Below are 72,089 nucleotides of genomic sequence, written 5' to 3' on the forward strand. Positions count from 1 at the left end.
AGCCCTCTTATCTATTGATAAAAAGATCTCTGTCACGATAATGAGAAATAGAAATTAATTGTTTGATGTCTACTCGTTCTCCCCAACAGTGATAAAATCGTTCACTAATGATTGTTCTCTTCCCTCATTCATGTAAAATTTTTAGTTAGTTTCAAGGTATAATCCACTTTTACATTGCTAAGATCTCCTAAACTGGGATGGCTCTCTAAGTATGATTTGTGATGCCCTTGTCAAAGTCACTCTCATATTTGTTTTGTCGTGTTGGGCCTTATAATTTAATTGCACATAAGGTGCTTCAGAAAGTTAAACCCTCTATTTTTTAATGCATAGTCTACACAAAAGAGAAGTAGCATGTGACCATAAAACATAGCGCAACAGACATTAGCCTCTCATAAAATTTGACAAAAAAGCAAGAACTCTTCCTCAAAATTTAAAATTTCCACCAGCCATGTTGACATTTACCGAAAAAAAAAAAAAGACAACTCTCTTATGAACTTTATAAAATCCAATTAATATCCTTGGACATCCTACTCAACTTATTATTAAATTCAAGGAGGCAGTGCCACGAAAACCTACTCGAGGCATGTGATATTTTTTAAAAATTTTATTAGAGGTCCACGCCTATTTGCTAAATCTCAAGAGACATTTTACATTAAAATGCAATAGAGACAAAAACAAAAAACCAAAAAACAAAACAAAACAAAGTAAAAAAAAAAAGAGGATAAGAAAAATAAAATAAAATAAAATAAAACTGAACACCAATTTCTATTTCATGGACATTGATAAAATATTAATTATAGTTACTTGACTTTCCTACCGCGACCAACTTATTAAATGTACTATAATTTTATTTTGTATTCTTAAAGAAATCAAAATGCAACAATTTCATCACATCCCATGGTGACCGACTATTAAATGCACCGAAATTTTATTTTGTAATGGCAAAATTTCTCTTTCAGAAAAACAAAAAAGGAAAAGGCCTCTAACCCAATAAACAAATAAATAAAAGCAATCGTGCTTTTGAGACCAAATGGTAATTTGGTCTGAACGAAAGAATAGTGCCTAGACTTGGACGCCTGTTTTGGAAGGCATTTTTGTCTAGTTAGACAATTGGAAGAGCTGAAAAAGATCTCGGCAGTTGGATCAAAATTTAACAATGTCATACCAACGCAAACCCAATTCAAGCACAAGTAGGGCTTCATCAATCAAAGTTAGAATCTCAATAAAAGTTTTTGCCATTTTTTACAAGTTTAACCATATTTTGACACAGAATACAATCAAACGAAATAAAATTAAACTTCACATAATTTTAGACAATGCTTTAACTAAATTCATATAAATTCAAATCTATGGCTGAAAATTCAAGCTTTCTAATTGAAGATTAGTGTCATGAAAATTATGCAATGCAGCGTGTGTCTAAGATATCAAAGTGACATTTACACCACCCCCCACCCCCCCCCCCCCCCAACCACTTTGGTGAGGGCAAGTGCCATTGACATGTGATATAAAATTCACAGATCAAGGAAGTCTTCCATTCAAAATAAATGGCTGCAAAACAAATGCCGCGTGGGTTAATCATTGTATTTTATTCTCATTATGCATAATACAAGGATTAAATACATTCTCAATCGGGTAGGGGAATGTAGTTTTCAGGTACCTTAAGGTTGACGAGTAATCTTTTCTTTTTTTAAATCCAAAATAAATCTGCCTCTTTTTTAGCTGCATGGCTACACAAAAAAAGGGGGGCATCACAAAGAGTGGTATAAAGGGAAATTATCAAAACCAAAAAAAAAAAAAAAGTTAACAAAATCAATAATTTAGAATAGAAAATATAACCCTTTAACGAAATAACTTGACTCAGTTCATGGCAACTTTCTGTAGCTCCTCCCAGCATGCCAATTTTTCTCTAGGCTTCTTTCTCAAACTCCCAATCCTCTTCTCTTCAGCATCAATCTTTTCCCAGGCACTGAATGGTACAACTCTGATGTTCCTACTATCTAGTAACTGGATAAGTCCCTCCCTCCCGGGTTTTGGCAAGCTCGTTGAGGATGCTAATACTCCTCGTTTGATGTCTTCCATTATGCTTGCAACCTGCCCTGTCATCCACCCAAATAATAGAGCAGGTGCTCACAACATGCAGACCTAATATTTGAATTGAATTTGAAAAAAAAAAAAAAAAAAAACTCAAAGATGCAAATCCTAAAACTGATAGTGATGATCCAACCATGAAACCATGAAAGATACACAATGACTTACAGTTTCTTCAGCACAATAGAGGTTAGTGGCAATGATCCCAGTTGGTCCTCTTTTCAGCCACCCAGATACATATAAACCCTTCTCTACTAGTGTAAGATCACCTAACAAATCACTGAGAACTCGACCTCTAGTATTTGGAACTATTCCTGCAAAAAAGAAGGCACAGGTGGATGAACACAAGGCTTTGCAACATTAGATGCACGTCCATGTGCATTAGAGCCACTAGGAAATTGGGAAGATAAAGATGGCTATGAAAACTACTTTAGTTCATGCTCCTTGCCCCAGCATGGCCAATGCTTCAGCTTAAAGCTCAAGCTTATGGTGTACTAGTAATAGATCACTCACTTTACCCAAAAAAAATAAAAAATAAAAACAAGGGCCCTTGGAGTCATCGACTCCACAACTGATGTGGGATGGGCCGTATGGTATATTGGTATATAACCGTTATCATAGGGGTAAAATTGTCACCATAGCATAATACTGGTGACCTTATATATGGTTTTTTGTGTGAAATTTTGTTTAATGAGATTTTTGAGAACCAATGTGATTCGAGGATATGTGGTCTAAAGAATTTTCTTGTTTGAAGCATCTCATGTCTAGACTAATACTTATTGTAAGCGTTATGTACCAGATTTCGAAGTATACTTCACGTATCATGAAACCTTGTTTCAACTGCATGCTCAAACCACTTGGATACTGTTTAGTTACTGTTAAGGTTGCACGCACCCGTATTTAATTACATATGTCAAGATTGAATATCCATACTCGAACATTGGAGTATGATGAATCATACAAGAATTGTTTTCAGTGCTTTCAAATTGATTATTGTATTTTTTGGGGGCTTGAGTACAAGATCTCTGAATTAGTTTGGGTTGGAAATGCTTTGAAAGTCCTTATCTTGTATGAATCATTACTAATCGTGGGACTTGGAAAACTGATTTTTATTTTTTATTTTTTTCCTTGGATTTGGAGGTATTGAATTTTAATTTTTGGAAGTATTGACAACTTATGTTTTGCAATGGAAGTATTTGTTTTATCTTTTTGGAGTTGTGGATAATTTTTCACACAATCGGTGCCTCTGTTGGGTTGATTTGCAGCAAGTTTGATTTGAATGCAAACATCATATCTGTTGGCTCAGCATGTTCAGGGTAGTCAACCACTGGCGGACACGGGGCCCTTGTAGGTTTGGCACCTCCCAAACCCCAACACCACTGGCAACACAAAATACCGCGAAGGCCAAAAAGGCCGTGGGAGAAGAGGGATTGGATTTAATATTTAAATTACAACAGTTCATGATAATTTTTTCAAAAATTGATTTCACTAAAATACTGAATCCCATTTTTTTATAATGGACCAAATGCCCTGGATATATTTTGCCCTTACAAATTTCCAGGTCTGCCACTGTTGTGATGCCTCTAGGCCATGCTTTAGGATCAAGTTATTGCAGTCTAGTCCGCATACATGCAATTTGATTGCAAATTGTCAAAAACATTATAAAGTTAAGGGCAAAAGACGCTCACCACTTCTGAGGTTTGGCAAAAAGACAACAACCTCCCCCGAGGTTTCAAAAATACCACAGACCTCCCTTGAGATTCCAAAATTGTCACAAATGTCCCCTAAGGTTTGGTAAAAAGACAGACATCCCTTTAAAAAATTTGTCTTTTTACAAAATATAAAGAAAAGTTTGTATCTTTTTGACAGACTTCAAGGGAGGTCCCTGGAATTCTTGAAACCTCATGGGAGGTCGTTGGAATTTTCGAAAACTCAGAGGAGGTCATGATCTTTTTGTCAAACCTTAGAGGAAGTCAATGTCTTTTGCCCAAAAGTAAATAATATGAAAACTAATATTAGAAGTTAAGGATCAGGTTTATGTTCATGTACTATCTTGAAAATTTCTAATCAAGAAAAAGGACAGAGACGGACAACACCAATCAGATGAGAAAAACTTGACAAGTGAACAAAGCATAACCCCCTGTTTAGTTCATACGATGGGAATTAAATTAGGAATAGAATCAAGGGAGGAAATCATTGTTGAGATACAATTACTAAATTTTGTGTTAATGGTTATTTTAGTCATTCAACATTATTAGCATGTGCTAGAGTTATGTTAGTGTAACTTAGTAAGGGTATAATGGTCATTGGCATGTACTTGTCATACATTATAAATAGAAGAAGAGACCTATCATTGTGATCAGGTGTCTCATTTTACCCAATATTTCAACATATGGTACTAGAGCAAGATCCAATCTAAATCCTACCTCCAAACCAAACTATAAACTTGATCATCCTATGCAAATCTGCAATTGTAGGAGGATCAACCACACCTCTAAAGCTTTGAAACAAGACCAAGGGTTGTCAGCAAACACAGCAGTCACCGAAAATTTCTTGGACGTTGCTGCCCTTTTCAAAATCTCAAGAACCCTTCCATTTCACAAAACCAACTAGATATATAGTCACAAAATGCTCTGATTTCTAGGTCTGTGAAATATCATTGCCAGAGGAGTTACCACATGTCCCTGCACACCAGCCAACTGCCGGCATTTCTAACCCCATGGCCGACATGTGAGACTTCTTTCCAGCCTGCTTTTGCTGCAATTTCCTATAGAATAACTTAAAATCCTTCCATATACCATAATATCAAGCTGTTGGTCATGTATGTTGTCCAAAGATTCAAATTTTTTCAATCATTCACTATTGTGGTTACTTGTTGTTTGGTACTATTAAGGTAATCAGTGAGTCTCTTGGGGTAGTGGCAGTGTTCGTCAGTTGGATTTTTGGGGCTGTGGTAGTGTTATGTCAGTTTGTTGGTGACTCATTCATGGTTGTTTCAGAGGTTCACCTTGTTTGTGGTTGTTCTAGTTGTTTTTATTGTTCACCTGGTTTTTGGTTGGTCTAGTTTGTGAGTGTTAGGATCAAGGCCATGAATCCCTAAAGTATGTTCCCTTCATCACTGCCACGTGTAGCATCCAAGAAGTTGGATGGAAAGAATTATGTTCAGGGATCTACGGCTATTAAGGTCTATTTGACAACCTTAGGTAAATCCGAACACTTGCTCCAATTCAGGCCTATGATGATAAAAGGAAAGAAGCAAATTCAAGAAGATGCATTGATTGTCTCCCTCTTGTGGAACTTGATGGAACCCCAAATTGCACAAATAAACATGCAACTGGATGTATGCAAGGAGATTTGGGATTATGTCAAGCTCCTATATTCCAATAACATTACACATACGCACGATATACCATTAGAGTACTTTCAATTACAACAGGGAGACAAGTGTCACAGGGTACTTTGCAAAGATGAAGTGTATCCATGAGAAACTTAACATTGTGCAACCCATAACCACTGGCATTCATGAGATGTAAATGCAGAGGGAGCAGATGATAGTTCTTTGGGTTTTAGCAGGTTTAAAACCTAAGTTTGAGGTAGTCCAACCCTAGATTCTTGGTAGTGCAGAGTTACAATCCTTTGCCAATGTTTATTCTCACATTTGCTTCCTTCGGCACACATTCTCCAGCCCTTGCATCTAGTGTTTCAATCCCTGGCTCTAAGAGGACGTTTCTGTTACATGAGGTGATTTTTGGTTTTCAACCAAGCAACCATAGAAGTTCTCAAGGTGCTTCAAGTCATCATGGTGAAAGAGATGGAACGACGTAGAAAAGCCCTCCTTGCAAATGCACTCATTGGGGATGAGGAAGTCATACTATTGAAAAATGCTAGGATCTCCACAGTAAACCAATTTGCATAGCCAATGCAGCTTCCACATGTTCGGGCCTAAGTGGGGCAGTATACTGTATCTACGTCAGAGGAGTATTTCGAATTCCAACAGTATCAAGAATCCAACAAGCTTCCTTTCCCATTGTATCTTTTGCTTAAACAGGTAACCCTATAGCTTGCCTATCATCCAGCATTTCTTGCCCTAGTCCTTGGGTTATAGATTCAACTGCCACTAAATAATATAACAGGTACCCAATTTTTTCTCTATTCTCTAGTATTTTGAGAACTTACCTCATGTTATCATTGTTAATGGGTCCATTACTGCTGTTAAGGGAATAGGGACAGTAAATCTCACTTCCTCTGTTCCATTTCCTTTGGTTTCATATTTTCCTTCAATCTTATGTGTTTTTTTTTTTAATAGCAAAAGAAATTCATTAATAAGAAGAGAATTTACATAGGGGAGGAAAGGCATCTCTCAAAAAAATCTGGAACCAGAAAAAACTAAAACATCAAGAAACAAAAACCAATCCAACCAATTCTTCCAATCCCTATTTAAATCCTAAAAGCTAGCTTCTCTGAAAAATCCAGAGCCGATACACCATAAAGAAGTCAAGAACTAAATATTTTCCCACACCAAGTACAAGTTCAACTTCTTCCCAGAAAAATCCGCGCATTACGTTCCAACCAAAGACCCCATAATACTGTAAACTTGCTACACTTCAATAGAGCAGCCCTATCCTTCCTTCTTCCGTCCCCACAAAAGAAGTGATTAACAAGTCTTCCACTGAATAGGGGCATACTCAACTCTCTTCCAGAAGACCGAACAATTTATTCTCAATCCTTCAAACAAAATCACAATGCAAAAAGAGGTGAGAGGTTATTTCAGAATTCCTAAAATAGAGCAAGCAAGCATCTGGAGAGACAGCCTTCAAAGGTCTCCTAATCTGCAGCAAGTTATTGGCATTAATTTTGTTAAACACAACCAACCAAGTAAACGCTTTAATTTTTGGAGGAACATTAACCTTCCAAATATATGAATAAAAAAGAAATGGATAATTTGAATAAGTCAAAAACTCAAAGAAAGATTTACAATAAAACACCCCCCCCCCCCCCCGAATGATCTAGCACCAAGAACGAACATCCCTTCCCAAGGATAATTTGCAATTGTTCAATACAAACAACAAGGAAGACAACTCCACCATCTACCTATCATTCAGAGGTCTCCTGAAATGGCAATTCCAAGAGACTAGAAAGCCACTCCCATTATCCACAGGGAAAGAAATAATTCTATTTGGCTTAGACCATAAAGAGTCGCTCCCAAGCAATGGATTTTTCCAAAATGAATCCAAGATTCCCCTTTCAATCTTATGTTAGTTAGCAAGATCAAACAATTGGACATGAAGTGGACTTTACCATTTTGAGCCGCTATCTCCTTCTATTGCTTACGCTAAATCCACTATCGCTTCGGTCATCCTTCATTGGAAAAGTTAAAACAACTAGTCCCTACTTTGAGTCATTGTGTCTAGTCTTGAGTGTGTCTTGTCAATTGGGAAAGCATCATCGTGCTCCATTGCTTCTCGAGTCAACTAGTTTCACTATCACTTGGGTCATCCTTTATTGGAAAAGTTAAAACAACTAGTTCCTGCTTTGAATTACTGTTTCTAGTATAAGTGTGATTCTTGTTAGTTGGGAAAGCATCATCATGCTCCATTTGCTTCTTGAGTCAATAAACAGAAAAGTTGGGTTTCCGGTACTCTGCAATTTTTTTTAATGACTATTCAACGATGACTTGGCTCTATTTAGAAAATACCATTTTGAGTTATTTTATACCTCTTGTGCCTTTTGTTCTAAACTAAAGACTCAATCTAGTTTGCCTATTCAAATATTTCAAAGTGCTAATGCTACAGAGTACTTCAGTACCCAATTCACTACTTAAATGACTTAATCTCATTAGTCATCCTATGCCCACACTCAATAAAAAAAAGGGGTTGCAAAGAGGAAAATTCGTATTCTTGAAGTCACTTATACATTACTTTATCAAATGCATGTTCTTGACGTGTTTTGGAGTTATGCTGCTCAGTGCTCACCGCACACTATCTTATCAACATAATGCAATCCTCTGTTCTTGGTGGAAAAATTCCTCACTCCGTTCTCTTCTCTATTCAAGACAAATGCCATCCTTTGTCCTAAAGTGATATGTTGGATCCTCGTGCTATAAAAATGTGCCTTTAAGGCTAATCATGTGCACAAAAGGGATATCTACTCTCCATTGCTTTTTCATCACTACCAATGTTACCTTATTTGAGTCTACACCATAGTATTCGCAGTCTCTATGTCCTTCTAACCTAAATGAGTCTCTTCCTCTACCTAATCTTCCAAATTCTAGTTTATTATATCTCCATTCATCCACCTCTATCTCCATGTAGTTAGGGTCCTAGTTGCCTCAATCATCCTAATTTGTAAGTGTACTCGTGATAGCGGCCTAAGGGAAGACAGTCCCTTCTAGCTTCTACTGCTACGCCTTTGGTTTCCTTGTCTAATAATCCCATTTTCTACAATGTTAGGCCTCCCATTATTGTCTAAAAAGGTAAACGTACATGTGCACGGCATCTCATCTCCAACTTTGTCTACTACAACTTCTATATACCCTCCTATTATTGTTTTGCTACTATTCAATCATCTGTTGATATTCCTAAATTTGTATCAGAACCCTTTGCCCACTCTAGGAATGCAATGGTTGAAAGGATAAATGATTACAAGAAATGATACTTGGGAACTAGTATCTTTTCCTCCTAGTAAGTAACTAGATATATTATATATATCACAAAATTCAACCCTGATCATTCTATGGCTTGTTTTAAGGCACGTCTTGTTGCGAAGGAATATACCCAAGTGCACATCTTGTGATTATTGGTGATGATAATCAAGGTATTTGAGCCTAAAACATTTTTTATAGACTAAGTTTCAAACCAAAGATTTGGGACCATTGAAGTACTTCTTCGGTATAGGAGTATCCAAATAACGTACAAGAGCTATTTTGTCACTGAGAAAGTATGTCCTTGATTTTTTGGAGAAAATTAGGTTGTTTGGATCCAAACCCATGGATCCTAATAGTAAATGTCTACTATATATAGGTCATTGTTGCCCAACCTAGGATGGTAACGAAGAATTGTTGAGAAGTAGAATTATCTTATAGTTACTCGATCGAATATATCTTTCGCAAGGAGTGTTCTGAGACTTTTTCCTTCTTCTCCAAGAACAAATCACCGAGATCTAGTAATTTGCATCTTGAGATATCTCAAAGGTGCTTCCATAGGAGAAGTCTCTTACATCAAGATCAAGGTCACACTTATATCCAGGGATATACAGATGAAGATTGGATTGGATTATCTTTCGAAAAAGGATCCATAACCAAGTATTGTATCTATGTTGGTAGTCATTTGTTTTCTCAAGAAAGTAAGAAACAAACTATGTTGACCAAGTCAAGTGCTATGTCAAAATATAAGGCCATGACTCACAATGCATGTGAACTTATTTGGTTGAAGAACATGTTGAAGGAACTGAGTTTTCCACATTCTTGGTGAAAAATGATTTATTGATGAAGAAGTACTTTAATAAGAATGATAATGAAACTAATAATAATCCTAAAATCTTAGAGTGAAAATGTAAGTTGTCCCTAAGAAAACTCTTATTTTAACAAAAATATTTTTAGGGAAACTAGTGTGATGTCTCTCTTTTTGTTGTTTTAGTTCCTCTTTCTAGTTTGTGCCAAATTTTCTTTGGGAGATATCTTATTCTCCCTCCAAACAAGATCACAATTTTTATTTTGAAGGAAACACTTATTCATAGAATCACAGTTTTAAGTCATATCCAACATTCGTTATTTTCAATGGTGACTATAATGGAATGAAAAATAAGCTATTTTTCAAAAATTCCCTTAACTTGTGTTTGGGAGCATGGATTTTGAGCATCCATTTTGGATTTGTGTGGATTTGGAAAAAATGTTGTGTGAAACCATGAAGTTTTTTCCAAATCCACACTAATTCAAATCCAAGGCCTAAAATCCATGCTCTCAAACGCTACCATATGTATAATTATTTAATTTTTCAATCTTTCAATTATATGGCTTTAATTCAACCTTATTTTAGCTGAAGATTATTGCACTTTTTGAATCAAATATTTTTTTACATTTTTTAAAATGAAATAAATATTTTAATTATTATTATTATAATAAATTATATTTTTTGTTTGGGTTTGCTTGTTACCTTTCAGAAGTAGTAATAATAATAAAATAACAAGAACAAGAACAAGAACAATGACAATGACAATGACAATAATATATTTTGTTATTCTTATCATTGTTTTTTTGGCACAAGGTAAACATCTTAGTAATAAGCCAATGGGATAATGTACAAAACAAGCTGTTTTCAACTTTAGAAAATTACAGAAAATTAAATCTCCAAAGACCAAAAAAATTAGATCCCACATCCAAGATAGCTTTTGGTTTGGCAGATTCTATACTCAATGCAGTCCCTTCATTAAACAGTTTATTTCTTGCTTTCCAAGTATGATAGATTGTTGAAGTCCATGCTAATTTGCAGGTTTCATCCCAGGGACCATCCCAGTGTGGAAAGCCAGCTAATGATGTCTTCCAATTCAGTGTTCGTACTTGAAGACATCAAACCATCAGTGACATTAATAAAAATTTTCTTGGTAGCAGGGCAACTGAAGAAGGGGTGCTTGCAAGTTTCAGGCCTTGACCCATAGAGCTTACAGGTGATATTTGTGGCTTTCCCCCCATAAAACTAACTTTTTGAGTGTATTAGTTTGTCCATGATGGCAAACCAAGCAATAAAAGATTGCTTGGGTATATGATGCTTGAACCAGATGATACTAGCCCAAGGGGCAGGAGGGCTTTGTTTTCCAATTGTGTTCCACGCTGTTTCAGGGGAGTAGGATCCTGAGGAGGTGAGGAACCAGTGGGCTGAGTCTTCTTTTGTTATGCCAGGCTCAATTTTTTAGGTTTTCTTTCATGTGCTGGGCATTGCCTTTGAGCCTTCACAGCCACATCCATCTGCCTTCATTAGTCATGTCATTTACCTTGGGTAAGTGAGTGCCAGCTCTGAAAGAAGACATAAGCAGATTCTCCTTTTCAAATGGTGTGTTTAATGCTGGATAGGCTAATGGTCTCGCCTTTAGGATTCTCTTTTCCAATTCCATGACCTCTCCACTGAAATTGTGGCAGCCCAAATGCTGGTTCCTTTGTATTTGTAGGTGTGTATCCAAATGACCGGTAGGAAAGCTTTTGAGGAGAAAAGGTGCCAGAAGAGTTCAATAACAGCAGTGTCACCCCATTATGACAATGATTTTAGTCATGCCAAAAGGATTTGAAAATTTTTGCATTTTGTATCCATCAGAGTCAGGGGCTTTGTCATCTGAAAAGGAGAGCATTGCTGCTATGATTTCCTCTTCCCCCACCTTTTTCGCAAGCATAGATTTGTCATCCTCATCTTTGCAAGAAAAGTTAAGCAGCCAATTTAGAAAAGCTGGATTGCAGGGTTTTATATTTTCATTCTTTGACCAAGGAGCTTTCATACAATGACAAAAGTTCCTTTGATATTTCAGTAAATGTACCTAGTTGCAGGCCAACCGAGCTGATTAGGGAGCTAGTTTCTGTCCTTGACTACCATTAAAAGAACCTATTGTTCTGGTCCCCAAGCTGTAATCACCTCACCTAGATTTTTGTTTCAGCAATTCCTCTTCGGTTATCAGCAGTAATAATAAATTCTCTGTCCTTAAATTTACATTTGCAGTGTCAAGAGTTTAGAGATAACAATTCAAGTTCTGCTTTGGATAATGCATATCTGGAAATAGAGATATTCTCATTCAAGTTTTTCTGTTGGTGGAATTTCCTGAGTTTTGTTTGAGCAACACAGGAGTAGTTGCAATAACTTTCCACGAATCAGCAACTACTCTGAAGATATCCTCATGCTGAACCCAGCAGTTCAGTGATTTGAATGAGGTTGGAATAAAGTCCTTAACAACTGTTCCAATTTTAAGAATGGCAGGGAATAGTCTGTCAGTCCTAGAGGTTGGAATTCAGCAATCAACCTTAAGAAGGAAAGGGAGAACTCTGAATGAGATAAAACTCTATCAAGTTTACTAGCAATGAAGCCATCTGCTCTCTTGTTAAGCCAAATGATCAGTGGGCCAAAAGAGGGAATATCTTCAAGCTCTGTGGTATGAAAGAAATCCCTAAAGTCTCAAACCCCATTCATTGTGTTGTCCAATAGGGGATTACTGCTCTCTAAACACCCTTTAACTATATTAAAGTCACCCAGAGCAAACCAAGGAGTGCTCTTGACGCTTTCTGCGAGGTTAGTTCAATCCTTCCAAGCCTTCTCCCTTTCCTGGGTGTTCTTAGGAGCACGGATGAAAGAGAACCAACAGGCATTACCTTCCAAGTGCACTAGGATGGAGATGCATTGTGTATTTCTTATCACTTCTGTTAAACTGAAGATGCCGGGATTAAAGCCTACCCAGACTCTAGCAGTTAGGTTGTCTCTAATGTAATTGCGCAAGTAAATCCAGCTTTTCTGAATGGCATTTGTGACTTTAGCAAAGCAGTCAAATTTTATTTTGGTTTCAAACAGCCCAAACATTTTTATTAACTTCATTAAGTCTACTAACCTGCTTCTGTTTTAAGAGGTCATTAAGGCCCCTTATATTCCAGCTTCTTATAGGATAAATCATCTGTGTTAGGTCTCCAAGTGTTCCCCAGGCGTAGCATGCTTTTAGGGGGTCTGCCCCTTTTTCTTGGTTTTTTCATGCTTGACAGATGGGCATCCTTTTCAGAGATAGCCAAAGCCTTCTTTTCTTGCTGGTTGCAACTTCTCTCACTGATATCTGCCTCACTGCAGGGGGAGTCTACAATGAGTTTTCCTTTTCATGATGACTTGTCACCATTTATGGGAGATGCGACTTTCCCATTTGTGATATTAGGGCTTGATGGGATGTGTTCTTTGTTTTCTGAAGGACTAAGGATCTGAGGGGTGTCTGTAAGGATGGCAAAAGAGCTCACCTGCTGAAATGGCTCCCTTGAAGTTAGAGCATCTTGAATAGAAGTCTCTTTTTTTTTTCTAGTTGGGCTCATCAGCTTTTCCAGTAGACACTACAGGTTGGGGTGGAACAGCTTCAGCTTAATCAATCTATAGTCCTTTTTTCAATCAGTGCTTCATTTGTTGTTCTTTCTAGCCATTTCTTTTTGGTGGTGAATTGCTTAAAGCCATGACCAAATACAGAACAGTTGGAGCACTTTGTGAGTAAAATGGAAGACCTAAACTCAATGATTGATCTCTCCCTCTATTTATAATATATGTAAGTACAATTGGAATGACTATAATACCCTTACTAAAGCACACTTGTTACAAATGAATTTCACACGAGCACCTCCCAAGGCTTTAGTGAACAAATCAGCAAGCTGAAACTCAGACTTCACATGAGCGGTTGTAATGAGCTTTTGTACAAGTTTCTCTCAAATAAAGTGACAATCAACTTAAATGTGCTTTGTCTGCTCATGGAAGACAGGGTTGGAAGCAATATGAATAGCCGCTCGATTATCACACATCAACTCCATAGGCTAAGAATGTGGAAAACCTAGTTCTTCCAACATGTTCTTCAGCCAAACAAGTTCACATGTAGTGTGCACCATAGCCCTATACTTTGGCTCAGCACTCGACCTGACAACCACAATTTGTTTCTTACTTTTCCAAGACAAATTACCACCAACAAAGATACAATACCCAGTTGTCGATCTTCGATCGGAAGGTGATCCGGCCCAATCTACATCTACATCTGTATATCCCTAAATATGAGTGTGACTCTAATCTTGATATAAGAGACCTCTCCTTGGTGCACCTTTAAGATATCTCAAAATGCGAATTACTACATCCCAGTGACTTATTCTTGGGGAATCGAGAAACTAACTCACAACACTTGTTGCGAGTGATAAATCTGGTTGAGTGACTGTGAAATAATTTAATTTTCCAACAAGTCTCCAGTTCAACCTGGGTTAGGCAACAAATCACCCATATTTGGAATTAACTTACTATTAGGATCCATGGGTGTATCAACAGGTTTGGATCTCAACAGCCCGTCTCATCTAAAAGATCAAGAATATACTTCCTCTATGACAAGAGAGTTCCTACACGAGATCTCGACACTTCTACAACCAAGAAGTACTTCAATGGTCCCAAGTCTTTAGTCTAAAACTTACTCTGTAGAAAAACCTTTAGGTCCTATATGCCATGATCATCATCACCAGTGTCACAACGTCATCTACATATACAATAAGCAAAATACTGCCCGATGGGGTATGATGATAAAATACAAAGTGATCTACTACACATCAATGAAGGCCAAACACAAGTACTACAACACTAAAACGGCCAAACCATGCTCTCGGAGATTGTTTTAATCCATACAATGACTTCCAAAGCGGACATGAAGATCACCATGTACGAAAGCATTCTTCACATCTAACTGATGTAAAGGCCAATGACAAGTGGTGGCAAATGAAATGAACAAACATACTAAGGCAAGTTTAGCAACCAGGGAGAATGTGTCTGAATAATCCAAACCATGCACCTGCGTATACCCCTTAGCAACAAGGCGGGCCTTCAAAAGAGCCTCAGAACCCTCTGGATTGACTTTCACATCGCGCAACCAGCAACAACCAACCACAAACTTATTAGGAGGAAGAGGTACCAAATCCCAAGTATTATTATCCTGTAGTGCACGCATCTCTTCAACCAATGTTGTCCTCCACCTAGAATGGGATAAGGCTTCAGAAATAGATCTTGGAAGAGCAACAGAAGACAGAGTACTAACAAAACAGTAATAAGAGCGTGACAAGAAATCATAACAAACAAAATTAGAGATTGGATGTTGCGTACAAGTGCGATTACCTTTTAGAGCAGCTATTGGAAGATCAAAATCATGAGAAATAAGATCATTCGACGAGGGAACTAGAGGCACGGTAGTAGAAGCTGGAGGAGGCACTTCCCTCTTGAGTCGCCGTGTGTATACCTGCAAATTGGGATGATTCAAGCGATGAGAAGGGATTAAACTGGATGAAGACGTAGAAGGATTGGGCACAAATGCTAGGTTTGGATTTGGAAGGTAAAGCAGAGGAAGGGACTCATCAAGGTCATCAGAACTCAAAGGAATTAGAGTAGGTGTAGACTCAAAAAAGGTGACATCAGCAGAAACAAAGAATCGATGTAAAGTAGGACTATAACATCGATATCCCTTTTCAGCATAGGAATAGCCCAAAAAAATACATTTGATACCACGAGGATCCAACTTATCCCATTCCTAGAGATAACTGATGGACAAAGGACACAACCAAATATATGCGGAGGAAAGGAGAGCAAAGAAGCCTTAGGAAAGATAACTGAATATGGGATTTTACCACCAAGGACAGAGGATGGCATTTTACTGATGAGGGAGCAAGTTGTGAGCACAGCATCACTCCAAAAGACTTTGGGGACATTCATTTGATACAATAAGGTACGAGTGACTTCAAGAATATGTCTATTTTTCCGCTCTGCAACTCCATTTTGTTGTGGAGTGTGAGCAAAAGAGGACTGATGGATCATACCATAGTTGGTCATATAAGGTATTGAATTGGGTATTGAAGTACTCCTTAGCATTATCACTACGAAGTATCTTGACTGGCATATCAAATTGAGTCTTTATTTGGGAACAGAAAGCACAAAAGGTATCAAACAATTTGAAACCATTTTTCATTAAATATAACCAAGTCATCCTAGAGTAGTCATCGACAAATGTAACAAAGTATCGAAACCCCAACTTTGATGTCACCCAACTAGGACCTCAAAAACCAAAATGAACAAGCATGAAAGGACTAACCACCTGTTTGTCGACTCGGGGAGCAAAGGGAACACAATGATGTTTGCCCAATTGACAGGACTCACACTCAAGATTAGACAAAGAACTCAATGTAGGAACTAGCTGTTTCAACTTGTCCAAGGAGTGGACGGATGACCAAGGTGACAATGGATTTGAAGTGGTGTAGTTGCAACTGTGCAGGCAATGGATAGAGAAGGCAACTCAAAGTAGTAAAGTCCACGAGCCACACGTCATGTGCCAATTGTCTTTCCCGTCTTCAGATCCTGAATAACCACAAAATCAAGAAGGAATGGGACAGAACAATTTAGTGACTTCGTAAGCTTAATAACTGAGATAAGATTGAAAGAAGATTTAGGAATGTATAAAGCAGAAGAAAGAGAGATAGAAGGAGTAGGATTTACTGTTCCAATCCCCTTAACAGCAACAGTGGACCCATCAGCAAGGGTAACTTGAGTGAAATTTTTACGATATTGGAGATCAGAAAAGAAGTTGGTTGCACCTGTTCTATGGTCAGTGGCAGCAGAATCGATAATCCAAGGACTAGTAGGAAGGATACCAGATGACATGCAAATTGTAGGACTACCAATCTAGGCAAAAGGACCTACCCCCCAACCTAGAGTAGCTAAGTGGGGAAGTAAAATTAATCCTTGTTCATACATGGGCTTTTTTCAAATAGGTTCATTGCTTCGGCCCAGAATACGATTAATCCGGCATGGGCTACATGAGTCCAAGTAGTTTACCAGACAAATTAATAAGTCAAGCATTCCTAACCCATCAAGCGAAACCGATAGTTTCTTGGTCACGACCAGCTAAAGCTAAAGTTCCATTAAATACTCTAGAAACCTTGAATACTCCTCTGATATAGTCACATCACTCAAACAAGTGACTAATGAAGAAATCATAATTTTGGAACTTGCAAACACCATCCCAGCATTCACAAACACAGACCAATGATCATATAAGATTAATTGCTGTAACAATTGGAACAACCATGAACAAGGTGACCCACCATGAATAAGCAACAGATAAATCAGTGCAAGGCTGCCATAGAAACAAGAAACTCACATGCAGCCCCAAGAAAGCAACACTCAGCACTAGGTCAATTGGAGAGGTGAACCGCTGAAACTACCATGAACAAATCACCAACAACCTCAGGTGCGGCCCCAAGAAAGCAACACATGAGTGCATTGTCACAACAAAGATTGGATCTTGGAGCAAAAACACATGCCCAACAATTTGATATTTTAGTATATGGAAGGAATTAGAATAGTGAATCAAAAAACACAGAAAACCCCACTGTTTCAGACCCAATAAACTCATTAACAATTGACAAACAGCTTCACGAAGCATCAAACAACCATTCTTTGGGTGTCGCACTGCCACGGACAAGGTGAACAACTCACCGACGAAGATAGCACTGCCCCAGCCTCACAATTGAACATATGAATGCAGCCACGGCTCCAAAAAACTCACAAAGTAGCCTTCACAAGCCTTGAACTGACATTAACGGAATACTATGAGTGCTAGCTGGAAAAGGTTGAATTTTTTAGCTGAAAACTGAGCTAACAGCTTGATAATATAGTCTAGAGAAAGAATCAGAGCATGGCAGAGGAAAAAAAAAAATGGTGGCCAAAAATTCACTCACAAGTTGGCATGTGGGATCAGCCCTGCTGCATTTGGCCGGCGCGTTTTTGGGGGGGTGGGGGGGGGGGCCGCCTCCGGCAATGGGGTTTTGTGGGGTGATTTTTTTTTGGGGGGCGGGGTGGTGTTTGTTTATGGGTGTATGGTTGGTTTTGTGAAATAATATGGGTTGGAGGTGAATCTAGGAAGGACAGCCCTGGAATGGTGTTTTCCAGCGACAGCTGAGGAGAGTATGGTTTAGTTTGGATCACACTTTGATACCATGTTGAATAATTGGATAAAATGGAAGACCTAAACTCATTGATAGGTCTCTCCCTCTATTTATAATATATGAAAGTACAATAAGAATGACCATAATACCCTTACTAACTTGCACTTATTACTAACAAATCTCTTAACACAATAATAATAATAATAATGCTAAAAGACTAAATAACCATTAACACAGGCAAACTGGACATTGATTGTGAAGATCTCCCCAGTAGGTACCTTTATGTCTACAAAGTAGGGAAAGTCTTCATTCACATCAATCTCAAAGCAGAGTCGTGCATACGATGATTCTTCGTTTGCTTTGTATGTGTGTCTAACTAAAGAGTTCCCCCATCAGTGCTTGCAAAATAACTCAATCCTGCTGAGGTCCAGCATACAGAGGGTGCACCACAGAAATTTGACCAATATGGGGATTCTCTAAGTTTGAGACTGGTTATTTCAGCAGATCTCATTGGGAGAGAAACATTAGGTTGTTCCCAATGAACCCAGGACCATTGTCACATATATAGTTCTTGTATCTTTGCCTCTTGAACTTGAAGATGAAGGCTCCCAAGGAGAGAGACAATTTCAGTTTCGCTAACCTTCTACCATGTCTCATCCATCACAGGTCTTACAATAGAAATAAGGAGGGGTCATTCCTAGGAATTTTCCAATTAGAGCTTCGCCCCATTTTTCAGAGCCAAGTTCAGAAACAGTGCTTGGGGGATCGACCAATATTTTACCTTCCTGGTTCAGTGGTATATGGTATTTCAGTTCAAATTCACAAGTGGATTTAGGATCAAAAGGCTCCCCCAATCCATTTGTATACTATGTTTTTGTTTATCAAGTTTACCTCCAATTGTTTTCTTACTAAGAAGGGATTTATCATTCTTTGAATCTGCCATCACTTCTTTTTTAATATAGAAAAAGTCCATTAAGAGAAAGGACAGAAAAATATAATGGTGGAGGATAAGTAATCCTCATAACAACAAAAAACAAAAAGCAAAAAGCAGATGCAATTGCATGATAGCCCCTTTCCAATGCCGCTGGATGTCTAACAACAATATTCCTTGAAAAAAATCTAAAGAGCCCAAAAAAAGAAGCCAAAAAAACCAAGAGTGTCCCAAATAACAGGTAAGGGATTTGTTTTGTCTTTAAAAATCCTCGTGTTCCTTTCAATTCACAAAGCCCAAACAGTGCAAAAACTGGACATCTCCAAAGGACTATTCCTTACTCCTCCCAAAATCCATGTATTTCACCATCAAAAAAGCTTCAACAGTCTAAAGCATCACCAATTTTTCCTCAAAAAACCGAGAAAAGATTATCCCAAAGCTACTTAGCCACTCGAGAATGAAGAAACAAGTGCATGCTAGTTTCATTCGCCTCTATAGACATCACACAAATATCAAGACTAGCCTTGAAAGGCCTTCTCACCTACAACAAATCATTGGTATTAAGCCTATTAAGAGCCAGAGTCAACATAAAATCCTCGATTTTTAGAGGAACCTCAGCCCCGGATAAAATGGTTTAGAAGAAGGATTTGGAATTTTCAACAACGGGGAAAGAAAGGATTTTGTGGAGAAAGAGCCAGATGAATCCCTGGACCAAAACCTCGAGTCACTTTCCATTCAAGATACAAAGGATTCCAACACTCTCAACAAAACGGTTAAATGATCAATCTCTCTCTCCTTGAGATTCCTAAAAAATATGAAAATCCCAAGAGAGAGAAATTCCCTTAAAAGAATAGAAAGCATTAATCAGTGCATTACGCATGGTACTAAACTATTGTGGTAGACAGTCTAAAAAGGTGAGAGGCCAAAGACTCCAACGAAACCTCGCAAATCCAAATATCCCTCCAAAATCAAATAAGAATCCCATTCCCAACATGAAAATGGGTAAAAGGGTAAAAGAAGTGAGCAACCTAGGAAATAAACTTCCAAGGGCTTGGATGAGAAACATTACCACTCCCTTTAGTATTCAAACCATTCAGATGCAATTCATACTTACTTTTAATAGCCATGTGTCGTAAGGAACCAATCTCCAAAGGGAACCTCCAAAATCATTTTCCAACCAACGAGGTGCTTTTAGACACCAAATTCCCTAAACCCAACACCACTCTAGACTTAGGTCTTCTAACCTTCTCCCAACTAACAAAATTATCACTCCCAACTAAGTTCTTCCCACCTAAAATCCAGTGTAATGCTTGATTTCAGTGAAAGAAACCTCTTGATTCTTCACCATCTGGATAGAAACAAGTGTTTCACAAGGACCAAGTCAGGTTTGCAAAGGGATCTTAGTCTAGTGCATGTTAGTTCATCGGTGCTAAAGTGCACCAAGAAAGAATTTCCACGCTCAATCTTTCCTTGGTCATTATTATTCTTCTTATTGTTGTTGTTATAATTATCATTTTTATTATTTTATAATAAGAATAAAAAAAAGTTTTATAGTTTCGGTTGTTGTTGTTTTTATTGTTATTGTTAGAAATTATTTATGTTTTTTAGTATTATTTTTAAGTTTGTTAGCATGTTAATTAGTGAGAGTTAGTAAGGGTATTATTGTCATTAGAATGTACTTGATTTGTATTATAAATAGAAAAAGAGACCTATTTAATCAAAATATCAACATGGTATCAGAGCGTGATCTAACCTAAACCCTATCATACTCAACCATCGCCAAAACACCTCCCCGTCACTGCCCTTCTCAGATCCACCTCCACCCTTCATTATTTCACAAAACCAACCATATAGCCAAAAAACAAAACCCTCTAAGGCTACCCCCACAAAACCCCATCGCTGGCAAGTGCCCCACGCACCTCCACACGCCAGCCAAATGCCAGCAGTGCCAACCCCACACGCCAGCACGTGAGAGAGTTTTTGGCAACCTTCCCCCCCCCCCCCCCAAGCCATGTTCTGATTCCTTCTCTAGACCATATTATCAAGCTGTTGGGCATTTTGCTCAAAGAGCCAATTTTTTCAACCATGCACTCGTGGTAATCCATTAGTTGTTGTTCGGTGTTCATAAAGGCTTTTTTGTGAGTTTCTTGGAGCAGTGACAGTGTTCGTAAGTTGAGTTGTGAGGCTGTGGCAGTGTTATATCAGTTGGTAGGTCATTCACCTGTCCATGGTTGTGTCGGTGCTTCACATAGTTTGCAATTGTCCCGATTAGTTTTGATTGTTCTTCTCGTTCGACATTGGTGTGGCTACAAGTTTGTGAGTGTTGGGACAGAGTCTATGAATCAACAAAAACATGTTTCCTTCATTGCTGCCACAAATAACAACTCAACAGTTGGATGGAAAGAATTATATTCAATGGTCTAAAGTTGTTCAGGTTTATTTAGCAAGATTATGAAAATCTGACCACTTGCGCCAATCTAATCCTTCTAATAAGGAGAGAAAAAAAATGTGGATTCAAGAAAATGCCTTGATTGTCTGGAGCCACAGATTGCACGGATGTGGATGCATCTAGATACGTGCAAGGAGATTTGGGATTATGCCAAAGTTCCATACTCTAGAAACACTACACGTATGTATGATTTATCCAAGAGTACTCTAAGTTACAACAAGGATACAGGAGCATTGCAAATTATTTTGGAGCAATGAAACGTATTCATGAAGAGTTTAACGTCGTGCAACCTATAACTAACGACGTTTGTGAGATGCAAAAGCAAAGGGAGCGGATGACGGTTCTTCAGGTTCTAGTGAGCTTGAGACTCGAGTTTGAGGCAGTATGGTCCCAGATACTTGGTAATGCAAAGTTGCCATCATTTGCCAATGTTTATTCTCATGTCCTTCATGCTTCCTTTAGCACACATTCTCCTGCTCTTGCATCTAGCTCTAAGAGGACAGCCTTTGCTACATAGGGTGATTCTAGTTCTCTACCAAACAACTGCAAAAGTTAACGAGGTGATTCGAGTGGTCGTGGTGGTAGAGATGGATGAGGTAGAGGCACTCCTCGCAAGTGCACTCATTGTGAATGAAGTAATCATACTATTGAGCAATGTTGGGATCTCCATTATAGAGCTTCACATGTTGCCAATGCAGCCACCACTAACTTCACACCTTTGAGGGCAGCCAATGCAGCCACCACTAACTCCACACCTTTGGGGCCGAGTGGGGGGCAACAGACTGTATCTATGATAGAGGAAGAGTATTCCAAGTGTTAGCAGTATCAAGCATCACAAAAAAGGTTCCCTTCCCATTGTATCTTTTGCCCAAACAAGTAATCCCACAATATGCGTGTCATCCAGTATTTATCACCCTAGTCTTTGGGTCTAAACTCTGATGCAACTGATCATATCACAGGTACACCTAATTTCTTCTCTACTCTTCGATATCCTGCAAATTTACCTTATGTTACTCTTGTTAATGGATCCACCACTGCAATCAAGGGAATTGGGATTGTAAATCCCACTTCTTCTATTTCTCTTCCTTCAGTTTTGTATATTCCCAAGTTTCCTTTCAATAATATGTTTGTTAGCAAGATTACTAAATCCATGAATTGTTCAGTAACATTTTTCCCAAATTTTGTGTTTATTCAAGATTTGAGAACGAGGAAGACGATTGGCGGAGGGCGTGAAGCTGGTCGATTTTATCACTTTTGAGCCGCTATCTCCTTCTACCGCCTACATTGCTGCTGCCACACCTCTCCATGAATTGTTCAGTAACATTCTTCCCAAATTTTGTGGTTATTCAGGATTTGAAGACAAGGAAGACAATTGGTGGAGGGTGTGAAGCTGGTCGATTTTATCACTTTGAGCCGCTATCTCCTTCTACCGCCTACATTGCTACTGCCACACCTCTCCAAATTCACTGTCTCCTTGGTCGTCCTTCACTAGAAAAGTTTGAAACGTCTTATTCCTAATTTGAGTTCTGTGTCCAATCTTGATTGTGAGTCTTGTCAGTTGGGAAAACGCCATCATGTTCCTTTCGCTTCCCGAGTCAATAAATGGGCCGCAAGCCTTTTCATGTTAGTCCATTCTGATGTTTGGGCTCCTAGTAGAGTTGTGCTAAAGTTGGGTTTTTGGTACTTTGTAATCTTTGTGGATGATTATTCAAAAATGACTAGGCTATATTTAATAAAAGATCGTTTCGGGTTGGTTATATTTTGTTCTAAAATAAAGACTCAAGTTGGTTTGCCAGTTCGAATACTTCAAAGTGATAATGCTAAAGAGTATTTCAATTAACAAGTCACTACTCATATGACTCAGTTTGGTATTGTCCATCGATCATCTTGTGCCCACACTCCTTAAAAAAAAATGGGATTACAAAGAGGAAAAATAGACATATCCTTGAAATCACTCACACCTTACTTTATCAACTGCATGTACCTAAAGTGTTTTGGAGTGATGTTATACTTACTACTTGCTATCTGATCAACAAGATGTCATCCTCTATTCTTAGTGGTAAAATTTTCTACTTTATTCTCTTTCCTAATTCACCTTTATTCTCTCTCCCTCCTAGTATATTCAAATGTGTGTTCTTTGTTCATCAACTAGCCCCTAGGGTGGATAAGTTGGATCCTCATGCTATAAAATGTGTCTTTCTGGGCCACTCATATACTCAAAAGGGATATCGCCGTTATAGTCTTGTGTTGCATCACTTCTTTGTTTCTGCAAATGTTACCTTCTTTGAGTCTACACCTTACTACACCCAATCCCTGAGTGCTTCTAAGCTCAATGAGTCTCTTCCTCTACCTAATCTTCCAAATTCTACTTTGTTGTCCTTGCCCAACCAACCATATAAGTCTCTATGTAGTTTGAGTCCTTCTTTTCTTCTAGATCAACCTAATTTGCAAGTGTATTCACAATGGCAGCACTAAGTAAGTGAGTCCCCTCTAGCTCCTACTACCACGCCTATGGTTTCCCTGTTCAATAATATTTCCCATTATGTTGATCCTCTCGTTGCTGTTCAGAAAGGTGAATGAACATTTACCCAACATCTCATTTCCAACTATGTTTGTTATGACTTCTTATCACCCTTCTATCAGTGTTTTGTTACTGAAGGTCACAGGTTCGACACATAGAAACAGTCTCTTGCAAAAATGCAAGGTAAGGCTGCATACGATAGGCCCATTGTGGTCCGCCCCTTCCCTAGACCCCACATACGCGGGAGCTTTGTGCATTGGGCTGTCCTTTTACTGCTCTATCATCTACAGTCTTTCCTAAATTTTTGTTTCGGAAGCCTTAGCCCACTCTAGTTGGAGGGATGCTATGGTTGAAGAGATGAATGCTTTATAGGACAATGGCACTTGGGACTTAGTATGCCTTCCTCTTGACAAGTCTATGGTAGTTGTCACTGGGTATAAATAGTGAAAGTCAACCCTGATGGTTCTATGGCTCATCTGAAGGTCTGTCTTGTTGCTAAGGGTACACTCAGGTGTATGGTTTGGATTATTTTGACACTTTTTCTCCAGTTGCCAAACTTATATCAATGCGTTTGTTAATCTCCTAGGCTACAACTTGTCACTGGCCTTTGCATTTGTTAGATGTGAAGAATGCCTTCTTGCATGGTGACCTTGAGGAGGAGGTCTATATGGAGCAAGCACTTGAGTTTGTTGCTCAGGGGGAGTCAGGCTTAGTGTGTCGGCTCAAGAAGGCATGGTAAGGTTAAAAATAGTCTCCCAAAGCATAGTTTGGTCGATTTAGTGTTGTAGTACTTAATTGTGGTCTTCGACAGTGTGCAGTGGATCATTTTGTGTTTGATCTTCATACTTCATCGAATAGGATCCTTCTTGTTTTTTATATGGATGATAATGTTATTACAAGTGATCAGAGTCTCAAACTTTTTCTACAAACTAAGCTTCAAACCAAAGATTTAGGACCATTGAAATACTTCTTGGTATAGAAGTATCTAGATCTTGAATGGGATCTATTTTGTCACAAAGGAAGTATGTTCTTGATCTATTGATGAAACTGGATTGTTGGGATCCAAACCGGTTGATGCAACCATGGATCCTAACAAGCAAGTTAGTGTCGGATATGGGTGATTTGTTGCCTAATCCTAGACAACACTGGAAACTTGTTGGAAAGTTGAATTATCTCATAGTCACTCACATCTAGAGATATCTTAAAGGTACACCTGGGAGAGATCTTTTATATCGTGATTAGGGTCATACTTATATTCATGGATATACATATGCAGATTGGGTTGGGTCTATCTCCGACCAAAGATCCGCAACAGGGTACTGTATCTTGGTTGGTGATAATTTGGTTTCTTGGAACTTGGAAGAGTAAGAAACAAACTGTGGTGGCCAGGTCAAGTGTTGAATCAAAAGATAAAGTTATGGCTCACACTACTTGTGAACTTGTCTGGTTGAGAACATATTGGAATAATTGGGTCTTTCACATTCTCAGCCTATGAAGCTAATGTGTGATAATCAAGCTACTCTTCATATTGCCTCCAACCTAGTCTTTCAAAAGCGGAGAAACACATTGAAGTTGATTGCCACTTTGTTCAGAAGAAACTTGTGTAGAAGCTCATTACTATCGCTTATGTGAAGTCTGATATGTAGCTTAAATTTATTTGTAACAAGCTAGGAGCATATGATATTTATGCTCCAGCTTTAAAGGGAGTGTTGGAGGTTATTTATGTCTTTTAGTATTATAATTTCGTTAATTAGGGTTAGTAAAGGTATTATTGTCCTTTTTTTTTTTTTTTTTTATTGTATAGGTAAATGTATTGATCAAAGTATATGTTTACAATTACTCTGGGCATTCCCACGCATAGGGGGCACATTTGCCCCATCACTAATGCATGGCATTACATCAAAAGATAAAATCCAAAGTCTAAAGCATTAACTCATAGTCTGCAAATCCACAATGTCTAATCACATGGATATTTACTAAGAATGTATTCCGAATTTATCAAAAGTCACTCTGAAAGTATGTCTCTGAATTACCCCTATCAGCTCTTCTGGAGTAATGGATTTGTCTTCAAATCTCTTTCTGTTTCTAAAGTGCTGGAGGAAGTAAACTGTTGTAGCCAATGCAATTTGTACTCCCACTGGCCTTTACTCCTTTACCTTTTGCTTCCTTGTGTAGCCATTTTACAGCCGCTTTTAAGGACGTCATACTCCTTGATATTCCAAGCCAACTCCTGATGTAGTCCCAGACACGGGAGGAATATTTGCATTTGAAGAAAATGTGATCAATACTCTCATCCAGTTCCTTGCAGAAGCCACATTTTAGGTCTCCGTCAAACCCAACTAGGTTGTCACACGTGGGGAGTTTACCTTTAATACCAAGCCACAAAGTGAAGGCATGTTTTGGAGTGCTCCCACTCTTCCAAACCACATTATACCAGGGCACCCTGCATGCTTTATGCCTCCAGAAATTGTAACATTGCGCAGAACTTTTGTGTTCAAAATCCCACTCTTCTACCAGTTTTTCCACTATGTCAAGTTGATTGTCACATTTCATCAAAATCTAGTTCTTGATAATTATCATCTTCTTAAACAACGGGGAGTCATCATGCTTTGAAGAGGCATCCCATAGATTAACACCTCTCAAGTATACGTGGTGAACCCATCTGGACCATAGAGAGTCCTTTTTGGCTTGGACATTCCACAATGTTTTTGAAAGGAGTGTCATGTTCCAAGCTTTTAGATCAAAGACTCCTAAGCCCCCTTCATCTTTTGGTATGCATACCTCTTTCCATGCCACTAGTGGTTTCCTCCTCCCACCCCAAAGGAACGCTCTGCACAATTTCACAATTTGATTTGTATTATAAATAGAGGGAGAGATATATCTTCAAGTTAGGTCATTCATTTAATCAAAATTTTTACAGTTGATATTATTATTTTGATTTATTATTACCATTAAAGCTTGGTATACATTGTTGGTCCACAAGCTAATAACTTAAGCTTTTAGGTAAAGTAATTATTCAAATGGTATCAAAGCTACAGTTGCCAAAAGGTCTTGGGTTCTAGTCTTGTTGCTCACATTTGTTGTGTATGGTTAAGAATTATCTTATTCCTTGTAATGGTTGTTATTCATCATTTGTTTATCTTTCCATGTGCAATTAGGTTGCATGTGCAGGGGAGTGTTAAAGCTTAATATATATTGTTGGCCCACAACCTAACAACTAATCTTTTAGGTAAAGTGGTTGTTACCAATTATTATTATTGTTGTTTTTGTTGTTGTTATCACCGGTGGCACAATCGACTGACGAACAACTTTTTTTTTTTTTTCGAATATATTACTTACCAAGAGTTAAGAGAATCAAGAATAGAATTGTAAATCTTGCCCGTAACAGATCCCCATTGAATGGGGAATTGGCATTCCAGCTGAAAAGCAATTCCACCCTCATTTACGTAAACCAAACATGGGAATAGGAATTGGGATCTAAATTCCATTTCCTTTCCCATCACCAATGCTAATTATGTCAACCAAACGTATTGTAATAGATTTCTTGACCCGACAAAAATTTGACTTCAAAATATTGTATGCTTCTTATTGAACTAGATGTCTAAGGAAAATTTATTGGTCGAAGAAAACATAAATAGATCATTTATGAGAAGGAATTATATGAAAGAAATAAGGAGTAAATTTGAATGTCTTCTGGTGATGGCACAGATTTTTTGGCCTTACCTTGGCGATGATCGAAGGGTAAACCATCAACTGGTACTGATTTGTAGCCAATGCTCTTTAGTACCATCCTACAAATGAGAGGAAGTCTTCGGATTATCAATAATTGAGGTGATTCGATTTCAACTTATAGCACATATCCCATCTATATCTGATGTCATACAGCATGGTTGAAAACCAAAGTTAAGTAAATTTAAGAATAGGGACATTCATTATTAGAAAAAGGGTTTAACATTATATTGGTGGCACTATATGAGTAGTCACAGCTTGAGTTCCAGAAGACATTACCCGCATTCAAGGTCTTCAAACTCTCCCGTTCCCACAGCAATCCGTTTCCCAGAAACACCATTTTCTATGACATTAAAGGAATTAAAGCACAATAAATACCAGGTATTTTGAAATCCTAACAATACTATATGTTTCCATCAGTGATTTTCACAGAACTCAATCCATTCCTCCTTAAAAGCCTAATTTTCCTTTGTGGATGGTGGTTAACAAAAAGGGTACATATGGGAGCACTTCAGTAAATGGCCTCCTTCAATTTCAATTTATTAAATAAATTTTGTTATCAAAAAATATATATATATTAAATCAGTTGCATCATAATCTGATCATTATTTTAATTTGGTGATGAGTCTACATAACCAACTCATGCATTATAATCTATTTAAGACAAAATCAGCACAGTTATAATGCATTGCAAGACTCCAAACATAATATGGCGCTTTGAATAAGACAGAAAACTAAGAAAGCACCTTGAAGAACTTATGTGGCACAAATATTCATTGAGGAAAATTACCTTGAAGAATTGTCTTCTCAAAACGCACACCAGAAACATGGTTACTTCTATTGTCTGAAACTAGAAACCTATCTGGCTTTTTGAAGAAAACAAAGTGCAGTTCACGTTGACCCGAACAGGGACAGGAAGGTCCTGAAATGGCTGCTTTAGAGAGCAATTCATAAATTCTTCTTCGAATTCGATTATCCTTCAATTCTTCCTTCGCCAAATGACAACATCAAGGATCAAACAACATCGTTAGAGATAAAGTTGTGTGTGTGTGAACACACCCGTCCGTTTATCGATAAAGCATAATAAAAAAATTTATACCTCATCTGCCAGAGTTTTAACTAAATCAGCTTCTTGAATGTTTATAAACAAATCTTTGATACCTGCAATATCATTTCAATGCTTTTCCTAAGTATTACATACAAAGGATCCTTGACAAAATGCAGCTACTTAAGCTTCACAAAACAGCAACCATAACCCCAACCTCACTGACCACAGATATATATATATATATATATATATATTGGAATCTATCTCAATTGAGATGTAGCCAAACTAGGAACTTAACCAGGAAACTATCATGCAACATTGTTCCTGCAATGCGGATACTGTTTGCCTCTAGCAAGAGAGTTGACACCTAATTAACTTGCTGCTGCAGCAGATTTTTTTTTCCCCAAAAAAAAAGGGGCATCTCTGGGCCACAAGGCTCCTGCCCCATGAGGGTAGGGAGAGGGCCATCACATTGTACGCGGCCTTACCCCTGCTTTTATGCAGAGAGGCTGTTTCCTTGGACTTGAACCCATGACCAACCAATCACAAAGGAACAACCTTACCATTGATCCAAGGCCCACCTCTTCCTGCAGCAAAATAGTTATAGCATTATACCATAACGCATTTTCAGGAAGCTTTATTGATACTGTTTAGAATACTCTGCATTGTGAAGCAGCTTCATAGCCAAGCCAACTAGATCCAAAATAAGGATAAACATAACCAAAATTCTCCTGCTTTTTCACAATAACCAAGGTAGGCAGCCGCAGGTGGTTTTAGCCATATTGACAAGGATTTGTCTCTTTCCCTAAGAAAAGATTATTGAAATTGAACATGGGCTGCTTCAATGATGCCAAAGACAGTGCATTTTTAGTTGGAATGAATTTATTTAGGGTGTTTCTTTCTTTTGGTTCCATTGGAGGCCCCCACAGCCTTGGGCTACACCACAGAATATAGCCCATCTCCCATCTTATATCCCTTTCCACCCCTCCCAGGATTTTTGTCTGACACTAGGAGAGTATTTTTTATCCCTTAAAATACTCCAACTGTAGGAACCTTGTCCATCAATTTCCCTCCAATTTATACATTGTGTATTTATGCAACAAGAACAACTAAGGCTTAAAACTAATAATACCAGAAAGACAAGACAGACTTATAGGAAAATTGTAATGGAAATCATGAAAATAATACAAGTTTCATGTTAATAAAATGTGATGAATTAAACCAATATTTTGGAAAGCCTATTCAAGCCTCAGTTGAGGGCTGCCACAATGCATGGTGCTTCTAGAAGGCCTCAAGACTGTTCAAAATACAAGTTGCCTTATGCATGTACTGACAAGTCATGGCTTACACCCTACGCGACCTATGTCAAAATTTGCGAACTCCTCTATATTTTAATTGTCCTCAATAATTTTAAATCATTTTAAAAGCTGTCATTTAGCCAAGTAGTAGTAATGCCCCTAATGGTCAGCAAGGAGGCTCCAAACTAAAGGAACCAAAAAAATTACAAAGAAAAAAAAAACTGATCAAGTTAGCTTGCTTTGGACTAAAATTCTCAGAGTTCCAAATGTCAAGACTAATAATTCCATTCAACTTTAAACACATAAAACAAATGTCTGGACTGATAGTTTTATGAGGTCTCCTCACTTGCAATAAATCATTAGTATTAAGCCTATTAAGAGTCCACATGAAAGCCCTGCTCTTGAGAGGAACCTTAATCTGCTAATAAAATTAGTCAAGGAAAGGAAGAAGAGTTCAAGGATTTCAGCAGCTGAGAGAAAAAATATTTCGTTGAAAAAGAACCAGAATCATCCCACTCCAAACCCTCAAATCATTCCTAGGAACAAAAGAATCCAACGCTCTCAACAAGATAATAAGGTCATAACCTCTTTTTCATTTAGATTTCTAGGAAAGTGAAAATCCCATGAAAGAGATTCCTCCTCCAAAGAATAAAAGGCATTAATTGAGGCATTATGAATGGAAAACAGCATGAAAAATGAGGGACTAGAGACTCCAATGAAACCTCACCCACCCAATTGTCCTCCCAAAAAAGAATGAGATTCTCATTTCCAGCTTGAAACCAGGTATGAGAGCAGAAAAGACGTGTAACCTGCGAATTGAACTTCCAAGGGCTTGGATGAGCACCGCAACAACCTCTAGTATCCAAAACATCCCAATTTAAGCCATACTCACTTCTAATGACCTTGTGCCAGAATGAGTCAGCCTCCAAGGAAAATATCCATAACCATTTCCCAATTCCCAGATAAAGAAATACTTAGACACAACATTTCTGAGGCCCAAACTTCCTTTAGCCTCAAGTCTCTCCACCACCAGAAAAATAGAACTAGGATTGCCACCAAGAAGAAGACCCAAATAAGCCAGAGGTTAGTCTGAAATGGTGCACAAACGAAAAAAAAAAACTCTAACTGGCTCCTTCCCAAATTAATACCCACCAACCCACTCTTTGACATGTTGATCTTCAATCCCAAAATTTTCTCAAAAAATATTTAAATAAGGATTTAATGACTAATATATAGACTATAAAGACATTGCGTGCCAAAAGTATTAAATTATATTGCAAGTACCTTTATACAAAGTTAATATATGAATAAGTCAAAAGTATAACTCACAAGGAAAAAAAAAACAACTTTTTTAGAAAATTATACTAATGATATTTTCAAGAAACTTTATAGTTTATACATGCTAATAATTTGACAACCTATTATGTTTATACATTTTTTAAAACATTGCATCTACGCCTATCCATTTCAGCACCCAAATATATTTATTCATCCTATTATATAATACTTGATACCAAATTTTTTCCCCTTTTTATAATCTCAATAAGATCTATATCATATGATATTCATGCACACTGTAACTTTTTTCCTTTAAATTCTTGATTTTAAGAATAATGTAATATATTAGTAAACATATTATAAATATCAAATCAAAAATAAGAATAATGTTCAAAAATTATTATCAATTTGTTTAAAGTGTAATTAGATTAACACTATGTAAATGTATTGTAAGTATTAAAAAATTTAAAAAAATTAATAATTTTTCGTAAGAGTATCGTGTCTATATCCTTATTGTATCTAAATGCTATACCTTTGGCTGCTTCTCCAACATGCATCCAACACTTGATTGAAATGTTCACAATTTTGAAAAATAGTTTGTAATGTATGAAACATTTCTATCACTTGAGACAACCCTTAGAGATTCCTTCAACTCTTATTTTTAAATATATATTAAGCAAACAATGATGCATTATAATATGACCATTATTTTATTCATAAAACATTACAATTACAAATGAAAAACACCATAACATTTGAGTTAAGAAGAAAACTATAATAAACTATTGAAATTTTCAATGGAAGAAGTTATATTTTGAGAGTTTTTACAAAATAAAAAGAATGAAGATGACTCATTTATATTTATTAGATTTTTTTTGGGCATTTCATGTAAAAAATATAACTTAGTATTTATCATATGCAATATATTTAAATATAATAATATATAATTTGATTAAGTATGTCATCGTTGTACCTCAGCCTGTGACGCACTCAATGTCCTAAATCTTCTCACGCAACCAGTCTCAAGCCCAAGTAAAGGAGGATAGTTGCGTTAGATAACTAACAGCCAACATAAAACTTGTCCGATCTTTATAATAAAAATCATGTGTTCGGGCGTCCCTTACGAGCGACATGTTACACTTATACCATCCATGTGTCTTGAAAAATGGGTGATGGTGGCCTAGCTCCTCACGCGAAGTGATACATCGTGTCAGTGCCCCAATATAGTGTCAAATATATTCTAGATGTGGGTGGATAAAGAAGTTAGCTCAGAAGACTAGGGTTAAATTAGCAATATGGAATATAAGGACACGTGGGTAAAAGCATGGAGATAGTTAACAGCCGACACTAATTATTAGAACAAAAACATAATTTGCCTTCAAGAAACACAAGAAACAAAGCGGGTAGGGGTGAATGCTAGAGAAATTGAAAATTCAGGATTTAAACTTAGGTATTGGAGAAGATAAACATAAGAACAACGTATGAATCATTACAGACAAAGTTCTAAAAGGTAGTGTTGTAGATGTGAAAAGAGTAGATGATAGAATCATAAAAATCAAGATGGTCTTAGGTCAAGAGCTAATAAATGCCAACAGTACTTATGCTCCTCAAATAGGCTTAGTAGAAAAAATTAAAAGACAACATAGTCAAGGAACTTGTTTGAATGGACACATTAGAAAGGATAATAGAGGTTGTGAGAGGATAAATGAAGGACATGGATATGGAGATAAAAATGAGTCCAATGATATGATCTTACACTTTTCCATGTTATATGATCTTATTATAATGAATACATGCTTTAAGATGAGAGAAGAACATTTAATAACCTTTAAGAGTGAAGGAAATAAAAGTCAAATAGATTTTTGCTTAACTAGGAGGGTAGATTGTTTGCTATAAAAGGATTGTAAAATTATACAAAGTGAAATTTTAACCACAAAACATAGAGTTCTAGTGTCAAAATATATGTATTTAAAAATAGAAGATAAATGGCAACATAAATCAATGCAATAGAACTAGGTGGTCTAAAGGGATAAAATATAATTAAATTTAAAGATAAAATTATCAAAGAAGGTGATGGGATGATAGGGGACAGTGTAGACGCAAACAATCTTTGGGGTATGATAACTAGCTCTATTAAAAAGATAGCAAAAGATATTTTAAGTGAATCTAGAGAAAGATTCTCAGCTAGTAAAGAAAGTTGGTAGTGGGATCAAGATGGCCAAAAAGTTGTAAAGATAAAAAAGAATTTGGTATAAAACATGGCAAAAATATAGAAACATTAAGAACTTTGAAAAATACAAAAAGGCAACAAAAAAGGTTGTTATGAAGCTAAGCATAATGCATATAACAACTTATCTGCTAGATTAGATTTTTTTTTTAAAAAAAAAAGAAGGGGAAAGAGACATGTTTAAACTTTCTAGGGCTAAAGAAAGAGCAAAAATTTGGGTAATGTTAAATGTAACAAATGAGGATGATAATGTCTTGGTTAAAGAACAACACATAAAAGAAAGATAGCAAAGTTTCTTTAATAAGCTATTTAAATAAAACCAAGCAGAAAGCTTAAAACTTAGAATTGACAAATGAGGAAAAAGGTAAAAGTTTGAGATTTATGCACAAAATTAGGTTAATAAAGTTAAATTGGCATTAAAAAAGATGAAAAATGGAAAAATTATAGGACTGGATGACATCCAAATTGAAGTTTGGAAATGCCTACGGGATAACAAAATTTTATGGTTAACTAATTTATTTAACAAGATTACAAAAACTAAGAAAATGCCAAACAATTTGGGGGGGGGGGGGGGGCCCGGTAGTACTTTAATACCTATATACAAAAACACAAATAAATTCAAAATTGTAACTATTGTGGAATTGCTTATAAGTTATATAATGAACTATGGGAAAGGGTAATTGAACAAAGACAAAGGTTATAAACAAAGGTCAAAACTCTTGGTTTTATGCCTAAGAGGTCGAGAAGCTATATATCTTTGAACAAGATTAATTAAAAAGTTTAGGGAAAAGAAAAGGGCTTACATATGGTTTTTATTGACCTAGAGAAATCCTATGATAGGGTAACTATGGTAGTTCTATGGTGGATTTTAGGGGGACAAAAAAAAAGAAATTATAAAGCAGGAATTAAGGACGGAGAGTCTAGGGAATTTCCGATCACAACATGTGTACATCAAATATCTCCTTTGAACCATTATCTTTTCACACTAGTGATAGCTGAAATTACTAAGAATGTCCAAAATGAGATTACATGGTGTATGTTGTTCGGAGATGATATTGTCTTGATTAGTGAAAATAGATATGGAGTAGAATCTAAGTTAGAATTATGGAGGGAATCTTTAGAATCTAGAGGTTTTAAGATAAGTAGAAATAAGACAAAATATATATAAAATGTAATAGAATATAAGTTAGAACTTAGAACTATAGAGAGAATTTTAGAATCTAGAGGTTTTAGGATAAGTAGAAACTAGACAAAATATATAAAATGTAATTTTAGTCAAGGTAGGATAAATATTAGAGAAAAGATTCTAAAATTTAATTTTAGGCACGACTAGATTTATACCTTGAACCTATTATGCAAGCAGAAGGAAAACTCGAAGAAGATGTTATACATAAAGTCAAATCGGGCAGGTATAATGAAGTGCTTTCAGCATGTTGTATGATCATAAAATACTCTTAAATTAAAAGAAATTTTTTATAAGATGGCTATAAGACCAGCTATGTTATATGGATCAAAATATTGGACAACCAAGAAACAACATATCAAAAAAGTAAAAGTTATTGAAATGAGAATGATAAGATGGATGAGTAATATAACGTTCAAAGATAAATAAAGGAATAAACATATTCATGGTAAGTTACGCATTGCACCTATAGAAGATAAAATAAGGGAGGGGCAACTTAGATGCTTTCAGCACATGCAACATACACCAAATAATGCACCGATAAGGAGAGTGAGCTAGTTTAGCGGTAGTACAAGGGGTCAGGGTAGACCTAAAATAACTTGGAATGAGACATTAAGAAAGGGTTTAATAGCCTCTAAACTGTTAAGGAAACTGCCAATGATCGTGCAAATTGGTGGAAAAGGATTCATGTAGCCAACCCCACCTAGTGGAACTTAAGGCCTAGTTTGTCATTGCTGTTTTATGTCCTTATCATATAATTTCTTGTATATTTAGACTAATTGTGTTCTTGTATGTATGTTGTATGCAGTAGCAGTGTCCTATGTCTATATTCATGCCTGCGTTATATAGTCATAAAGAAAATATAAATTCTTAAATTGGATTTAATTCCACTATCACTTGCTGCAACTTAACAAGTGGGTCAAATAGTCCAGTAAAATTCCACATTTGAACATCAAGCTTGACTTTAAACCAAGAAATTACGTTCCAAGATAATAAAATGGTGGGTGGGGTGGTGAGAAGAGAAAGGAATTATGGAAGCAATCATGCTTAGACTAATGATGCCATATGGATGAACATTACCAAGAACTTCGCGTAATTCCTTTGCAGTGCATGCTGCCTGTACAGGTCCACGCCTTCCTACCAAAAACACTTTCCTGAAATTATAATTATGTCAATTAACATAAGAAACAAAATGAACCAACTAAAATCTATAGGAAACATATCAATAAACCAAAATCTATCTGGTAACTATTAAATGATGTGATAACAAACCTTATAGTGCTCTCCTTCAAAGCAGTCAAAGCATGCCCAGCAATATCAGTTGTCGCCAATTCCACTGTCGGTCGTAATAGGATACGTGCAACATCAAGAGCCACATTACCCTGAAAGTAAACACAGTTACTACCATGTACCATACACAGGCTCACACTCAATTTGTGGATTAAGGACGTACTCAAGCCAAGAAAAGCTGAGTCATGAGGTGTTTGAAATTGATTTAATCAATTTGAAATATGCTTGAGCTTGGCTTGAGAATCACTTTGATCAAATTAGGAAGATGATTGAGCTCAGATTGGCATGGGCTTGCATTAATACAAATAAAGCCAGTTCAAGTTCAAACTCAAGTGCTCAATCTAAAGCTTGTCCTTGAAATTACATTCAACTATCCTCATATATACACAAATATTTTTATCATCAAGCTTATATAATTCAAGCCTATTAAGCCTTATCAATTAATTTCGAGCCCAAATTCATGCTAGATAAAAATTCAACTATGTGCATGAGTCATATCAAGCTGAGCATTCATGTCATTGGAGCATCAGAAAACAAGCCAAATTTGGTGTCTTGAGCTTTGCTCAGCTACATATTTAGTGTGCAAGAGTCATATCAAGCTGAGCATTTATGTCATTGGAGCACCAGAAAACTAGCCAAATTTGGTGTCTTGAGCTTTGCTCAGCTATATATTTACAGAGCTCAAGCCAAGCCCTGCCCTATACCAAACCAACACCAAGCTGTTTATAAAAAGCTTAACTTGTTTACAGCCTTATTTTGAGTGACATTCTTGCATGATCATGCCCAACCAAAAGTTTCAAAGAAATAATCCAGACTTTTCTTCCTTACAAAACTCATAAGGCAGTTAGCCAGTTAGGGATAAATAATACAAGGTACTCTTGTTAGAAGTAATGCAGATTTCATGCATGTGTAAAATAGGAAAAAATTGATGTGCAGTCAGTTATAGCATGTTTATCACTGTTTTATGTACAGGTTAAAGTTGGTAAGATCAACAGCCGGTATTCAGATATTCACCTTTACTTGAGAGAAGGGGAAACCCAGACTCAAAAAAGAATAAATATTCAGCAACCATCTGCAAGTTATAATATTTATGGGGATATCGCCATATCTAGAAAGTCAATTTGTTAGTGACACACAAATCACATCTTGAAAATCAATCAACCTGGGTGAGTTGTAGGTCCCTCTGGAAACTTAATTTGTCAGTGGTACACAAATCACATTGCAAAGGTCTATTGATTAAGGATCATACATCGGGGTGAGTTGTGGGACTCTCTATCACTCATTCCCTTCTAGATTAATGTCCTTTCCAGCCTTTGTCCTCACAGAGTTGCAACCACTTTTTTGATAAATAAATAAAAAATTCATTAAGAAAAAAAGTAATTGGGGCCATGTCACTTTTATCTCGTTAGGAGCAGTGTCATCTCTTATTGCATTTTAAGTTTGCAACTTCTAAACATTGTGGTAACATATGTGTCTAACAATCATATTAGTCTTGTTTCCTAAAATTCACTAGGTATGAAGATACCTGCCCAAGAATAACAGCTGTATCGGTGCTCTTCAAGTCAAGTGCCAGATTTCTGCAGTCTGGATGCCCATTATACCACCAAACAAATTCCCTAGCAGGCAGTATTCCACCTAAATCCTGTGGAAATTTATTATTTCTTTTAATAAAGAAACATAAAAAAAATGTGACACCAACAGAAAGAGAAAGTACATTGAGAACTAATCTCCAAGTAATAATTCCAAATGCATCCCATGTTGGTACAACACACCTCCCCCGGAATGTGGAGAACTCTGTCACTTTCAGCGCCATAGGCCAGCACAACCTACTCAATTGCACATAAACAAAAGATTAAAGATTACTAAATTTAGGAAAAGTACCAGTTTCTTGACAAGAGCACATAAAGATAGCCAGTATCTCACCACATGATACATCTCACGGAGCTCTGTTAGAGAAATAGAGGATCCAAGTGTCACATTTCCAAAGAATGAGCACTGCTCATGTTGTGCCACCCGAGAAAACTGGTTGACCACAATCTGTTGCAATTTTTCTAGTAAACTAAGCTCGATTAAGAGGATTATTTCATGTAATAGAAGCCACATTACCATACAAGTAATGCTCAAACCATAAAAACAAGGTTTCAGCAATCAGCAATAAGCAAATGCAACAATGCAAATCAAGACATATTGAAGAGCCTCATAAAGTTAATAAGAAACAATCATAATTTTAGAAGACAGTGGCAGTCTGCATAACAATGCTGGTCCCAATCACAGCCAGTCATTTTGGATGTTGCATAACGTGTAACACTACACCTGTGGCTTCATTCAAGGCAATAGCAAACTTGTTAAAATTTATAGATTCACATGTTTTGACTCCAAAAATTACACAACATTTACTAAACATGTTGAATTTCATATTGGTTCTTTTGTGGCTATGGAGAAAAGCCTTCCAGCTGTTACTGATCACTATTTTATTGAGTATAATCTAATCTAAACTAGGAAATGGAAAATATTTATATTTCATATTACATAACATAATCACATAAAAGCATAAGCATCTAAACAAGGGATAAGTTATACAAAGCAAAGATTAGATCATTAGAGAATACCCGCCTTCAAATTTAAGATTCAATCTGATTTTTTTAGCAAATGAAAGGATGTAGATGTATCTTACAAATATAATTTCTAAACAACAGACAAAAAACAAAAAATTGTTCAAGCAATCCACAACCAGTTTGGGGGGAAAACAGCCTGCAGCAGGCAGTAACAGCATGTAATGGACCATAATGGCCATTATGGCACCACAGTGGAGCATAATTCAGGATACAGATGTGAATCAGGACACTTGCGAGATATTATCACCAATACAACCGTCATGGCCAATTCTTAAAACTGTGGCAACAGTTCTACATCCATTGAGCTGAGAAACTCTACATTGGCATTATTCCTCTAATAATTTAACTATGGGTATTCTAGAACACTTGCTTCAACTCATAGTGCAGAGCAAACACAACTAGAGAAGCAATATAAAGTGGCGGATCACCAATAAATTCATAAGAAAAGCAACAGCAACAAACTATGATTAAACGCACCTTTGTTTCAGGATGATCAGGTGCTACTCCAGAACGAACTAATCCGAATGGAGTCGGCAATCGATCAATGATATCGACTTCTGCTTGCTTGTTTGCCTTCAACATCTGTTGCATGTAATTCAAAAACAAACATAAGAAACTTAGCACTTCTGATCAAACTGCCAGACTGATTTCGTAATTCAAAGAGAATTTAGTACCTTCTCGGCAGTGTAAAATCCAGCAGGCCCACTTCCAACTACGCAGACACGCAACGGATGGGACGAGAGAGAAGAAAAACTTCTTGAAAACAATGACCTTGCTTTAAAGATCGTCATTTTAATCAATGATCGAACTGATCAAGGGATTTCAAGGAGATTCTGTAAGGAAAGTGCAGAGATCAACTAGGGTTTTATGTAAGTGCAATGACTAAATAAGACCCTATCGCTTCCCGCACCCAGTTGGTGGAGTGGACTCACACCTAGGTACAGGAGGTGGTCGTCGTCGTCGTGGCGCCGGTGGTGCTTTGGGGATGTCGTCTGCGAGGGTTTTGTTCTACCGGAATATTCAAGTATGGTAACTGTGATCAACGAATAAAAACAGGGAAGATGAAAATTGTCTTTGAAAGGGAGAGCTTGCTTCATTTGTTTGAACTTCAACATTTTTGGAGAGTTTTTAAAAGTTATGTGCTTAAAATATTTTTAAGAATGAAAGCTAGATTATTTAAATAGATTATTCCATTATTTTTGGTTTTAAATATTATAAAATTAATGACTAATTATTTATGTGTCTAATAATGACGTATATGATTTTGTCATTTTAGACATTTCAACTACAATAAAGTCGAGATTAATCTTAACTCATAACGAGTTTGAGTTTTTACTAAAACCTTACCACAATCAAGACTTAAAATATTTAGAATGATGGTATCAAATTGAATTATATTCAATCTAAAAGGGAAAAAAATAGCAACTAACATAAATTTAGGATGAAAATTCAAAACATATTTATCTATAATATGGGCGACTAGAATCGAGAGTGGCAAGACATTAGGGAAAAATTATTTCACATGGTAAGATTTTGTAAGACGAGATAGTATTAAATAAGAATAAATAAGATTGGTTATAATAATAATTATCAAATCCCAAATTTGGTCTATTTTCATTTAGTGAGAAATAAAGGCATGAGTGATTTATTTTTTTTTTTGCTTTCTTTCCGGGACCAATGATAGGTGTCTCGAAGAAATAAAAAATAATCTCATCTCGAAATCTTTTCACTGCAATTTCTCTCTTACAATTATATGCATTGGACAATTGCAAGCCTTCCAAGTTTATTCACTTGCCTTCATTCTTATAAAATAACTTGCAAATATGCATTTTCTCACTTTCTTATTATATGCACTAGAAAAATCGCAAAGCCTTCCAAGTTTATTGACTTGCCTTTCTATAAAACAACATACGAATATGAGTTTTCTCATTTTCTTCTTCTCTTGAATTCTTTTCTTTTTCTTCTGCATCTGGGTCAGTGATGGTGGTGCTGGCGAAGGACTATGGATTCGTCGTCAATGAAGATTTGATTATTTGAAACTGATTTGTCTACACAATTTCAGTCATCAATTTTAGGATTTTTTGTTTAAGTTATAGTTGTAGAGATTTCTTGGATTAGAGGGAGGTTTTTTCTTTGTAAAATTCTACATACCTCAAATGGGAAAGATTGTAAGGAACTTCTCAAGCTCTTTTCCTCAACATGTTTTAGTATCACCATCGACACCACCTCTAAGTACTCACTCCATCGCTCAATCTTGAATTCAAATTAAAGAATATCTTGCAATCCCTTGTTATTCTTCAATTGGTTTTTCATTGTTAGTGCTACATTTTTGGCATCAAAGTTTTCACAATTGGTTGTCATTGTCGTTATATTGGGCTTCCAACTTTGCCTAGAATACAACTTTGCCCCTTTTTTTTGGCTACTAGTGATCTTCTTCCTCTTTTTTTTTTTTTTTTTTTTTGGATTTTGAGACAAAAACCATTTTCAAATCTTAGATTATACAAAATTTTTCAAAAGTACTATTGCACAAGTTTTCGATTTTAATCTAGCTTGGATTCACATGCCAAAATTGCATACTCTAGATTATTAAGTACATTGTGATGTGTGTATGGTTTTCTACTTGTTATAGGGTGTGTTTTAGAAATTTCTACTTGTTATAGGGTGTGTTTTAGAAAATTGTGAGATGGACATATGCTAGGATTTTAGTAGAATTTTTAGAGTAGATTAGTTATGAATTAAGTATAAATTGCTTAGGGGAAGTTGCATGGCTTTTAGTTTTTTGATTTATTATCTATGTGAAATAAGTTTGCATTTAATAAAAAAAAAATCAAACTTGCACTTAGCCAATGTAATGCAAATTATCTTTGTAGATACAGCAAATCCTAAGTCCAGATAAAAGAGTAGGGTCGCATTAGGCAGCTGACAACCAATGTCAAACATCTCAAATCATTATATCATGAATCAATACCAAATCCCCTCAAGTCATAAATTAGGTCAGTGTAGACAAGAGATGGTTACAAAGTTAGCATAAGAAACTAAGATTAAATTAACAACTTAAAATATAGGGACATTTACAGACAAAAGTGTAGAAATAGTGGAAACAATGTTTAGAAGGAAAATTAATTTAATCTACCTTCAAGAAAAGAAATGGATATGGGATAAAGATAAATTAAAAAAAAATCAAGATTTAAACTTTGATACACTAGAAAAAAGAAATAGAAAACGGGGTCGGAATAATTGTAGGCAAAAACTTAAAAGGAGATGTAATAGATGTTAAAAGAATAGGGAACATGATCATTAAAAAAGATAAATTTAGGCCTAAAGATAGTAAATGTCATTAGTGCGTATAATTCCCAATTATGATTAGCAGAAAAGCTTAAAAGACAATCTTGGAAAAATATAAGTAGTATTTTTACAACGGATATTGATGTCTGAAAAGACATTCATAGAAACTTTTTTAAAATTGATACATTGGAAAGGATAATATTGTTATGTGAGGATACATGAAGGTCATGGATATGGAGAGAAAAATGAGGCTAGTGATACAATTTTAGATTTTGTCGCATCTTAAAATTTGGTTGTATTGAATACTTGTTCTATAAAAAAAGAAGAACACTTGATAACTTTCAAGAGTGGGTAGAATAAAAGTCATATAGATTTCTTAACTAGTGTTAGCTTTTATCGTGATCCCAAGAGGGGGGTGAATTGGTATTTTTAAAATTTAATCCCTAAGTAAATATCCTAGCAACAATATATTCATAATCCTATGGTCAATCTAGTGCGAGTAATGTAAATATATACTAGAAATTAAATAAAGCAATTTAATTAAGCGCACATGTACTAGAAAGCAATAAAGTAACAGCAAGACACAGAAATGTTATCGAGGTTCGGCCAACTGCCTACGTCCCCGCCTTGGCTAACAAGTACAAGGATTACCACTATAATTGTTCACTTAAACGGGTGGAGCAGAACCTAAACAAACTAGGTCAATTAGTACAGGGCTGACCTTAACATGTATAACCAATCTTTACTGGGCTGGATTACCCCTTCCTAAGGCCACGCCTGGAAACACTCAGATTTTACAATCAAAGAATATTGGTACAATGATTATGCTTTCATGTAAAGCATATATATACCCAGTTATGCTCAATCACATACATCACCAATTTGATTTAATATGTAAGCTCAATGTGGTCTAATATATCAACTCTCATATATATTTGCTATTGATGTAATCGATGCATGAGAGTGCAAGCAATATACTCTGTGTAACACCCCAACCCCGAGGGGTCTAGGATATTAACTTTTTTACCATTGATTTACAGTGGAAGTAAATAAACTCAATTATTATTAAACTAGAGCGCTAATTATTCATATTACAATCATTTATTTCAAAAAAAGAAAAATTTCACAACATAAATATCTTGCATCATACTAATATTTCTAATCAATCTTTATTTTTCTATCCCCACTCGCGTGCTTGCTAAGCCTGATTTTCGACATGCTGTTCAGAGTCATCTGAAATAAAAATATGATTAGAGTGAGACGACGCTCAGTAAGTAAATAAGATTATTATTAGTGTATAGCCAAAATGAGCTTTTTAAAAATTTCGTAAAACAATATTTAATACTATTACTTCAAAATTTCTTTTAGAATAAATATAAATTTAAAAATTTCTGCATAAAACTTTTGTCATCAATTACAACAGTAAAATTTTATAATTATATACTATAACTGTTAAATTAAACTTTTAACTTTAAAACTGTAAAAATATTTAATAATAAACATACATATACTTTTCCTTATACGTTTTCCTTAGATCGTCATTTAAGCACCAAAATGATCATTTTCACGTAAACTTACACTTTTCCTTCAAATCATCAATAACTTTGTACACGTAATTAAATATGTATAAACATATATTATAAAAACCACCCTTAGGCTTATTTGCCATAAGTCATGTTTACCCTCATGACTGGGTTGTGCGGTCTGAAGACTGGACTTAGTTGGCTGGCAACCAAACTAAATCAACATACGTAAACTTTAAGTGAGATTTTCCTTATTAAGTCCTGGTCCGGAACTAGGTGTGCACTCAGGAGAAATCCACTAACATAAATAACTACTCTGTAAACAGTGTGGGTACACTCTAATCCGTATAAAATTTAAGCTGCGATACCGAGCATCTGTAACTTTGAACTTTCGTTGCCATAAAGGGTTTTAAAATCATCTTATTATAATTTATGTAATTTAAAATAATATCGTAAAAATCTGATCTTTACTCATATTTTCATAAAAAATGCAACGTAGAAATAAACTCATGCCACACAATTTTTGTGTTAAAAATATATATAATTTTATTTTGAATAGAAAGAAATGCTGAAAGTTTACCCGAGGGGATTAGAACATTTATTAACTCAAAAATATATGCATGTATATTAAAGATAGAACTGGTATAATTAAATATGCGAAAAAAATAAACTCCTGAAAATTTTGTGGAACTAATTAACATAATTGAAATTTACTTATAAAATAAACTCGGGTATAAATTTTAAATAAAAAAACTAATATAATCAAAATTTACTTACCTTCTTCTTTTACCGTGTGCTACAAACACAGTAACTATCTTTAAGAAATGAGATCGAAGAGAGTGGGTGAGTGAAAACTTACTCAAAATTCTCTCTCCACCACAAATTCTTTCATTCACTAATCATTCTCTTCCTTGGAAAAATTGTTGTGAAAAATAAAGGTTGAGAGCTTCCTATTTATTTATAGGAAAATTTTGGGAAAAAAATGAAATTTATAAAAGTGTGGGGAGATGGGTGAAATTATAATTTTTTTTTTTTTAAATTAAAGAATGGGCAAGGTATGGGTTGAGTATGGGATGGGGATGGAGGCCATGTGAGGGTACTTGCCACCATTCCCATTAAATAAATTTTTAGTTAACTACTTACCTAATTAATTAATCAATTAGTTAATTAATTATTTTATTATTTTATTATTTTTCTTAATCATTATTATCATTATTATTATTATTGTTATTACTTTTAAACTATTTATTTATTTTATTATTTATTTTTGAATAAGAATTAAATTTAAATTTTGATAACTCATGTGGGCCCCCTGGTCTTGTGGGCCCCACACAACTTCGAGACCCAAATGGATCTTACGTAACTCTAATAATCCTCATACGATTTTATGAGCCTTACACAGCTTCGAGACTCATGTAAACCTCCACACAGTTTCGGGACTCATGTGGGCCCCACACAATCTTGTGGGCCCTGCATAGGATACCTATATTATTATTATTATTATTATTATTATTATTATTATTATTATTATTATTATTATCATATATTTCTGTAAATTATGTCAATTAAAACATTATATTATGTACTTATTTACGTGTACAAACAGTGTCTATCTTGTTTATACTATGAAATTCCATTTTGACCAGGCCGACCTCCAGGGAGCGACTGAGCCGTAATGGTCTCTGAGCACTCACTAAGATAAGGTCTTTCTTAGGCATCAAACATGGAATCAAGGATCCTATAAAAAAATACTTCTGTATTGATATTAACTTAATGACCATTTTTATTATTTTATTATTATTGTGCTTTAATCATATATATATTTATGGGTCATCACACTTTGTATCACAAGATGTTCAATCAACGTTCTCAAACAAAGATGTCAATCAAGTCTCAAATATTCCAATTAGCAGAATATCTCAATCATGCAAATATCAAATAATGTATATGCTTGGTTTGCAAAAGATATTTAATCTTTATATTCAGCAAATGATATGTAAGTCAATGAATATTGTAACAAAGATTAATATCACATAAACTAATATATTTTCAAAGCTATGTCAAGATAAATCACTCAAGATATTTGAAAATTTTTGAAATAGTTTTTGCAATCCAAAAACAAATACAAACTTCCTAAGATATTGCAATGAATATGCAATACTCAAAAGTTTAATATAAGTCTTCTTAGGAGAGACTTATCAATAAAGTCCGCTAAGAACACTTAGGTTTGGCTCTCAAGAAAAATCGTATCACACAAGCAAATTAATGAAAGTAAACCTTTCAAACAATCACTCAAACTAAACTTATGAAGAGTTTTTGCAATGAGAGAGGGTAAGAGTGAGTGAATGAAGTGTAAAAATGAATAGTAGGAATTTTGAGCTTAAAAGAGAATTTTTAATTAAGTTGGCTAATTATGTTCCTAATCATTCCAAATGAAGGGGTATATATAGACTTCCCCTGAATTATACCGTTAGGGACATTGTTGGAATAATTAGAAAAGATTTAATATTATTTAATCATTTTAAACTTGTTTAACTGAGTTAATCGCAATAAAAAAATAGGTTTAACCCGAAAGCACTAGTCGATCAGGTCAAGTTCGGTCGACCCAAGTTCTTGAGGTTTGGTCGACCGGACAAAAAATGAACTGCCTGTTCGGTCGGCTGGACATGTATGTCCGAGGGCGATTTTTAAATATTTGCGAGGTTCGGTCGACTAGGTTCAATTTGAACTAAATTGGTCGGTCGACCAAACCATTGGGTTCCCACATGTGGGAACTTAGTCAACCAAGTTGGTGCAATATATTTCATTCATGGTCGACCAGGAGGTCAATTAAGTTGACCTCAGGGGTGTTCGGTCGATCGGGGCCAATTGAACTACTAGAGTTTGGTTAACTGGACCGTGGTCAACCGGTTAACCTAGTCCAGGTTCGGTCAACCGGGAGGAAAATACACATGAAAGGCCGGTCGACCGAAGGTACACATTTTGTGCATTTCAGTCCTATTTCATTCAACAAACACCCTATTCCTAGGGTTCTTTTTAAGTCCTATTTCAGTTATATTTCGATTTGAGCTTACATATTAGATCATGTAAGTGATGTGTGTGAGATTATTACAAACCAAAAATCCTAATTACTATTATAGACCCTTTATATAAATGAAATATATTACAACATAAAAAATTGGGTCTTCACTCTTCATTTTCTTCTATGTGCATTAAGATCTATCAATTTTAGTTCCTGCACATAACCTCAAATACCCATTAGATATAATGAGTATTTGTCATTATCAAAACCAAGCGTGACCTATAAGGTCAGCAACTAGGAAGGCAAATTGACTATCTTGTAAGGATTATAAAGTTATCGGGGTGAAAATTTTACTACATAACACAGAGTCCTAGTATTAAATATACATAATAAAAAAATGAAAAAGAAAGTGTAACATAAATCAACATAAGATGACTAGGTAGTGGAGCTTGAAGGGAGAAAATATAATAAAAATCAAAGATAAAAAGATTAAAGAGTGCAATAGAGTTAAAGTATATGCAAATACTATTTGGAGTAGACTGACTAGCATTATCATAAAGATAACAAAAGAATAGAGTTAAAGTATATGCAAATACTATTTGGAGTAGACTGACTAGCATTATCATAAAGATAACAAAAGAGATTTTAGGAGAGTCCAAAGAAAGATATTCACGTAGTAAAGAAAGTTGGTGGTGGGATCAAGAAGTCCAAAACGTTGTTAAGAAAAAAAGAAATTGGTATAAAATATGTCGAAGTTGTAAAAATATATAAAACCTTGAGAAATATAAAGAGGCAAGAAAAAATGCAAAAAAGATTAATAGTGAAGCTAAACATAGAACTCATAATAATTTATATACTAGACTAGATGCAAAAGAAGGAGAAAGAGATATTCATAGACTTGGTAGAGTTAGATAAAGAAAATGTAAAGATTTAGGTAATGTAAAATGTAATGACCTAAAGAATAATGGTATTTAAATAATTAAGAGAGAGGAAATTTTAAAAGGGGGCACAACAGGTCCTCGTCAACGAACGCGAAGTCCTCGTCAATGAATGCTTGGTGTTCATCGACCACGTGACATATTGGGCTCATCGACGAGTGTGCACTTTGTTGACGAGAAAATACCAAGAGATTATCTGTCTATCTCTGAATTTCATCAATGAGAAGCAAATGTTCATCAACGAACGTCCTTTTTGACCTCGTCGACGAGGTGACGTAGCTCATCAACGAAAGCCAGTGTATAAATAGGCAAAAACTTCATTTTTAGCCGAAATTTCTCGTGTAGATTCTCTCTTCTCTCTCCTTTTAGATTTTCATCTCTTCTCTCTAAGTTTCTGGGCCAGATTTATGCCAGTTTAACGATCTGAAACCACCACGACACTCCTGAGGAAGTTCTTTGCATATCAACCGGAGTGGATCGTCAGTGGGGCTATTTTGAAATTTATCTCTCATTCAAGGTAAGACTATTTATTTAGAATTTGGTCTTCTTATAGTTATAAGAAATGTTATTCATGGAAAAATACTAAAAATTAGTTCTAAAAGATGTTGGTTTCAGGGTGTTGAATGGGGAACCCTACGGATGCAGGACGAGTGAATTTTAAGGGGGGTTTCTTTTTAGTAATCAGGTAAAGGAATAAACAAAAGCAGTCATTTTTCATGCAAATTATTTCAGCAAATTAATTTTCAGAAAGCATGTATTATATATATATATATATATATATATATATGAGTAGATTGGTAAAAATGCATATTTGGGAAAATACTGCTATTATGTTGAAATGTATATGTTATGAAATGTCAGAATATATGATTTTAGAATAGAATGTATGATTTTATTTAACATTGTGTGACATGAATATTATTTTACATGGGAAATATTATGCCATATCAGTTTTACAAATAAGGTATGTTTTTAGAGATTATGAAATAATGTAGTACATTATGATTTAAAAATACATGATAAATGAATTATTTATTCAGATTGGTAAGTATGAAATGTTTGGCGCAACGTCGTGATTGATTGCTGGCGCAATGCCATATATTATGTATGATTTCGGCACAAGGGCATATTTATGAATGTTCAGCGCAAGGCCGCAGATAAGAAAGAAATCGGCGCAAGGTCGTACGTACGTACGTACGTATGTATGTATGTTATTTCAGAAAATGCTATCAATCTATTTATGTTAGACAATTATATTATCATGCATTATATGTTATCAAAACCCGGATGATAGTTTAGTTCAGTTACAGGAGCACGGTACCGTAGCTATATACATCAGATTATTATGTTCAGACTTGTGCTTACCGCCCCTACTAGTAGAGGGGGTGGGAGATGGATAGTCGATGTGGCTTTCAGTGTAGAGTTGTGGACGTCCACCTGGCAGTCCAAACCAGGGTGTGGCAGGCCTATCGTACTTACAAACATTTTTGACTCGGCAGTGGTCGGCCAGCCATTGTCGGGTTTTGCCTTTGGGCTGCACAACCCGTCATAGGGGGTAATACATGACATCAGTTAGCTATTCATCCTGGGTAAAATTACAGTATTATCAGTTATATCAGACATTTCATGATTAGTATAACTTATTAAAAATTATGAAAGTATATGATTATTCAGTATGTTATGATGAATGTGTTCTAGCATATGAAAAGTACTGTATATCTATAATAGCATTAAATATATTCAAGTTTCCATATAACTATATTTAGTTTATTTTCCCTTACTGAGAAGTGTCTCACCCCCAAACTTAAATAATTTTTAGGAAACCTAGAAAGACCAACGAATCGAGGCCGCCGTTGAGATAGGTTGATACTACCCCGCTAGGAGGGTAAGTTTTGATCTAGGGACATGAAATTCATATTGTGGGTTCCTAGATAAGTAAATATTTTTGTATTTTTGGAGATTGTATATAAACACTGTATTTTGCGAATGTAGTTGACTCTAGTATTATGCATTTTATGGTTATGAGAATGTGATTTATATTTACTGCTGCTTAAGTTTCCGCTGTGAATGTTAGATGTGTCCTCGTTATCCATAGGTTCGGGTTGACTTTATTATTAAATATGTTTTATTATATGATAAGATAAGCAGGTTATTACAGTTTGGTATCAGAGCCTAGGATGCTAGGTTCTGTAGACTCTAGAATGCAGTAGTGATAATTTCATAGTATAGGATAAGGGAATTTGAGGTTTGGTTTTGTAGTCTAGATGTAGGACTTCCGTGGTGGTTTGTATAATTTTCATGGGGTGACGATTTCAGGAAAGTCATGGTAAACTATCGTCAGGTTGGGTATCTAGGTTGCAAGATTGAACCTTAAATTAAGATCAAGAGTGATGAATTAATTAAGGAAATAATGTATTAGTTGGATGATATGTCATGGTGATAGGGTTCTAAGTTAAGTTATTTGTTTTTCAGGATGGACCCTGGTGGCAGTAGTGTCCATGCTAGTGGGAATGAGGGTGCTGGACCCTCAAGCGATACTGGTGGTGAATCCTATTATAAAAATTCAACACTATTTAGGAGATAAAAGAAGTACATGGTTAATTCATCTATTCAACACTATTATAAATATTCAAGAACATGTCAAAGAATGGAGGAAAAGAATATGTTGGAATTGGTGAACTCCCAAGAGGGGGGGGGGGGGTGAATTGGAATTTTAAACTTTTATCTCCTAAGTTAAATAAGATAGCCGTATAATATAACTTAGGGTCTTTCTATGCAGTTCCAAATGCGTCAATATATATAATATGGGGAAAATTTAAATCATGCGCATCATTCACCCCATAACATACATGTGCGGTAAATATAAAGTGCATAAATATAAACAAGGCACACGATATGTTATTGACTCACTCAAAAAATGAGCAGCTCAGAAGCTATCCCAAGTATAGGAGTTCTGTCGTGTAATATTAAGCCCAATGACTAGATCGTCTCCTCAGGGAATGCGTTTTAATCTCAAATTTTACGTTCGTTCAATCGAAAAATAAAAGTTACTGAACTCGGTCCAGATTTGGATTTTCAAGATTGTGGAGACTTAAATGAAAATACAAATTAAAATCCTAAAACTAGCACACACGGAATTAAATAACAATAATGGAATCCCTAGGCTACTCAAGGAAACATCGAAGCACACATTAATTAAAGTTGGTAACCTAGAAATCAAATTCAATCACACACTAAAAACCAAACTTTTAATCAAATCACAACTTTGAACCAAAATGCAAACACATAAAAAATCTAAGCTTGAACGATAATGGAAAATAAAAATACAAACTTTGGTAAAACCGATCCTAACTAAATTAATTAAATAACTTGGAACATTAAATTAATCTACAAAAAAAATTTAACTGAAAGAGAATACATAAACAATTAAACTTCAATAATAATAAAACACCCTAAATAATATTCGAAATCTAAAAATTCCAATAAACTCAAATAAAAAGTTAACAATATTCAACTGTTTAACTAGTAATAATAAAAGAAAGAGTAAAGATAAAGAGAGAGAGAGAGAGAGAGAGAGAGAGAGAGAGAGAGAAAGAGCAGGGAAGGCTGCTGCCATGGGAAGCAGCTGGTGGAGGTTTCGAATTGCAGGGAAGTCCTCTGGAGTTGTTGTTGGAACATGGAACAGAGGCAGCTGTTCTTTGGCTCAAATTTGTGCAGCAATAGGAGGTCCGGGGCTGGTATGGTGGCTGCCACGGGTGCTGCTCTACTGGTAGAGCTGAAAATTGGAGCTGGGCCGTGGCTGTGTGTGTTGTGGAGGCTGCCAGAATTCTGTGTACTGCGAAGGAAGTGGTTGCTGGTGCCGGCAGAGTGCTGGAGTGGCCGAGAGGGCTGGTAGTGGATTGTTGATGAAGCTGAAGAAGAAGCCACAGTGCAGAGAAGGGTACAGGGGTACTCAGAGTAGAAGAGGGAGAAAAGGGAGAGGAGGAGAGATAGAGATAGAGAGAAGAAGAACATAAAAAGAAAATTGGCCGAGAGCAAGCACAAGAGAAAGAATAAACAAGAAGAAGAAGAAGAAGGAGAGGAAGAGAAGAGAATAGTGGTGCGCAGGGCACACCCAGAACAGGGGAAAAAAGAAAGAATAAATAGAGGAGGAGGCTTGCCCTAAGATCCGGGTGAGAGACTTCACCCGGTTTGACCCGACCTAATTGGAGTTGACCCGGCAACTTGACCCAACCCGAATTGTTATATTTTTTTTTTCATTTTTTTCATTCTCCGTTCATCACAAATCTAACTCTTCTGGAGCCCGTTTCTCAAAAAACTCAAAACACGAAAGTTGTAGATAATCATTTCCTATTTTTCCAAAAATTAGAATCGTTTCAATCGGAGTTTGGATGGAAAAGTTATGCACAAAATACGAACAGGTGTCGGTTTTGATTTTCGAGATTTTTCCTGCAACAAAAAATTACCAAAACTTCATAAATAGTGTAATAAAGTTCAAGAATGATGATTTTGACACTTTATTAAAATATTGGACAATTTTGGACATTTAATTAAAAATATAAATCGTAAAATCCGGGTTAAGATGCCCAATTACGCAGTTTTGACGCGTAATCACACCCCCCAACTAACGTTTTGCTAGTCTCTAGCAAATGACGTGAATGAATTTTGGGGCGGTGTCTACAACTACATACTCCAGTGATCATGAAATCAATGCACATGTGACATACACTTCACATACAAGAACATAACTGAATTTCACACAAGCTCGTTCATATTCAATACACACGTCTCCAAAGCACGTCACTCATGCAAGTTTCATCGTTTATATGTGATTTGAAAGTAGTATACTCACATGAAGTTAATCAGTGGCACATTCAGAGTTAATGCAATCATATAAGTTCGAGTATAAATAGGTAAACTCTCGAGGTGTGTATGATGTGTGTGACTCAGTACACCTAGGACGCCAGTGTACACCTACAGAACGGTCGCTTTGACTCGGCCTAACTGGTATACCCTCAAGAACACTCAAAGAAAATGGGTTCACTCATCATATGTGAGGAGGAGTGTCGCGATCAAACATCCCACATATTAAAAGGAACAACGCTAAGTATATGGAGTGAACTAGTCTGGAAAGGATCTAGCCTATCTATGAGGTGTCGGGTCCTTCACCCTAGCATCTTCTCACCTACTCGCCATATCCAACCGAGACCACCCTAGATAAACTTACTCACAAACTTGTCGTGAATGCATTTGAGGCATTAATCGGTTGAAGAATCTTCATACGTGGAAAATATGTGTCGTGTCCCTGTGATATGTATTTGGATCGGCATTGACATTTCATTTCATGCGCATGTGTATTGCTTATTCTTTATTTTGCTCATTCTTCATTTTCTGTCTTTTCTTGATCAATTAGGACAATCATAACACTTCTTTTGTAATCTTCATACCATCAATAGGAATTGAGCTCAAATAGTGGTCTATGAACTAAGTCTATCTCTTGGGGTGGCTCAGCCTTCACATCTTGAGTAGGCTACAAGACCTAAGTTTCTATCTCCCCACTAGGTGTCACCTCTAGGCTAGCAAATCAAAAACAAAGACAAGTGTACAAGAAATCATCCAAAAAAAAAATAGAATTGAGTTCTATGAACTCTGGTTTGATATTAACGCTCAAAAGGACGATAAATAGCTCAAGGATATCTCACAAGGTGTCATAGTCGTCACAGGTTTTCTCTTAGTGCTCACAAGGAACCCTAAGTGCAATGAATCACGTGAATGTGTTTATTTAACCTCGTGAGATGCATGTAGATATAGGAAATTATATAACCAAATTAATATGAGTGTACTACCAATCAATTTTTCATGGAGTCATAAGATCATATAAAGAGAAAACTACGCATGATTGACTCAAGTGTGTCATTCTTAAGTTATACATGAGTATGTAAAACGGTATAAATCAGTGTTAAGCATGACATAATGCAGTGTAATCCTTCAGTGCTCCTCCTTTATTTTTATTTTTTTTTTTGAAATATAAAACCCGGTACGTGTACGTGCGCAGTGTCACATGCGAATGCTCATCCCCCCCCCCAACTAAAATGGAACATTGTCCTCAATGTGAAAGCATAGGGGAAATAGAAAGGACTGTGCACGGGAAAAGTAAAGCGTACCTGAGTGGCGAAATAACAAAAATCGAACTACGAGAAAATGGTCCTGAAAACTAACTAAAAATAAAATAAAATAAAATAAAAGGAAAATAAGGGAAAGAAAAACATCACAATTGTCTGGCGGAGGCTCAGGGGGAATTTCGTCTGGTGGCCGCAGGTCTATAAATTGCATCGGCGGTTCTCCAAATTTGAGCCGACACAGTGGATCAGTCTTCATACTTGCACGAAAATCAGCCTTAAATGAATAAATGAGTGTCAAAATACCAAACAATATGTTTGCAGGTCGACCCTCATGTGTGGACAAGAAAGGGTCTTTATTCAACATCATGTTTAGGAAATGTGCTTCTTTACGAACTAATGTGTGATGGGAAGTTATTGGAGCAATTACCTGTATTTTTTCAGAAGCATTAACATTAAAGGTTTTACCTGGTTCTTTAAAAATTATATGCTCACCAGATTGGTCACCCTCTTTATCGGGTGTACATATCATCATACCACTACAAGAGTTTGCCTCCACATTAGGCTCCTTAACATCTGATTCAGGCGGGAGTGACGGTTTCACAGTTTTTGAGCTCGGAGTATGAGGTACCATAGGTTGGTACTCCATGTGAGTATCAGTCTCCTCATCAATTAACTGCTCATCTTTTGGCCCCGTTTCCTCTAATTTTTCTTTGACCTCTTCTGGTTCAGCCGTGACTTCTAGTGCTGGGACAACTGGTTGTTCGACGATGAGCATCTCAGGTTGGGGAAATTCTTTCTCGCTTCTCGAAGTAGTGGTGGTCTCTGCTGTCTCAAGAGAAACATCGTGTACTTGTTGGTGTGGTTGCTGGTACTCTTGAGGACTAGGCTGAGGTTCCATGGACAATTCTTCATTTTCTAAAATGTCCAACTACGTGCTTATCACATTAATGGTATCCCGCAATTCATTATTATGATCGACTTGAGTTTGCATGAATTGTTAGAGCATGTTCGCCATCTGTGTTATGCTATCCTCAAAAAGGTCTGACGACGTACAGCTTGGAGAGATCTGTTGTGGTTGATATTGAGGCGGAGGGTTGTTTGGGCAGTTTGGTGGCTCGTATACATCTCCACCACTGATTGTGCTGATAGGGTGTGCAGTTATGGGTGCCTGAGTGCATCGTGTGTTCCACTGTGGGACATGTTAAACTAAGTAATTAAAAAATGATAATACCTGATCTGGATCCTCGCTGATGGGCTCTCCATTAGACATAGTCTAGACAAAACACTTGCAATCAGGGGTAAGAGCAGTATAAAAACAATCAGCTAACCTCCATGAGTCGAACCCATGATGTGGACAAGTGCTTAGTAGATCCTTGAATCGCTCCCAGCAAGCTCGAAATGTCTCGTCATCCTACTGCACAAAATTAAGAATCTGTTCCTGCAAAAATTGAGTTTTTTGTGAGGGACAAAATGCATGCAAGAATTCACGCTCCATATCAACCCAATTATTGATAGAGTGAGGTCTTAAGGAATGAAACCAGATCAGTGCCCTATCCTGCAAAGTAGCAAGAAATAAATTCAGTCGAATAGATTCATCAGTTTTAGCATGAGAGAAAAACATGTTGCAGGTTAATTCAAACTCTGCTAAGTGCTGATATGGGCACTCAGATTCCGTCCCGTAGAACTCAGGTAGTAGTGACATCCTCCCGCGCTGCATCATGAAATTAAGCTCATCATAAGGCAAAATAGTGGAAAAGGATGTACTGGCATATTCAAGCTGCAAAAAGTCCATTATCGTGTGCGGTGCAGGTGCAGCCATTTTTCAAAACTCAATTTTTTTCTATTTTTGTTTTCAACTTTTTTTTTTATTTTTATTTTTTCATAAAACTAATAAAAATGATAGGAAAAAAGCAAATTTGAGACTAAGACCGACATTCCCCGGCAACGGCGCCAAAAACTTGACTCACTTGAAAAATGAGCAGCTCGGAAGCTATCCCAGGTATAGGAGTTCTGTCATGTAATATTAAGCCCAAGGGCTAGATCGTCTCCTCAGGGAATGCGTTTTAATCTCAAATTTTACGTTCGCCCAATTGAAAAATAAAAGTTACTGAACTCGATTCAGATTCGGATTTTCAAGATTGTGGAGACTTAAATGAAAATACAAATTAAAGTCCTAAAACTAGCACACACGGAATTAAATAACAATAATGGAATCCCTAGGCTACTCAAGGAAACATCGAAGCACACATTAATTAAAGTTGGTAACCTAGAAATCAAATTCAATCACACACTAAAAACCAAACTTTTAATCAAATCACAACTTTGAACCAAAATGCAAACACATAAAAAATCTAAGCTTGAACGATAATGGAAAATAAAAATACAAACTTTGGTAAAACCGATGTTGACCTTATAGGTCATGCCCTAGTTTTGATAATGACAAATACTCTTGTATTTAATAAATATCTAGTTTATGTGCAGGTTCATATAAGTATATCATCAATGGCACGTGAAAGCTTAAAAGTTTGAAGACAAACTCTTGATCTTAATTGTAATAATCTTAGTGAAATTTGTCTATAATAGTAATTAGGGTATTTAGTTTGTAATAAGCACACACATCACATGCATGGTTTATTTTGTAAGCTCAAACCAGATACAAACCAAAAATAACCATAGAAAGACCCTAGGGTTTTGACCGACACCGGACTTTTTCGGTGTCTCCAAATTGGACCCCAAGTGCCCCTAGGACACTCACACTTTCACATATAATTGTTAGGTACTTGAATAGGGCTTGTTTGCCTCAATTCGGGACCAAAATGCACACACGATGCACTTTCGGTCGACCAGCCAAGCCAGTTCAATTTGGCCTGGTCGACCGAAACTCCTTTGGGTCAAAGTTTGACCATCCGGTCGACCAGCAAAGGTAGTTCAAAAGGCCCTAGTCGGCCGAAGCTCTTTTGGGTCAAAGATTGACCACTCGGTCGACCGAAACCTGTAGTTCAAAAGGCCCTGGTCGACCGAACCCTCTTGGGTCAATAGTTAACCATTTGGTCGACCGAGAACTTTTATACTACAACTACCTGGTCGACCGGAGGGTTCTCGGGAGAATTCCCAGCGGTCTAGTCGACCGAACCAGGCAGTTCAAAATGCCCTGGTCGACCGAAACTCGAAAAATTGGGGAATCGCCCTCTCCGGTCGACCGAGCCTTTCAGTTCAAAAGTCCCCTGGTCGACCGAGCCATTTGAGTCCTGGTCGACCGAACCATTTCTGGTCGATCGGACCTCTCCGGTTGCTCATATTTTTTTACCGTGGTTAAATGTTTTAAACAGGGTTAAATTGATTTAAATGTCATTAATCTTTTCTAACAATCCCTAATAGGTCCCCAACGGTCAAAATTTTCAGCATGTCTATATATATTCTTTCATTTGGTGGATTAAGCACTGATTAGCAAAAAGATTAAGAAAATCTTTTTCAAGCAAAAATATTTTATTTTTTGCTTCTCACTACTCATACTCTTTTCAAATCTACTCAAGCTTACCTTCTTCATCTATCTATATCATTTGTAAGTGCTTTGAGTGTATATTCTAAACGGTTTTGCTCTCATTGTCTAAAGTGTTTGGATCAATTTTTCTCTCGAGAGCATAACCTAAGTTTTCTTAGGAGGCTTTGCTAATAAGCCTACTCTAAGAAGACTTGTGGTAAACTTCCAAGTGTTGCATCATCATTGCAATATCTTTGGAAGTTTATATTTGTTTTTGGTTTGCAAAAATATATTTCAAGCTTACTCAAATATCTTGTGGAATTTATTGAACTATTTATGAAAAGATATTTGTGCTTGTTGCACTAATCTTTGTGGTAATATTTATACAAGTATTTATATCATTTGCCGAAAACAAAGATGATCTATTTTGCAATCCAAGCATATACACATTTGTGTGATTGAGATATTCTCTGATTGATATTCTTGAGGCTTGCTTGGTGGTATGTGTAAACATGTTTGATTGAATATTTTGAGATACACAGATTATTATTGATACTCTCACGTACTCACTACATTGATAGAAAACATCTTTGAGAGTTAAACTGCTTAGACCAAATTGAGCTTACATTAAATCATCTGTGGTGTATGTGTTTGTGTGCATTTGTGGTACAAATCTGCTTTACGTGAAAGCACTCATATATTGTACTGTTTAATTGTATACCTGAGAGATTCCAGGTGTGGCCTGAGGGGGCGGTAATCCAGCCCGGTAAGGATTGGTGTAAAGGTTGAGATCAGCCCTGTAGTAATTTGACCTGATTTGTATAGGTGCCACTCCACCCGTTTAAGTGAGCAAGTTATTGTGATAATTCTTGTGTTGGTTAGCCAAGGCAGGGACGTAGGCAATTGGCCGAACCTCGATAACATATCTGGTGTCCTCCTTTCTTTACTACTTTCTGGTGCTTGTGTGATTGTTTAAACTGCTTTATTTAATTTCTGGTATATTTACATTATTTGCACTAGATTGACCATAGGCTTGTGAACATACTGCTGTTAGGAGGAATACCTAGGAGATAAATTTTAAAAATACCAATTCACCCCCCCTCTTGGGATCACGGTAAAGCTAACACCGATCCTAACTAAATTAATTAAATAACTTGGAACATTAAATTAATCTACAACAAAAATTTAACTGAAAGAGAATACATAAACAATTAAACTTCAATAATAATAAAACACCCTAAATAATATTCGAAATCTAAAAATTCCAATAAACTCAAATAAAAAGTCAACAATATTCAACTATTTAACTAGTAATAATAAAAGAAAGAGTAAAGATAATGAGAGAGAGAGAGAGAGAGAGAGAGAGAGAGAGAGAGAGAGAGAGAGAGAGAGAGAGAGAGAGAGAGAGAGAGAGAGAGAAAGAGCAGGGAAGGCTGCTGCCATGGGAAGCAGCTGGTGGAGGTTTCGAATTGCAGGGAAGTCCTCCAGAGTTGTTGCTGGAACATGGAACAGAGGCGGCTGTTCTTTGGCTCAAATCTGTGCAGCAATAGGAGGTCCGGGGCTGGTATGGTGGCTGCCACGGGTGCTGCTCTGCTGGTAGAGCTGCAAACTGGAGCTGGGCCGTGGCTGTGTGTGTTGTGGAGGCTGCCAAAATTCTGTGTACTGCGAAGGAAGTGGTTGCTGGTGCTGGCAGAGTGCTGGAGTGGCCGAGAGGGCTGGTAGTGGATTGTTGATGAAGTTGAAGAAGAGGCCACAGTGTAGAGAAGGGTATAGGGGTACTCAGAGTAGAAGAGGGAGAAAAGGGAGAGGAGGAGAGATAGATATAGAGAGAAGAAGAACATAAAAATAAAATTGGCCGAGAGTAAGCGCAAGAGAAAGAATAAACAAGAAGAAGAAGAAGAAGAAGAAGAAGAAGAAGAAGAAGAGAAGAGAATAGTGGTGCGCAGGGCACACCCAGAACAGGGGAAAAAAGAAAGAATAAATAGAGGAGGAGGCTTGCCCTAAGATCTGGGTGAGAGACTTGACCCGGTTTGACTCGACCCAATTGGAGCTGACCCGGTAACTTGACCCAACCCGAATTGTTATATATATATATTTTTGCATTCTCTGTTCATCGCAAATCTGACTTTTTTGAAACCCGTTTCTCACAAAACTCAAAACACAAAAGTTGTAGATAATCCTTTCCTCTTTCTATAAAAATTAGAATCGTCTTGATCGGAGGTCGGATGAAAAAGTTATGCACAAAATATGAACAGGTGTCGATTTTGGTTTTCGAGATTTTTCCTGCAACAAAAAGTTACCAAAACTTCATAAATAGTGCAATAAAGTTCAAGAATGATGATTTTGGCACTTTATTAAAATATTTGACAATTTTGGACATTTAATTAAAAATATAAATCGTAAAACCCGGGTTAAGATGCCCAATTACGCAGTTTTAACACGTAATCAGTTATCGGGGTTCGGCCAACTGTGCCTATGTCCCCACCTCTAGCTCGCAAGCCAGAGGATTCCACTAATAGCTCACTTAAGGGTGGAGCGGCACCGTTTACAATCAGGTCAAATTAACACAGGGCTGACCTCAACCTACATGCCTTAACAGGACGACGCACCTATTTTTCCTAATCGGGTCTAAGCCAATCTGGGACTATTTCAGGGCTAGTCTCCCTCTTCAAGCCCGTGCCTGGAAACACAACAGTATTTGAAATACAATGAAATGGTACAATGAAAATGCTTTCAAGTAAAGCAGATATGTACCCAGTTACACGCAATCACATACACCACAAATGATATAATAAGTAAGCTCAATGTGGTCTTAAGATGTCTACTCTCAAATAGATTTACTATTGATGTAATTCGTGCATGAGAGTGCAAACCGATATGATCTTTGTATCACTAGATATTCAATATAAATGCTCAGGCAAAGATATTAGCCATACTTCATATATTTCAATCAACAAGTTTTCTCAATACATATATGTATATTAAGCTCTAGCAATGTATAAATTTGGTTTACAAAAAGAGTTTAATCTTTGTATTCAACTATATATATAAATCAATGAATATTGCAACAAAGATTTTTCTCACAAAAACAAATATCTCTTTAAAGATTAATCAAGACAAAGCACACTAGATATTTGAAAGTATTTTGAAATGGTTTTTGCAATCCACACCAAATACAAACTTCATAAGGTGTTGCAATGAATGTGCAATACTTGGAAGTTTAATATAAGTCTTCTTAGGAGAGACTTATTAACAAAGTCTCCTAAGAATACTTGGGTTAGCTCTCAATTAAAATCGTCAAAAACAATTACCACATATGGGAGAGCAACCCTAGAAGGCAACAACACTTAAATCACACTTACAAAAATGTTTTAGTAGAAGATCTGGTAAGAATAAGTGTTGGAGGACGAGTATTATAAACTTTGGGATTTTTAGAGAATTTCTCCTAATCAAAGATTGCTAATCACCTGTTAATTTTCTCAAATGAACTCATATATATAGGCATGGGAGACAATATGACCGTTGGGGACCTATTGGGTATTCTTAGGAAAGGTTAATGATGTTTAAAGCATTTTAACCCTGTTTAAAAAATATTAACTGCGGTAAAAAATCAGGGCAACCTGAGAGGTCCGGTCGACCAAAATAGGTTCGGTCGACCAAGTCACATATGGTTCGGTCGACCAGGGAGATATTGAACTAAGGTCTTGGTCGACTAGGAGAAGAAGATTTCTCAATTTTCCGAGGTTCGGTCAACCAGGCCATTTTGAACTGGCTGGTTCGGTCGACCAGACCGCTGGGAATTCTCTTGAGGACCCTCTGGTCGACTAGGTAGTTAAAGAACAAAAGTTCTCGATCAACCAGATGGTCAAAATATTGACTAGGGAGGGTTTCAGTCGACTAGGACCTTTTGAACTACCTGGTTTGGTCGACCAGATGGTAAAACTTTGACCTAGGGAGGTTTTGGTCGACCAGGGCCTTTTGAACTACCTGGTTCGGTCAACCAGATGGTCAAACTTTGACCCAGGGAGGTTTCGGTCGACCACGGCCTTTTGAACTACCTTGGCTGGTTGACCGAAAGTGCACCATGTGTGCATTTTGGTCCCGTTTCGAACCATACAAGTCCTATTCAAGTGCCTAACAAACATATGTGTAAATAAGTGTGTCCTAGGGTCACTTGAAGTCCAATTTGAAGACACCGAAAAAGTCCGGTGTCGGTCGACCGAAGGGTACACCCTAAGGTCTTTCTAAGGTCCTTTCTCATTCATGGTTTGTTTGAGCTTACGTAGTAAATCATACATGTGATGTGTGTGAGCTTATTACAAACCAAATACCTACTTACTATTACAGACCAATATAAATATATTACAATGTTGAATTATAAATTAGTCTTCAAACTTTTCTTGCTTTGTGCACATCTTGATCTTATCACCCTTAGTTCCTCCACAAAACCTCAAACACTCATTAGATACAATGAGTATTTGTCATAATCAAAATCGGGCGTGACCAATAAGGTCAACAGAATATTTGTTGACTTTTTGAATCCTATCTCGTTTTGATTATGACAAATACAAAGTATGTTGACCTTATAGGTCATTCCCGGTTTTGATAATGACAAATACTTTTTGTATTTGATGACTTTCAAGTTTGTGTGCAGGATCATACTAACTGGATTACATTGATAGCATGCAGCAACTTGAAGAATTATGAAGACCGGGCATATATATATATATATATATATATATATATATTATTTGTTGTAATATTATTGGGTCTGTAATAATTTAAGTTCAAGGGTCTGTAATAATTAATGTCTTACTTGCATACTAGGATAGATAAGCTTAAGACCATAGATGAACCTTAGGGATCACCCTTTGGTTGACCGACGCTAGATTTTGGGTTTATCTCACAAAGACCATTGATTGTCTTTAGGACCCTAAATATTGCATAAAAATGTCCCTCATAGTCTTGAAAATAATCATTATATGAATAAGGATAACATTATAAAGAGAAAATGACTGAAATGCCCAAAATAGGCATATTCAGTCGACCTAACCCAACTAAGCTTATTCAGCTTGGTTGACCGAACTGGTCAGTGGTCAATGGTTTGACCACAATATGGTCGACCAAACCTAACCAAGATTATATAGCTTGGTCGACCGAAACTCCTTGGGGTCAAAAGTTGACCCTTCGGTCGACTGACCAAAAATAAACTTCAATGCTCTAGTCGACTGAACATCCTCAGGAGAAGCCCCAACCACCTGATCGACCGAACCTCCTAGTTCAAAATGATCCGGTCGACTGAACCATGTGGATTTTGAGAATCACCTTTGAAACCCTTAAGATGGTCGACCATACTTTCAGTTTAATTTTTCCACAGTCGACCGAACTAAGACACTTGATCAACAGAACCCTAAGTACGGTCAACTGGTGCTCTTGGATTAGCGAAATTTACCGAGGTTAAAACACTGTTAAATTTTATTAACCTCACTTAAACTTTTTCTAAAATGACCAATATGTTCCAAATGGTTATAATTTTGGGGAATTCTATATATACTCCCTCATTTGCAAAAATTAGAGTGAGATTAGAAAACATAATTAGCAAATATCTTTTAAATTTCAAAAAGCCTATTTTTCATATTCAAACTTCATACTCCCATTCTTACTCATACATATTGCAAATACCACTTAGTAAGAGTGGTCTTGTGTTCATCTCACCAAGCTTAAACTCTCACTTGCTCGTTTCAATTGAGATGAATTTTTCTTTGAAAGTAAGCTTCTAGTTTTTCTAGGGGGTTTCATAAATAAGCCTTCCGTAGGAAAACTTCTTCGAGCTTCTGAGTTTTGCATATTTATTGCAATACTCAAGAGTTCATATTACGTTTTGTTTGTGAAATACTATTTTACAAATTGATTTCAAATATCTTGTGTGGTTTATTTTGAGAAAAATATTTGTTGAAGGTATTTGAAAGTGTGCCTGAAGATAAATACTATTTTACAAATCAACTTCAAATATCTTTTGTGATTTATTGTGGGAAAAATATTTGTTGAGGATATTTGAAGTGTGCTTGAGATCTTTGTTGCTGCATTGTGATTGATACTGTTATTTTGACACAAAGATCTTTTTACATACACTCTCACGAACTGATTGTCATATTTGCATTAATCTTTGAGAGTAGACATTAAGACTACACTAACCTTATCATATCTTATCATTTGGTAGTGTGTTGATTATATTGGTACATATCAGCTTGTGTAAGAAGCATTTCTGTGTACATAAATTTTATATTTGTTGTATTCCAGGTGTGGGCCTGAAGAGGGAGACTAGCCCTGTTGAATAGTCCCGGATTGGCTTAGACCCGGTTAGGAAAGCTAGGTGCACCATCCTGGTAAGGTGTAGGTTGAGAGGTCAGCCTCGTGAATTGACCTAGTTGTAACAGGTGTTGCTCCACCCGTGAGGTGAGCCTTATAGTGGAATCCTTGTGCTGGTGAGCCAAGGCGGGGACGTAGGCACAGTTGGTCGAACCCTAATAACATATCATGTGTCTGTTTATATTTCCAAAATTTATATTCCTACACATGTATGTTATTGTGTGAATGATGCGCTTGATTTAAATTTTCACATATTATACTTATCAGCACATTTGGGATTACATAGATAGACTTTAAGTTTTGTAATACTACAAATGTCTAGTCAAACCTAAGGAGAAATTTTAAATACCCAATTCACCCCCCCTCTTGGGAATACATGAAAGCTAACAAAGTATCTTACTTGTGCACTGAGCTTCTTGAATAGGTTTATGCTTAGCATGCACTGATGGTAGGAATACAAGAAAGTCATACAGTCTATAAAGATCAAGCCTCATATGGCTCTTGAAGAAGTAAAAGGAATGAAGACCACATTTTCTTGTTGTAATTGCATTCAATTTTATTTGGGTTTGTAATATAATGTGGTATGTAATAATGCATCTGCATGCATAATAGGACTTGATGCTTAAGATACAAAAGACCATAGACTGACCACTAGGACCCTAAAACCTTAGCACAAAATGTTATAACTTATTCACACATGATCGAATAAATTTAAGGTCAAAATCAGGGCTTACAAAGATTTCGATCGACCGACGCTAGATTTTTGGGTTTAATTTAAAAGCCTAGGCCGTAAACTGACTCTTGGTCCCTAAGCACCTTGTGACAAATCCCCTATAACTTAAGAGTTATAAGTATATGAATAAGGGTGACTACTTATCAAAATCAGGACCAAAAATGAATCTTGAAAGGGCTTCGGGCGACCAAACCTTGGTGTTATAAATGCCCCAGTCAATCGAGCTAGATTATGTCAAACTGTTGGCTATGGCCTAGATGACCGAACTGAAATTGAACTGAATGTCCACGGTCGACCAAACCTTGGAGTTGTCACTTTTTACCTTCCCCAAGTGCTCAAACGTTTAGTTCAAAATCACCCTGGGCGACCAAATTGTGAGGTTCGGCAAATCGAACTACTCACTAGGCGATCGAACCTCAAACGTTTGGGAAATCGCCTTAGCTCAGCCATCCGGACTCACCCTCGGGCACCCGAAGTCAAAAAGTTCACTTTTCTCTGTGTGTTTATTTGGGCGACCGAAACTCTCGGGTTGCCTTATTTTTACCATGGTCAATTAAGGGTAATTGGGGTTAAAAATTTAATTAAACATTTTCAAAATACCTAATGTGTCCCCAACGACTATTTTTTGAAGGTACTCTTTATATACCCCTCATTTGCCTTGATTAGCGACGTGATTAGCAAAAGTAATTAGCAAAAATTCTTCTCAAATTTTTATACTTCTTTTGCTATATACTTTACATTTCAAGCATATTTTTTTTAATACTCTCTCTTACACTTGTAAATATTATTTTTGAAGTAGAGAGTTTCATATTATTCCTCTATTGCAAATCAATTGCAAGTTTGTAGGGATTTGATTGTGGTTATTGTGTGCATCTTTAAAATCATTTCCTTGGCATTACTCTCACATATTCATACATATTTGAAAAATCTTTTTGAGAGCTTTTATTGATTGTTTATTCCCATAATATTTCGTATATAAATATTTGATTGGGAATAACTTGTTTTAGCTTCCTGGTCTTTGCATTCAAATAGCAAGACCTAAGAGCTTGCTTACTTTATTTGATAAATCTTTTGCAAGCTTAAACCCTAAGTGTATATTGTTATTATATTTGATAAAATATCTTTGTGATACTTGATTAGGGTTTTGAGGTAACCTTGAATATTCATTTGTTGAATATATTGTCTTGAATTAAAATTTCAAGATCTCACTTGAGCATTAAATTCATATCATCTGTGAGTGCATACATTAGATCGTATTATTGTACATATTTGCTTATTGGAGAAGCATTGAAATTGTACGCAAAATTATCTTGATTATCTGTTGTATTCCAAGCGTGGCCTAAGGCGGGTATTCTCCGCGCCGTAAGGAGAGTTTGTAAAGGTTGAAGTTAGCCCTGATAATTTGACCTGGTGTTATAAACGGTGTCGCTTCACTCGGTAAGCGAGCATTAGTAGAATCCTCAGGCTTACGAGCTGAGGCAGGGAAGTAGGTAGTATAGGCTAAACCCCGATAATATATCGTGTGTCTACTTTTAATTTCCAGCACTTTATATTCCTGCACATGTATGTTATATTTGATATATTGTGAATGTTGTACATAATTTAATTTTCGCATATTATTTTTATTTGTGCAATTGGAATATGCTTAAAAAGACTCTAGGTTGTATATTACTGATATATGGTTTAATCTAAGAAGAAGTTTTAAAATTCCAATTCACCCCCCCTCTTGTGAATACACCAATTCCAACAATATTATCTATGGCAATTTTGACCAAATGACCAAAATTGAGATCAGCAAGCCCTAATTACCTCTACTCTGGCCTTTGCTTTTCTAATTTTTTTAACACTTTTTTTGTCATTTTTTTTATTGTACTAGTTGATTTGGGACAGTAAGAAATGGTAAAGAAAGGGCCAACAATATTTTTAACCTCATGCACAAAATCTAAGGCAAAATCTCATAGAAAGTTTCGCTCTCTTTTTATCTTTTTTTATTGCATTAGGTGATCAAAGACAATTCAAAATAGTAAGAAGGGGTCCAACAGTGTTTTTGACCTTGTACAAGAAAATTAAGAAAAAAAATCCTATCATTTTTTACTTTTTCGCATTTTTTGGTCATTTTTTACAAGAAGAATGATTCGAGATAATCCAAAATAGTAAGAAAAGGGTCCAACAGTATTTCTAATATTGTTCATGAAAATTAGGAAAAAAAACCTTATCTTTTCTAACTTTTCTACTCTTTTTTAACCATTTTTTACCGTACTAGTTGATCCAAGACAATTCAAAGTGGTATGTAGAGGTCCAATAGTGTTTTTGACCTCGTGCACAAAAATCAAGGTAAAATCAGGTATTTTTCATAATTTTCAAGTATTTTTGGACACTTCTAAAAATGTTGCCTTTTTTTTTATGGACCCCGCTTATTTTTCTCTTCATTTTCATAAATTTTAAAAAATAAAATAATATAATAATAATAAGTAAATATTAAAAATTATATTTAAAAAAAAATAGCGCGTGGATGTCCAGGTGTGCATGCATATGAACACGCACACAACGTTATAAAATAGAATCATTTTGATTTGGATTTAAAAATAAAAAATAAAATAAAAAAAGGCCGGTGTGTGCGTACACACCCACCCACTCATAAGTAGAACTATGTGGTTTTGCACAACTTAAAATAAAAAAGTATATATAGAGGGCCCAAAATGAAGTCGTTTTGGCCGCCCTTCTTCTTTTACCTTCCCTCTACGCAGTCGACACCATTTCTAGAGCCAGTTATACCATTTTTTTCTAACGAATACAACTTATTTCTCCCCTAACTATCTCCTAACACAACCTAACCCTATCAAGCCTCCCCCCATCCATTTCTCATCACTTCAAGCCCTTAAAAGACATTAGAAAATCCTTAAAACTTGATCCACCTGAACGCTTTTAATTAATGAATTTTTTTTATTTTCTTAAGTTTATAAAAACCTGAAAAATAGACCAAGTAGGGAGGCTACTTCTCTCTCTTTCTCTTTCCCATTCTCTCTTTATCTCACTGTGTGTGTATTCGATTATGCATGCATAGGGGTGCAAGTAGTGTGTGTTCATGAGTACTGCATGCCTGTGCATATGCATACAAGCTTTACATGGTACATGAATGTGTGTGAGTGTGTGAGGATGTGCATTTGTGTGTAATTTCCATGCAGGAGAGTGTGCATAAATGTGGGTGTATCGATGCATGTGTGATGTAAGTGCATGAGTGTTGTGTGTGCTTCCATGCATGTATGTGTGTGCATGCACATGTGAGTTTTGCATACATGCATGTGTGATAGCTAGTGTGAGTGATGGCATGTCTGTTCGTGCATGCATGCTTGTGTGTTCATGCATACAAATGTGTGTTCTTTATGAATGCATGCATATGATAGTATAGGTATGCATGGTGTTGATTTTTTTTTTTTTACTAAATTAGAGTTATGAAAAATTAAAAATGCAAAAATGATGTCAAGATGAGACATATTATAGTATTGGGATTACGGGTGGCATAACGGATCGAAACCCAATAGGTAACCTGTGACCCACCCATTTATAAATGGTTTAACCTGTGACCCGCCCGTTTCAAAACAGTTCAACCCGGGTTCGAATCGGGTCACCCAGTTTATTTGGCTCTTATTCCTATATATAAACACATTAACCCACTAACCCTACCTTACTACGATAAAACCCTAAATTTCTTGTGGGCCGCGGCTACCTCCTACTGCTACTATCCACTCCTCGTCTCCTGCACATGCCCCATTTCCACAGTCCTCCTGCTATTGCTATCCACTCCTCGTCTCTTCCACAGGCCCTAGCATGCAGCAGGCCGCACCTAGGCACCCGCACGACCACAGGCCCCAGCTCTAAAATCTCATCTGAATTTTGGCCCATTGATTCCGGTAGACAATTAGAGCTCCCTATGCCCACACCATCCGACGATCTACCCATACCCATAAGTCATAACCCATGCCATCCCGTCATTAAATATGGCAAAGAATTGGAGCTCCTGGACCTCCTAGCCGATGACGACCCTCCTCCCCCGCCGACGATGCCTCCTCCCCCGCCAAGTCCTAGACTCCCGAGCCCCATTTTCCTATTTCTGTGTGGTGTGTTTGTGTGGTGGCTGGTGTGTGGATGTTCACAGAATCACAGGAGTGTTTTTTTTTTTTAAATATATTATAAAATGTTTAAAATTTTTAAAGTAAATAAATTATATTTTTTAAATGGGTAACCTGTGATCCGACTGTTTATTAAACGGGCGAGTTAGGGTTTGCATGGTTGTGACCCGCTTAACACTGACCCATTTATGACCCGACCCATTTACGACCAACCTGGACCCGCCCTCCGAACCGGTTTTTCCACCCCTAATTGGGATTGTTTGCATCTTGAAAATATAACTTAGATAGGATTCACTAAAAAAGCAATCAAAAGCCAATGAATTGTTGTCCAAGGCTTAAAAATGGGAACCAAAGGGGGAGGGGAGAGAGTGGAGTTTAGCTAGTTTAATCACAACATGGGATGGAGAGGGATTTTGTTTGTTATAATTATTATTTTTATATTCAACTTATAAATTGTTATTTGTTATATAGTTAATAGATAATTTTACGATAGTTAATTTTATTATTATAGGTAGTAATTATATTATTATATTTAATTTACAAAATGTATTATTAGTTAATATTGTTAGTGATTTTTTATTATTGTAATTATTATAATATTTTTTTTCATATCACTTTGAAAATATTTTCATGTTTTGTCAAGAAAAAAAATATAAAAGAGAGTTGTGTTTTTTCATTTTTAAATATCACTATAAAAAAAATGTATTTCTAGTGATGAAATTATTAGTAACGGAGTAAAAATTGTCACTAATAATGGGCCATTAGTGACGAAAATAAAATTCGTCACTAATAGTCAAGGTATTAGTGACAAAACTACTAAACGTCACTAAAACTGCATTATTAGTGACAAAAATAAAATTGACAATAGTACTTTCATCACTAATAGTTGGTTTCCTACTCAATCTATTGTGGAAAAATATTAGTAACGATTTTTTAGGTATTAGTGATAAAAAGTTTCTTCACTAATAGTGAACTATTAGTGACGGTTTTTAAAAACCGTCACTAGAAATTATGTTTTAGCAACGATTTTTAAAAACTGTCACTAATAGTTGGGTTTTGGTGACGGCTTTTGAAACCGCCATTAAAAGCCTTATGTAGAACACTAATTTCCCCTTCGCGCCGAAATCCCAAATTCCCCCTCTCCCAACTCCCTACACAATCAAAGCCTTCCTCCCTCCTCCTTGTCCTCTCTGTATGATCGAAGCCCGCCGCCGCCGCCACCCACTGCCTTACGCACCACCACACTACCCTTTACCATACACACTGCCACTGCTACCCACCATTGCCTGTAAGAAGGTATGCCTTCTCCTCCTCCTTCCCCTCCCACTTGTCTTCTTCTTCTTCTTCTATTACTGTTGAATATGTTGATGTCATGTGATTTTTACACATAAGCTCCATTATTTGTACACATGGTAGAGAATTTTTTGGTAATTTCTTTTTCTAGTTTTGGTAGATGCAAGGATGTTGTGGTTGTGTGTAGATGTGCATTTTTTTCCCATTGTTGCAAGATTTATGGTTGGAATATAATGCACATATATTTACTAGGAATATAATTGGATTGGGTGGTTTATGCGAAGAATCTAGACTAATCTAAGATGGGTTTAAATTAGGACAATTGTGAAGTAAGACATGATTTCCAAGAGGGACTAGTTGAGCCTTTTGTTTTGTTTTGTTTTGTTTTTTTGTTTTTTGCAGAGAGACATGGGTTTAAATTAGGACAACTACAAATGATCTATTATGTTTCCTATTCATAATTCATATTATTTTGCGTTCAACAAGTTTATCTTGTTTCAATTTATGACATGAGTTAGAGCCTACTGTTCTAGTTTATTTGATTTATTTCAAGTTTATCTTACTAGTTCCAAATTGTAATATTTTGTTGTTGTGTTTCACATTAGGAGATACAAAATGGCAAATAGTCTTAAAGTGTGTGTAATGATGTGCTTGATGCACTAAAATAAGAAAACCCAATTTATTGATCATTTTATATTTCATATATAAAATATCAAAAAGAAAGATCCAACCGAACATTAATTTAAAATTTTGATAAACAAAGAATTGCATTAAAAGAGAAGAATGTACATTAGAAAATTAGAAAGAGAAAGGAAAAAAAAGACATGGAGGATAAGAAATCCTCCCTTTTCATCAATAAAAACTAGTTACAAAGAATGCAGAGAATTAAACTCAATGTAATAGAGCCAAACCAATCCCATTGCAAGCCTTTTAGTGAAGCATAACAAAAAAACCATTTGCTGACACCCACAGCGAAGTAAGATATACCACTCTACTTCAAAGCAAATTGTAAGTAGTAGCCACACCCGTGAATATTCTAGTGTTCCTTTCCAACCAAACTGTAAAAAGTTCTCAAAATTGAAGTTTCTGATAAAGTTGCTTCATGCAAGGACAATGCATTGTCAAACTCAAAGTGCATTCAACATGAATTTAAGGCTATTTAAGGTGACATTGTCTGATGGTGAAACACTTCCAATGTCTTTTTATGAGGCGAATACATACATGCGTGATTTGGGTCTCGATTACACTCCAATATATGCATGTAGGTATGATTGTATATTTTTTTATAGTGAATTCGAAAATGCAAACGAGTGTCCATATGAGGTGAATCGAGTTATAAAACTAATCAAAAGAAGGGTAAAAAGATCTCTCAAAAATTTTGTGATATTTTCCATTAATACCAAGGCTTCAAAGATTATACATGTCCTGAAAAACTGCTGCAGATATAAGATGGCATAAAGAGAAATGTCTTCAAGAGGAAAACACCCTTAGCCATCCAGAAGACTCGGAAGCTTGGGCCGAGTTTGATAAAATGCATCTGTTATTATTTAGTGATCTTTGCAACATCAGACTTGGTCTTGCTTCAAATGGTTGCAATCCTTTTAGTAATATGAACAACCCATATAACATGTGGCCAATTATGATGATGCCATACAATTTGCTGCCATGGTAATGTATGAAAGAGCTATTCATTTACATGTCTTTACTTATTCCTGGACTAAGGGCGCTTGGTAATGATATTGATATTTACTTGAGGTCGTTAAATGATAAGTTGAAAGAACTATGGTAAAAAGGAGTGGAAACATTTGATGTGGAAACTGAGAAAACATTTCGGCTTCATGTGGAACCGTTATGGACAATTAATGATTTTCCCTCTTACGATAATCTATCGGGGTGGAGCAAAAAGGATACTTAGCATGCCTAGTGTGTAATAAGGATGTTGGGTCCTTATCCATGAAGCATGGACATAAGTTATGCTTTATATGTCATCGTCGTTTTCTACCACTTGGACATCCTTAGAATACTCATTCTAATATAAGCTTTAATGGAAAGCTTGAACGAAGGTTGTAGCCAAATCGAATTAGTGGGGAAGATATTAAACTAGTTGAAGTTAATAAGAAATGTGAAATTTGGGAAAGCATCAAGCAGTAGAAAAAAGAAACATGCTGAGAATGAATTAAATTTGACAAAGAGAAGCATCTTTTTCGAGTTGCCATACTGGAAAGATCTTCCACTACGCCACAACTTGGATGTTATGCACATTAAGAAGAACATTTGTGAGAATGTGATTGGTACATTATTGGATATAAATGGGAAGACAAAATACAATGCAAATGCTCACCGGGATATGGAAGAAATGGGAATACAACCTCAGTTGCACCTGGTTCGTGATGGGGACAAGTTTCTCATGCCATCAGCATGTCGCACATTTTCGAAAGATGAAAAAATTAATTTCTTTGAATGGTTGAAATTAATGAAGTTACCTGATGGATATGCATCTAACATATCTTGATGCATAAGTACAAAGGAAGATAAGATGTTAGGAATGAAAAGTCATGACTTCCATGCACTTCTTTAACGAGTTCTACTAGTTTTCCTTCGTGCATACTTAATTGATGATGTTCGCTTAGTGTTGATTGAGTTGGGATTCTTTTTTAGACAATTGTGCTCAAAGAAATTGAACTTAAACGTACTTAATGATTAGAGTCAGACACTGTAATCCTAATATGCAAGGTTGAAAAAATATTTCCTCCGACATTTTTTGATGTTATGGTCCACATAGCTGTCCACTTACTAAGGGAAATCATCATTGTAAGACCAGTGCAATATCATTGGATGTATCCAATTGAGAGGTAATTTTTATGAT

At 36.3% G+C, this 72,089-nt stretch overlaps 1 protein-coding gene across 13 annotated transcripts; it reads right to left on the reverse strand.

Annotated features, from left to right (window-relative positions):
* Nucleotides 1-1,477: 1,477 nt before the first annotated feature.
* On the reverse strand, nucleotides 1,478-39,440 carry LOC131158363 (NADPH:adrenodoxin oxidoreductase, mitochondrial). 13 transcript variants are annotated; one of them, XR_009137466.1, is made up of 15 exons: nucleotides 39,002-39,428; nucleotides 38,805-38,909; nucleotides 37,636-37,749; nucleotides 37,427-37,538; nucleotides 37,238-37,347; nucleotides 35,695-35,804; nucleotides 35,503-35,576; nucleotides 28,488-28,549; nucleotides 28,179-28,377; nucleotides 27,668-27,731; nucleotides 27,383-27,450; nucleotides 2,257-2,402; nucleotides 1,837-2,091; nucleotides 1,658-1,727; nucleotides 1,478-1,548 (listed from the first exon to the last, which is right to left on the reverse strand). XR_009137466.1 is itself a non-coding variant. In XM_058113180.1 (14 exons), exons 1-13 carry the CDS (start codon nucleotides 39,116-39,118, stop codon nucleotides 1,858-1,860), a joined length of 1,515 nt encoding a protein of 504 aa, XP_057969163.1. In that variant the 5' UTR covers nucleotides 39,119-39,428; the 3' UTR covers nucleotides 1,568-1,727; nucleotides 1,837-1,857. The 13 variants fall into 13 exon arrangements, 8 of the variants coding, with proteins under 8 accessions (XP_057969163.1, XP_057969164.1, XP_057969165.1 ...); XR_009137467.1 differs by having other exon boundaries at nucleotides 1,658-2,091; nucleotides 37,238-37,354; nucleotides 37,485-37,538; XR_009137465.1 differs by having other exon boundaries at nucleotides 1,658-2,091.
* Nucleotides 39,441-72,089: the final 32,649 nt, after the last annotated feature.

This window comes from Malania oleifera, chromosome 6, assembly GCF_029873635.1.
Source record: "Malania oleifera isolate guangnan ecotype guangnan chromosome 6, ASM2987363v1, whole genome shotgun sequence".
Lineage (NCBI taxonomy): Eukaryota > Viridiplantae > Streptophyta > Magnoliopsida > Santalales > Ximeniaceae > Malania > Malania oleifera.

Coding starts and splice junctions, on each gene's coding strand:
- LOC131158363 (XM_058113181.1), bottom strand. CDS start 39,118: ATGACGATCTTTAAAGCAAGGTCATTGTTTTCAAGAAGTTTTTCTTCT. Junction 37,750..38,804: donor CTGATCATCCTGAAACAAAG/GTGCGTTTAATC, acceptor AAATTGCAACAG/ATTGTGGTCAACCAGTTTTC. Junction 28,550..35,502: donor GGAATTACGCGAAGTTCTTG/GTAATGTTCATC, acceptor ATGATATTGCAG/GTATCAAAGATTTGTTTATA.